The 71,111-nt window shown below is 41.3% G+C and overlaps 6 protein-coding genes across 12 annotated transcripts in view; all 6 read right to left on the bottom strand.

Moving 5' to 3' along the window:
• Positions 1–5,552, bottom strand: part of LOC131949159 (nascent polypeptide-associated complex subunit alpha, muscle-specific form-like) — a 10,847-nt gene extending 5,295 nt beyond the window's left edge. Inside the window, exons 1-6 of one of the 7 annotated variants that reach the window (XM_059310937.1) lie at positions 5,460–5,552; positions 3,687–4,126; positions 3,176–3,577; positions 1,716–2,114; positions 1,067–1,369; positions 236–538 (exon numbers count right to left, since the gene is read on the bottom strand). In XM_059310937.1, coding sequence (XP_059166920.1) covers positions 236–538; positions 1,067–1,369; positions 1,716–2,114; positions 3,176–3,577; positions 3,687–3,976 — 1,697 coding nt within the window. In that variant the 5' untranslated portion in view covers positions 3,977–4,126; positions 5,460–5,552. The other 6 variants (XM_059310941.1, XM_059310936.1, XM_059310940.1 and 3 more) reach the window with 6 other exon arrangements.
• A 1,762-nt stretch (positions 5,553–7,314) lies between these two features.
• Positions 7,315–10,936, bottom strand: LOC131949160 (homeotic protein female sterile-like). The gene is made up of 3 exons (XM_059310944.1): positions 10,812–10,936; positions 8,420–9,197; positions 7,315–7,897 (listed from the first exon to the last, which is right to left on the bottom strand). The coding sequence occupies exons 2-3, from the start codon at positions 9,181–9,183 to the stop codon at positions 7,384–7,386; spliced, it is 1,278 nt and encodes a 425-aa protein (XP_059166927.1). The 5' UTR covers positions 9,184–9,197; positions 10,812–10,936; the 3' UTR covers positions 7,315–7,383.
• A 583-nt stretch (positions 10,937–11,519) lies between these two features.
• LOC131949161 (interferon alpha-inducible protein 27-like protein 2A) lies at positions 11,520–14,035 on the bottom strand. Its single transcript, XM_059310945.1, has 3 exons — positions 13,951–14,035; positions 12,552–12,832; positions 11,520–11,788 (listed from the first exon to the last, which is right to left on the bottom strand). The coding sequence occupies exons 2-3, from the start codon at positions 12,785–12,787 to the stop codon at positions 11,566–11,568; spliced, it is 459 nt and encodes a 152-aa protein (XP_059166928.1). The 5' UTR covers positions 12,788–12,832; positions 13,951–14,035; the 3' UTR covers positions 11,520–11,565.
• A 2,500-nt stretch (positions 14,036–16,535) lies between these two features.
• Positions 16,536–20,577, bottom strand: LOC131949163 (uncharacterized). Its single transcript, XM_059310950.1, has 4 exons — positions 20,497–20,577; positions 19,581–19,794; positions 17,828–18,017; positions 16,536–17,396 (listed from the first exon to the last, which is right to left on the bottom strand). Exons 2-4 carry the CDS (start codon positions 19,774–19,776, stop codon positions 16,859–16,861), a joined length of 924 nt encoding a protein of 307 aa, XP_059166933.1. The 5' UTR covers positions 19,777–19,794; positions 20,497–20,577; the 3' UTR covers positions 16,536–16,858.
• A 2,286-nt stretch (positions 20,578–22,863) lies between these two features.
• LOC131949158 (uncharacterized) lies at positions 22,864–24,934 on the bottom strand. The gene is made up of 2 exons (XM_059310935.1): positions 24,609–24,934; positions 22,864–23,204 (listed from the first exon to the last, which is right to left on the bottom strand). Exons 1-2 carry the CDS (start codon positions 24,932–24,934, stop codon positions 22,943–22,945), a joined length of 588 nt encoding a protein of 195 aa, XP_059166918.1. The 3' UTR covers positions 22,864–22,942.
• A 6,849-nt stretch (positions 24,935–31,783) lies between these two features.
• LOC131949157 (interferon alpha-inducible protein 27-like protein 2B) lies at positions 31,784–34,701 on the bottom strand. The gene is made up of 3 exons (XM_059310934.1): positions 34,645–34,701; positions 32,900–33,169; positions 31,784–32,210 (listed from the first exon to the last, which is right to left on the bottom strand). Exons 2-3 carry the CDS (start codon positions 33,157–33,159, stop codon positions 31,784–31,786), a joined length of 687 nt encoding a protein of 228 aa, XP_059166917.1. The 5' UTR covers positions 33,160–33,169; positions 34,645–34,701.
• Positions 34,702–71,111: the final 36,410 nt, after the last annotated feature.

Here is a 71,111-nt window from a genome sequence, read left to right on the forward strand (position 1 = left end):
AAAAGGTAAATTATTCACCTCAATGTGTTTTTTCAAACAATGAGCTGTTTTATAAGAAATTTAACGAGACTTGCGTCTTCCGTTTAAACACATCTTCCAAATTTAACTTTTTAAAAATACGATCACATCCAATAAAATATCTGTTTTTTTTTTAGATTGGGATAACATCAGTTACTTTTAATTTTACTAACAATTTTTAATTGAAAAAATATATGGAAAATTAGAAAAGACATACCCGGTGGTAGCAGCCTTGGACATCATCCAAGCGATAACACAAGCAATTATTCTCCAGCTCCAACCACTCTGACCTGATGATGGTGGGGTTTTGTCAGATCCTGGTTCATTTTGTTCTTGTGATGATGGGGTTTCTTTTGGTCCCTGTGATGGTCGCTCTTTTCTTGGCCCAGTTCCAGAAGAGGAAGACCTAAAGTCCTGTGTGGAGGAGCCTCTCTGTGAAGAACTTGTTGACTGACCAGCTTTGGACGATTCCCTTGTTGCTTGTGGGTTTCTTGTGTTTTCTGATGATTGTTTCCCTTGACTGAGTTGAGCGTTAATGAGAAAAGTGTATGAGAGAAATATGACGAACACCGTAGGAAAAATTTGGAAGAGTAAACTCTTCTAGAACTGAAGAAAGAAATCAATATGAACTTTGCGACTTTGTTAGAGGTGCTGATGTAGCGAGAACATTGTGTGTGTGTGTGTGTGTGTGTGTATGTGTGTGTGTGTTAAACTCAATTACTCGAGTACCATTTCAGTTAAGAGAACGACATTTCGAAAAGGTCATATTCGTAGCTTTTATTTTAAACATTTAAGCGATTTTTGGTTTCCAGAAGGTAAATTATTCACCTCAATGTGTTTTTTCAAACAATGAGCTGTTTTATAAGAAATTTAACGAGACTTGCGTCTTCCGTTTAAACACATCTTCCAAATTTAACTTTTTAAAAATACGATCACATCCAATAAAATATCTGTTTTTTTTTTTTTAGATTGGGATAACATCAGTTACTTTTAATTTTACTAACAATTTTTAATTGAAAAAATATATGGAAAATTAGAAAAGACATACCCGGTGGTAGCAGCCTTGGACATCATCCAAGCGATAACACAAGCAATTATTCTCCACATCCAACCACTCTGATCTGATGATGGTGGGGTTTTGTCAGATCCAGGTTCATTTGGTTCTTGTGATGATGGGGTTTCTTTTGGTCTCGGTAATGGTTGCTCTTTTCTTAGCCCAGTTCCAGAAGAGGAAGACCTAAAGTCTTGTGTGGAGGAGCCTCTCTGTGAAGAACTCGTTGACTGACCAGCTTTGGAAGATTCCCTTGTTTCTTGTGGGTTTCTCGTGTTTTCTGATGATTGTTTCCCTTCACTGAGTTGAGCGTTAATGAGAAAAGTGTATGAGAGAAATATGACGAACACCGTAGGAAAAATTTGGAAGAGTAAACTCTTCTAGAACTGAAGAAAGAAATCAATATGAACTTTGCGACTTTGTTAGAGGTGCTGATGTAGCGAGAACATTGTGTGTGTGTGTATATGTGTGTGTGTGTGTGTGTTAAACTCAATTACTCGAGTACCATTTCAGTTAGGAGAACGACATTTCGAAAAGGTCATATTCGTAGGTTTTATTTTAAACATTTCAGCGATTTTTGGTTTCCGGAAGTGGTAGGCTTCCAAAAAGGTCAATTAAAAAATGTGGAAAACTTGAAAAGACATACCCGGATGTAGCAGCATTGTACACCATACTCGCAGCTACAGTTCCGGCCACGATACAGCCTGTTCCAAACCCAGCTGCCGCCACAGCTACTGGTGCCAGCGTCGCAGCACCAACTGCTCCTCCGGCAACACAGGCAATTTTTCTCCAGCTCCAACCACTCTGATCTGATGAAGGTGGGTTTTTATCAGATCCTGGTTCATTTGGTTCCTGTGATGGTGGGGTTGCTTTTGACCCCTGCTCTTTTCTTGGCCCAGCTCCAGAAGTCCCAGAAGACCTAGAGTCCTGTGTGGAGGAGTCCCTCCGTGAAGAACTCGTTGACTGACTAGGTTTGGAAGATTCCGTTTTATAGTGTGGGTTCCTCGTGTTTTCTGATGGTTGTTTTCCTTCTCTAAATTGGGCACTAATGAGTAAAGTTCATGTAGAAATACGACGAACACCATAGGTAAAATTTGGAAGAATAAACTCTACTATAACTGAAGAAATGAATTAATATGAACTTTGCGACATTGTGCTAATGTAGCGATAACATTTTGTTGAAAGCAAAGTGTACACTTTTGTTAAAATTTTAATTGAAAACAAAATTCTTTTTAGCAATGTTTTAAACGGAGTATCGGGGAAAGTAATGTTTATAACTTGCAAAAAATCGAATAGGGGTTGAAATGTTTCGACGTTTTACACCACCCGACTCATATACACTGTCTGAATATACGTGTGCATGTTTTTGTATGTATGCATGTGTGTGTAAGTGTGTGTGTTTAAAATTAATTACTCGAGTACCATGTCAGTTAAGTAAACGAAGTTTCAAAAAGATCATATAGGTCGGTTTTTTTTTTAAATTTTAAGCGATTTTCGGTAACCGGAAAATGTACTTTAGTTCAACTTATGGCTTTTAAAAAATTCTTTTTCCCTCAATGTGTTTATCGAAAAAACGAGCTGTTTTGTAACAAATTTTACCATCTCTGTATCCCGAGTTCACTAGAAGTGCTACTCAACCCTTACAGTTAAACACGAATAGACGGAAAACTTATAGTAAATGAATCTCTTTTTATCAGAGTTAGGGAAATGTTATAAAACATAACAAATTTGAACTGGCTTTGTAAAGTGTGACAAGCCCTTTTAAAAACACTGATTCGTTTAACAATGAAAGAACAATAGCGGCTGTCTTTTAGACAAATCTTCAAATAACTAGTTTAACTTCTTCGTTTTTAATTTTTAGTGTTGGAAGGGATCCAGCCTTTATCTACCAGAGGGTTTGAACTCGACTTTTTCGAATTTATCAACCATGAGCTTTTTGCCGACTCGACCACTCCTCCAACACAATTAAGGATACGACTAGTTTAACTAAAACCAATGGAATCACATAAATTAGTTGTTTTTTTTTACGTTTCGGATAACGCCTCGTTACTCACAATTTCACCAACATTATTTGTCGAAAAATGTGGACAATTTGAATAGACGTACCCGGATGTAGCAGCCGTAGACATCATATCCGCAGCTAAACTTTTGGCTGCTCTAACGCCTACCACAAGTGCCGGTGACTGCGTCAGTGATCCAAAGGCTCCAGAAGCAACACCTGCAAGCTTTCCAAAGCCCCAGCCACTTTCACAGGACGATGGTGGGTTTTTGTCAGGTCCTGTTTCTTTTGGTCCCGGTAATGGAGAGTTTTCTTTTGAACCAGGAGAAGACGACCACTCGTTTATTGCCATAGCTCCATAAGTTCCATTAGTAGCAGTCATGGCGTCTTGCGTGGAAGAGACTCTCTGTGGTGAACTTGAAGACTGACCTTGTGAAGAAACTTCTCTTGCTGCTTGTTGAGTCTTTGGTTGTTGTGGTGGTTGTTTCCCTTCACCGTCTCTTTTTGGTCTGTTTTGAGATTATGAGAACATTTCGTTGCTTAGACTTTCATCAAAATTTATGGCTGAAAATTTGCTTAACGAAAACTATGGAAAGTTCGCAAAGAGAAAATACGTACCCGGATTTCGCGGCCGTAGACATCATGCTCGCTGCTAAACTTCCGGCGGCAATACCGCCTGCTCCGAACCCAGCTGCGGCCACAGCTACGGGCGCCAGAGCCACGGCTCCCACCGCTCCAGCGGTAACACTGGCTATTTTTCTCCAGCTCCAACCACCCTGATCTGATGACGGTGGGTTTTTGTCAGTTCGCGGGTCTTTTGGTCCCTGTGGTGATAGGGTTTCTTTTGACCTCTGAGAAGGCGATTCGTTTATTACCCTCGCTCCATAAGATCGATTAGAAGAAATCATGGCGTCTTGCGTGGAAGAGACTCTCTGTGGTGAACTTGAAGACTGACCTTGTGAAGAAACTCCTCTTGTGGCTTGTTGAGTCTTTGGTTGTTGTGGTGGTTGTTACCCTTCACCGTCCCTTTTCTGTTAATCCGTTGTGACCATTATTTACTAAAGAAAAAATATATTAAATAGCATGTATACATAAAATAACTGCATTTAACTTTATTATATATATATATATATATATATATATATATATATATATATATATATATATATATATATATATATATATATATATATATATATATATATATATATATATATATATATATATATATATATATATATGTGTGTATATATATATATATATATATATATATATATATATATATATATATATATATATATATATATATATATATTAAAATGTATGTAAAAACATCCCCGTGGTTTGTAAAAGAGTTTGAGATCACCAGAATGCTTAGTAAACTGCTAATTAGTATAGGCACAATTGAAGAAAAACAAGAAAAGATAAACTTCACAAACAACCACACCCTCTCCAATAGACCTACGATTCTTGTTTCAGTAGGGAATACTTAAAAAAACAAACGAAACAACTTACAGAACAGATGTTAGAGCTGTAAACCCAACTCCGATAAAAACGTTATAAACCGCACAATCAATCCCATCGATAAAACAACGTAATGAAAACTTCCGTGTAGACTCAGCGGATATTTGTCTAAGACGGATAAAGTATTTCTATAAATAGTTTTGTTTTATCTCGCTGTCTAATCATTAGTAATCAGCCACCAAACGTATAGATATCTACACGATACCCAAATAAATAAGCAACATATTCAGATAGAAGTATATTTTTAACAAGCGTTTTGTGACAAAATGTACTGTGCTGAAAAATATGTTGAAGACAACCTATAAGTTTATTTATCCGAATACTTGCTATGATTTAACACTTGGTATGATTATACATTATTTTATAGAGACACACATACACATACAAGCACGCCCTGAGGCATAGATACAAACATACACACACACACACACGCGCACTCGCAGACGTATACACATGCACAGACACACGCACACACACACACGCCCGTACGCACTCACACACAAGCACGCACACACAAACATTTTTTTAAAAAGTTTTAGCAGACTTTTTTCACTTATCTTTTACACACACCCCCTCACCCCCGCTAGTCATACATCGTTTTATTTTGCCGTCAACACCGCTAATACCATTTAATTCTGGAATAGTTGGAAAAACCGGAATTAGCTGAGCTGAACTGATTACTTTGAATAAAAAATAACTTTTGAAATAATATTTAAAAAAATCACCCTTCAACTGGCCAATTATCTAGATCTAGTAGTATGAAAACATCGCTAAACTTGTTTGTTTCTAAAACACACAAAGGAAGCGGCACATAAAAACGGTACGCAAATGATACTCTAGATTTAATAATCAAAACTTAAAACGTACCAACAAATAATCGCCCAGCACAGCTTGGAATAAAAAAAGAGAAGGAGTGTGTTTATTTCTACATCGTGACACGACCTAATTACTGATAAGCGGTTACGTCATTTAAAATAAAGCGGGAATAATCTCCCCTAGTTACTGGTAAGCGGTCACAGGTTCCATGACAAATGATCTCAATGACAATAGATCTCACGGACAAAAGAGGTCAGGATAAAAGATAACATGAAAAATCATATTATGGACGATTGATCTCAGACAAAATATCTCAGACAAAATATCATACAATAAAATTGTTGTAGTATTTAAAATATTGTAAATAGATTTTAACATTTAAAAAATTGATAGTCATTTGGTTTTCATATACCAATTTTCTTACACATAATTGTGAGAAAATTTTTGTCGCATAGGTTTGTCACATTACATTGTTTAAACATATTAAAATTGCAATTAGAAATATAATATTCGTAGATAGAGATTGGGTTCAGGTCTAGGAATCAGTGTTTCTTCCAGACTTTTTTCTCCGGGGGGGGGGGGGGGGCACTTGACATTTTTTCGGGGGGGGGGGGGGGGGGGGGGCGGTAGACTTTCTTCGGGGGGGGGCGGACACTGTTAAAAGTATATATTTTCTATATAAATTATATACATTTCTTTTCGTTCGGGGGGGGGGGGGGGGGGGCGGTAAAAATTTTTCGGGGGGGGGGGGGGGGGGGGGGAAGCACCCCCGAAGAGCTGCCTGGAAGACAAAATATCTCAGACAAAATATCATACAATAAAATTGTTGTAGTATTTACAATATTGTAAATAGATTTTAACATTGATAGTCATTTGGTTTTCATATTTTCTTACACATAATTGTGAGACAATTTTTGCATAGGTTTGTCACATTACATTGTTTAAACATATTAAAAATTGCAATTAGAAATATAATATTCGTAGATAGAGATTGGGATCAGGTCTAGGAATTGGGTTCAGGTCTAGAGATAGAGTTCAGATCCAGATGATGTGTTTTTGGTGCATTACGACTATAGACGTATTAAAAAATACAACACTTCCAATAAAGTTGACATGAAATTATTATTTGCTTTAACAGTAAGATAAATTAAAGTAGCACTTAAAGTCTTTTGTTTAGTGCACTTTGCTGATAAAACTCATCTCCGCTGTCCTTATCTGCATTGTTATTTTCGATATTAATATTTTTAATTTTTTTCTTCTTAAAATGCTTTTAATGTGGTGCAGGCGCAGATTTTTGTTCCTGATCACCTATAAATTTCTGATCCTCGCCTTCTTGGTTTGAATTGTTTTCCTTCTCGTAAAAAGATGCCTAGAAGAAACTCTGATAGGGATTGAATAGCGACTCAGTACAAATCTTATCACTGTTAATGGTTTTATTTTTACTAAAGTCACACTGTTTGTGTTCAAAGAATGTAATTCAATCTCGTCCCTTTTATAACTGAACCATTTCTTTAATCCTTTCCTGACTAAATAAAGCGTGTTTATATGATAGGTAATAAGAGATCAAAGCTTTGCTGATATATTTGAGGAAAGAAAATAGTTCCCCTTTGTTATGTTTAATGTATTGTAATGCTTGTTGTTGATAAGGTTTATTTTAAAACCTTATTTGTTTGAGACCTAGGCAGTCTTGCATGTGATACAGATATATATCCCCTCCCCCGACTTAAAATTTAATTTGATGATGTTCAGTCTCTCATAACTAACACAATCTGACCACTCCTGTTACAAAGAGAATAACACCACAATATGCGCATTTTTTTTTTCGTTTTATTACAGAGCAGTTTAATTAAGCATACCATTAATAATTGGCAGTCAAGCCACGATAAGAAATAAAAAATGTCATTTAATGCTGAAGAAGGTTTGTTATATTATAATAAAAGTTTCAAAAGTGGTTTACACGTTAAAAATCAAAGTTTTAATAATGTTTTTTCACCACATCACCATAGGTACAAAACTCAGAATTGTTTTCATCTTCACTGTCCTTATTAATAGGATCATCATTTTCCTTTCCACTCGTTTCAGAATTCTCTTTCAGAAGAGTTTCGTCTCCCTGGCCAGAATCTGAATTATTTTTCTGGCCACGTTGAGCTTCTACATGTGGAATATTTGATTTTTCCGCTCCGCTATCCTGGTTTGACTTGTCAGTTCTGGATAAAGCTTCTTCGGCTACAACACCTCCACCAGCTACAGCTCCACCAGCTGTAGCTCCCCCAACTGTAGCTCCCCCAACTGCACCTCCACCAGCTGCGGCGCCTCCCGTACCCTGATTTGTCTTGTTCGTTTTGGTTAAAGCTTCCCCAGCTACAACACCTCCAGCTGCCACAGCTCCACCAGCTGCGGCGCCTCCAGCTGCTATTATAGCATTAGCCGCTAGTCCAAATCCTACAGCTCCTACTGACTGTAACGCCGATACCACGCCCATACCGATGCTGAAAATATTAAAAGTAAATATTTATTACACAAGTTACAGCAAAATTATTAAAAAAATAAATAATTAAATAAACAAACAACATCAACGGAAAATCTAAGTTTACTATTTAAGGGGTTATTTTTTATAAGTAAAATTCGATTCATCCATTTTTAAGTTCCATGGGGCAAGTCAAGTAGAGTTTACCTGTTTCTGTGATCTGAGGGGATTGCATGGTCAGCTGTATGCCCAGCCACCTTTATTTTCCCTAACATGAGTTAGGGACCCATCAGAGCTGGCAGGACTCAGGGACGTTCTAATGACTTGAACCCCAATTCAAATATAAACTTTGGGATTAGCAGTCAAGAGATCTACTGATAAGCCACGCCGTTCCATGATTATTTTTTTAGAACACATACAAAATACAGCAAAAAAAAAAAAGAAATAAAAACAATACAACCCCCTACCACAATTCTGTCTTTGTTAGTTTTTAATCGCTATTCTCGTGGCCCTAAAAATTACATTTTGTATACAAACAACTTACCCGGATGTGGCCGCCGCTGACATCATACTTGCAGCCACACTTCCGGCAGCGATGCCGCCTGCTCCGAACCCAGCTGCCGCCACAGCTACGGGCGCCAGCACCACAGAACCAACGACCCCAGCGGTAACACCTGCAACAACGCCGCCAATTTTCAACCCCAATATTAACTTTCTCCAACGAGGTTTTGGGGTCGTGTTTCCCTGCGGCGAAGCCCCTGTAGGTGGTGGAGTGGATGTTCCTGTTGGTGACGCTGATTGGTTTTGTGGTGAAGGCTCCGTCTGTGGTGAATTAGCAGACTGGTTTGATGTTGTAGATTCTTTTTGGGGAGAATTGGAAGATTGGTCTGATGTAGATTCTTTTTGGGGAGAATTGGAAGATTGTTCTGATGTTGTAGATTCTTTTTGGGGAGAATTGACAGACTGGTCTGTTGTAGATTCTTTTTGGGGAGAATTGGCAGACTGGTCTGATGTTGTAGATTCTTTTTGGGGAGAATTGGAAGATTGGTCTGATGTTGTAGATTCTTTTTGTGGAGAATTGGCAGGTTGTTCTGATGTTGTAGATTCATTTTGGGGAGAATTGGCAAGTTGGTCTGATGTTGATTTTTGTGGAGCATTAGAAGACTGCTCTGATGCTGATAAATTTCTAAGCGGAGGACTAGCAGATTTATCTGGTGTTGAGGAGTCTATGGTTGCTGTTTGTGACTCCAGTTTTTTTGATGACTCTGCTCCTTTGGTTGGTATATTTGGCTCGTCTTTTGTAACCATTGTAGCGAATGAAACTTGATAGAAAACAACAAAAGCATTAGATTTTAGATACTTCGTAACATAAAATACATTCTCAGACTTAACAATTAACGGAGCAGATTATATATATATATATATATATATATATATATATATATATATATATATATATATATATATTTACTTTCCCGGATTCGAGTTAAAGTGGATTCGGAAACTGAACTAAGACTGTGCTGTTAGCAAACGAACGGTCTTCCACATTCTCTATTCTCATTTTACATTTAGTTTTCCTTATAATTTGTTTTTAGAGTATTTATATTCCTGTTGTGCTTTAAGCAAGCTCTACTGTAATACCTGTTAACCGTCAGTCCTACAGGCCGCCCACCGAAAGCTTTTCTGTCAACTCGGTTCTGTGCTTGCCGATCCTTTCTCACGACAGTGCTAAAATGACAAGTGTGCCGATGTCTCTATGCGTTACTGTGGTGCTTGGGAATTTTTCTTTTAGAAGCTGCTAGCTTTTGTGCCCTACCCTCCTCCATCTAAATCTGATTATAAAATAGCAACGGAGAATATCTATGACGCAAGCAGAAGTATGTTTAACAAAGCCCATTGAATTTCAGTTCTAGATAAGTTATTTATAAATGTGGCAACATTTATTTAAATACCACGCATGTATCATGTTTTAATTTATTGTATTTCTTTTAAATGTTTAGCTCTTCCTTATTTTTTTTGTATATGTACAATTTTCTTTTGATAAACCGATTCTAACTACGCATTTCCTTTATATTACATTGATATATTTCATTCTTCCCCCCCCCCCCCCCGCAGTATTTCATTTATATAAATTTTGTAGGCTGCATTTTTTATTTTTTTGTTAGTTTTTATTTATTGCCAATATTATTTTACCGATTATTTTTCGTGTTGTTATTTAGTGTTGTTTTTCATTTTCTTGCTATATTTGTTTTAGATTAACTCACAGATGTTACCAGATAAAGCGACCTGCTTTTTGTCGATAAAACTAAATAACCTAACATACGCCATGCCCAGATGGCATATCAGCCGTACAAACGAAATCATAAAACCTAACCTAATAATATTTCAATGTAAACGGGTAGATCTATATAATTTGTTCTGTGCCAGCTATGGTCTCTAAAAAAACTCTCATGCGAGGAATATGTAGAAACATAAATTGAAACTCATAGATCTACACAAAATAAATCGGCATGTCTATACATAAGAATCTTGGAAAAAAACCTGTCCACCTTTTCTTCTTATCTGAATCAGACTATTTTTAATCAGTGGATGGGAATTATCGATTGGGGACTGGTTTTGTATGTAGATTACCAGGTCAGTTTGAATACAGCTAGAACAGTTACAGACTCAAACAAATGGAAGATTTCCTAAGTTTTATATCCCATTGGGTGGGGTGGATGGATAAATGGATGGGTGGATGGATGGATGGATAGATGGACGGACGGGTGGACGGATGGATGGATGGATGAATAGATGGATGAATAGTTGGATGAATAGATGGATGGATGGATGTTGAAAGATAGATATGTATATATATATATATATATATATATATATATATATATATATATATATATATATATATATATATATATATTAAAACTAATATCACTTACTGTTTTACGTGACAGGACTTTGAAATAAACCTCAAAAATAGAATCCAGTTACTAGCCAAGAATGACCAGTAAAGACTGAACAACCTGCTTATATTGCGTTTTGTGAAGTAGCTTGACGAGAATTCATTTCCCAAAAGCTATTCTTAGAACTGATCATGTGTTCCCCAGTCTGCGTCATCAAGGAACGCAACTAGTTTCGGTTTCATTTTGTTATGTCAGCAAGCGAGGGTTATTCTTAGAACCCATACCGTGTCCTCAATACTTGCATCTTTAAGTGAAATATTTTAAACGTACATAGTTGCAACTCATTTTGTTGGTGGAGAAGATTACTGTAAGATGTTCTAAATAAGTATAAGAATGATTATATGATGTTTGTGTTTGCATGCGTTTATGTGTGCTCATGAGCGTTGGATTATATATATATATATATATATATATATATATATATATATATATATATATATATATATATATATATAATTAGGCCTATATATATATGTATATAAATATTTAAAAAAAAATTATATATGTATACATATAAATATGTTTACATATGTATAGACATATATTCATATATAATTACATATAAATTATATATATATATATATATATATATATATATATATATATATATATATATATATATATATAACATTGTTCAAAACTCTAGACGGAAAAGGTATTCGGGCGCAAACAGAATGAAATATTGCAAGTGTAAAAACATCGTTTTATTTTTATTGACTTCTACACACGTTTATTTTCTCTTTTTTGTTTCACCATGACCGGTATCATCACTGCTGTCATCATTCTCATCGTCCTCTTTGGTTGGCTGATCTCCCTGGCCGAAAATGGCCTTCGCTGCACGTGCTACAACTCCACCGACAGCGGCGCCCCCAGCTGCTAGCCCCGCATTACCCGCCAATCCAAATCCTACAGCCCCCACTGACTGTAAAACAGAGACGACGCCCATGCCGACACTGAAACAAAGTATAGGATTGATGGAATGAATGCTAAGTGTAAGTGAGTACAGAAACACACACACATGTAACACGTTATATATATATATATATATATATATATATATATATATATATATATATATATATATATATATATATATATATATATATATATATATATATATATATAACTATTATTCAATAAACTAAAAGCAATTCATTTAAATGCACTGAAACGTATGATCCTAGTTTCAAATGGGTATGTTCTAAAAATATTATTGGTTATAGAACTAATGACTCTATAAGTCTTTATTGTTACTAGGGTTTTTTTCGAACATTTTGCACTTGAAACTTTAGGGAGGGGGCGGGCAGTGGTTAAAGTACATGTTTCCTATTTAAATATAATATTTCTTCTATTTCGTAAGGAGGGGGGTGGGGGGGGGGGGTAGGTCGGTGTCAGAGTTTCTGAAAAAAGTCGAACGAAATGAAATTCACTTAGAAAATATATACTTTCAACATTGTACCCCCCCCCCCCCCGAAAATTTCAAGCCCCCCCCCCCCCCATGGAAGAAACACTGGTCGGGGTGTGCGGGCGTGGGGGGGAGCAGGCGGGTTATGTCCATCGGCTTTACGTCGGTGGGTTTATGTCGGGGGGGGGGGGGTATATCCGAGGGGGGGGGGGGGTATGACCGGGAACTGTGGGTCGGGAAGAAGACGTACTCCGGTGAGATGCGGGAAATTCAATGAAAGTATCGTGACGCCAATGTTGTATGTGACTTACCCGGATGTAGCCGCCGTGGACATCATGCTCGCTGCCAAACTTCCGGCCGCGATACCGCCTGCACCGAACCCAGCTGCCGCCACAGCTACGGGCGCCAGGGCCACGGCTCCCACAGCTGTAACGGCAACAGACGCAATTGTTCTCCAGCTCCAGCCTCGCTGTTCTATTGATGGTGGCCTTTTCTTTGGCCCCGAGTCAGGTTTTTTTCCCCCACTGTTGCTGGGTCTGTGTTGCATGGCCCAGCCCTAGATAGTCGCACTCACAACCTGGTTGTTCAGTAGCTGAAGTTAAATTAGTTAAATATCGTATCAAAGAGCTTCTTTGTTGTGAAAGAAAAGTTTGATCTTGTGATTGAGACACTGTTGTGGAGTTGTTCAGGGTTTTCTAGCGAAATTGTTTTCTATTTTTTTTTCTCTCTTCCAGTTTGTGTTTTTTTTTCCACCATTAATTTCTAATGGAAAAAAAAAAAATCGAAACATTATTATACAATCTAGTAACAACAGATCTCAGTTTTAGTGCACATTAAATCTACATAGAAATAACTCTAAAGTTTTTTTTTTGTTTTTCTTTTGTTATATGAAAATTGCAATAAATTTATTTTTACTAATATCGCAGAGTTAAAAAAAAAAGTAATATCTCACTCGGTTTTAAATATAGTAATTAGTCCCGTATTTTAGGTTTCTACATAAACTATTTCTTCTTCAAGGAGCTCGCAGTTTTCAACTGAACGTAAAATACGCTTCAATAAACTATTCACATTCATACCAAGCCTACCGCATTTTTAAGTTGATTATCCAAAAAGTCTTTTATACTTTGACGCCTAGAACACTTCACGATACAGAACTAAACATCATTTTATGCATACACACTCACACACACACACATACGCACGTATGCACACACACACACATATGTATGAAACATGTATAGCAGGTTTCTTTTGCTTATCGTTTACATCTCTCTACTCTCAACCTAAAAATCTTTATATATATATACATATATATATATATATATATATATATATATATATATATATATATATATATTATATATATATATATATATATATATATATATATATAACTATTAATAAATATAAAAAACAATTCTTAAAACATCAAAGCCAACTCCTCCTAACTTTATGCTTACAACTCGATTATAACCAAGACTGCTACAGAAAGTATGGTAGGCCTACAGGTAATGCCATGTTTAAATATGTTATGAACGCGCGGGAGCACATCTAGATAAGAAAACCATACAGGCCTAGTGTGTAAAACTTACTTTTTGAATAATGAAAGAAATTTAAATTCTAACATGCAGATGTGCTATGTAATCTAATATAATTACTAGGCTAAAACTGCTTGGTAATCTTAAAAAAACATATACAAAAAGTACATACGACAACACACAGAAGAATAAACTCTAGATTTTTGAGTCGACACTTCCAGAGATAATGGCACACAGTACAGGACGCGTTGCGCTCGAGGGGCGTAAAGAAAGAAAGCGTGTTGCGCTCGAGGGAAGTAAAGAAAGAAAGCGTGTTGCGCTCGAGAGGAGTAAAGAAAGAAAGCGTGTGCACTTATGTTTCTATTAATAGCTAGATGCAATGGCACAAGCAGTTTTCTTCTTTTCTTAAAGAGGAATAGGATGGTTACTCTTCTTCACAATAGTGACATATTTGGATAAACGGTTACGTTAATAGAAAAAAAAGAGTTATGTTAAATTATTGATCTATGTATATATATATATATATATATATATATATATATATATATATATATATATACATATATATATATATATATATATATATATATATATATATATATATATGGTGACAGGACACATGATCTCAGGACAGATGATCTCAGGACAAAATATACCAGGACAAGACAATCAGCTTTAAGTTGTTTGACGGCCCATCGCTTGGTTGTAGTGTTATCAAATAAAACAACTGTTGACAAGCTTAATTAACCACTATGATTTAGAAGTATTAAGAAATCCCCTCTAAAAAGTTCAATTGTCTACATTTTCTCCGTACATCTTCTGATGGATATCTAACTCACGTTTTGGAACGTAAAGGTTGTTGGGTATAGTGCTCATCACGCCATCCCTTCATATACCGAGGTCACAGAAGCAGGTGAACTCTACTTCACATGGACCGCCATGTTCTAAAGGAAACTTTACTGTACGACACACTTTACATATCCCAGAGGCGGAGCGGCCCTTCCCGGCGCCCAGGGACAAACTTAACTTTCGATTTGCACCCCCCTCAAACTTTTGATTACTTTTTCCAACCCATTTTGGCGCCCCCTAAGGTCGGCGCCCGGGGGCATATTCCCCCCCCCCCATTGCTACGCCTTTGACATATCCCCTCCCCCGCACCCGACCCCGTCACAGAAAACGTATCTCACTTGGACGACGTAATTTGAGAAACTAGCCTAAAGTACGCGGTTGTCATCATTGATTGAATAAAAAGGTATAATAACACATGTCTCAATGTGTATGTGCCCAGCGTGTAGATAACAGATCAAGCATCTTTCGACACAGTTAATGATGTTTTAATTGTTTATACAATGGAGGCATTTTTATAGTGATGTTTTACAAGTATATACCTGATATTGATTTAGGCATTGGAGAATGAAAGATACGTATAGAAAGGGACGGAATCGAGGAATTTGTAAATGAATACAAAGCACACATTGTCATGTTTTATTGTCGCTACCCATTAATTTGCTGGATATGAATGACTCAGAGGCGTAGCGAGGGGGGGGGTGCGGGGGCGGGGAACATATGTCCCCAGGCGCCGACCTTAGAGGGGGCGCCAAATTGAAAGTTTGAGGGGGGGTGCCAATAAAAAGTTCGAGGGGGGGGGGGTGCAAATCGAAAATTTGCTCCCGAGGGGGGCGCCAAATTGAAAGTATGTCCCCGGGCGCCGGGAAGGGTCGCTACGCCTCTGGAATGACTTGTGCGTGCTAGACGTCTCTGAGTCTACCCAGCTCTATTAGGCACCGGACTCACGGTAAGGAAACAAAGGTGCCTGGACATAGTGCTGACCACACTATACCATTATATGCAGACGTCGCAGAAACAGATGAACTCTACTTCATTTGCCTCGTGCGGAGGGCAGAAACGGGGGAATATGATAAGGGTGAATGAAATATTCGATTCTAAAGAATTGTTCTGCCAGAAACGTTCATTTTTTACAAGCTTTTATTTAACTCACTTCCTCTGTCGTCAGTCGTCAGTCTAGACGGAAACGCAGGAGTGAAAATTCGGACAGTTCTACTTGACCGATACGATTCAAAGTTAGCACGTGGGTCAAGACATGAAGACAATGCAATCTGAAACTAAATTTGACTTAATTGGATGCCTAATTAATTTTTTATGAATTAATTAAAATTTGGACCGAATTAGTAGGCATGTCTAGCCAACCACACCACACGCGTCATCACCTTCAATAGCTGCGCCATCACGTAATGGCTGCGTTCAAAAACCATTGCGCGCCTAATGAACGTGATGTTCAGTAGGCGCGCAATGGTTTTTAGTCATGTAACTCTATTGTAAATAAAACATGTAAAGTACTGAAAAAAAAATTCATAAAAAACGTTTTAATAACAAGCTTTTATGTAATGATGCACTAAAAAGTAGAAAATAAATTATACACTACTATTTAAATTACTATAAAGAAAAGCGTGGGTGTCTTCCTTAACATTAGTAAAGGTATCCAATAGATACTAAAGTGACCCACGCTTTTCTTTATAGTTATTTAAATAGTAGTCTATAATTTATTTTCTACTTTTTAGTGCATCATTACATAAAAGCTTGTTATTAAAACGTTTTTTATGAATTTTTTTTTATTGACGTTCCGTTTGTATAAGCTAGACAACCATTTATTCAAGCAATTAAGAACAATACAAAAACAATACATAAACAAAAACTCACACTTTTTATTATTATTGTGTTATTGTTTTATTTAGAATCACATAACAACATAATATAACTCTTTAAAAACGTAAAAATTTATTCTAGTTAAATGCATACAGACAACATTCCGACAATCATTCTCAAACTAAAACACATGTAAAAATAAAAATAGCAAGAGTTTATTTTACAAAAATAGTGATGGTTTAGTTTTATAAACATAAAAATCGACGGTTTATTATTCGTTCTACAACTCAAATTAGCGTTTAATGTTCCTTATTGATACCGATCATCAGTGTTGTTTTTATTTACGTAGTTTTCTTTTTAGAAGAGTTACGTCTCTATTGCCGCATCCTGCATTCGTTTTATTTCAAACATTTTATTTAAAACAATTTTTGATCAAGACGACTTTGACATTTCCCAACTTCGGCAGCTTTGTTCGAGGCTTTGTCGTTGTGGTCGGCTGTTACAAAACCAACACTGGTAGCTCCACCAGCAACTCTTCTACTTGCCACACCTCCACCGGTCACATTTCCACCATCCACAACTCCAGCATTCACATTTCCACCATCCACAACTCCACCATTCACATTTCCACCATCCACACGTATGGCATTTATAACTCCACTATCCACACCCCCAACAGCAACGCTTCCCCTTGCCACACCTCCACCATTCACATTTCCACCATCCACACCTCCACCATTCACAACTCCACCATCCACACCTCCACCATTCACAACTCCACCATCCACACCTCCACCATTCACAACTCCACCATCCACACCTCCACCATTCACAACGCCACCAGCCACAGCTCTTCCAGCTGCGGCGCCACCAGCTGCCAATACTACATTAGCCGCGGCTCCAAATCCTACTGCTCCCACCGACTGCAACACTGACACGACGCCCATACCGACACTAAAACATCAAAATCAAACATTTACTACAGTCTTAGACGGTCAAAGAAACGAGGCTATACATTTTATAATCGTGTCAACGTTTTACACAAAATTAATCTTTTCCCGTTCGTGCCCAAGATGAATTGGAGTTCATCTCTTTTAACGACCTTGACATATGAAGGGATAGTGTGGTCAGAACTATGCACAGCCGCCTTAGTTTCACGAACGTGAGTCAGGTACTCATCAGAGCTGGCTAGAGTCAGGGACGTCGTACAGACTCAAGCCTTGGATCTGAACTCTTAGACTTTCAGGTTAGAAGTCGTAAGCTCTACCATTCGACCACGCCGTCTTTTTTTTTACAACCCTTTCATTATGCACAAAACAATACATCCTTCTGTGTTTGTTGTCTGTTTCTACTGGTATAACCTATCCACTGAAGCAACAACTTACCCGGATGTAGCCGCCGTTGACATCATACTTGCAGCTAAACTCCCGGCCGCGATACCGCCTGCTCCGAACCCAGCTGCTGCCACAGCTACGGGCGCCAGCACCACAGTACCAACAGCTCCAGCGGCAACACAGGCTATTTTTTTGTTACTCCAACCATCTTTATCTGGTGCAGATAAGGTTTTATCTGGTCCTGTAATTGTGATATTAATCGTAAATAGAGTTTCTTTCCTGAAGAACACCCCCCCACACGCCCCAAACGAAATTAAATTTATATAAAAATATATACTTTTACCAGTGTCCGCCCCCCTACGGAAAATTTAGTCATCCCTCTCCCTCCAAAATATTTAGTCCCCCATCCCCCACCACGGTGTTAAAAAGTCAGAAAGAAACACTGATCGTATAATATATTTTAAAATGCGTTGTTGGGACAAGGGTACAGATCAAAAGTTAGGAAGATAGAAATTGTATAGCTTGGTGGTATCGGAGAGCACAGCGACACAACTGCGCCATGCTGCCTTGCCCCTGAACATCGAGTCGGGCGTGTAATAACTTTTACCACACGACCACACACAAGCACACACAACACAAAAACCAAATCTTTATTGGCCATCCACTACCGCACACCCAGCGCAAAATGACTCGCAAGATCAACCCCGACTTAACAACGAGTGATTGTTTAACTATTCGGGCCTGTACGAGTCTATCTATATATATATAATTCTCTTCTGGGATCAGTTAGAAAACAAGCTGCAAGCGCGCCTTTGCAGTCCCCTCTCTTCCTCTCTATCACTACCACCCCCACCCCACCCCCACATGATCTGGTGAGCGGTGTTCACTCTGTTTACATTTTACAATCATAGAGACGGGTTTGGTGACGGCTATTAGGGGCAGATAATTTAGTTTGAAACGATTTTAAACTTAGAGGAGGTAACTAATAGGAGGCTGCTTTCACGTGGGGGGGGGGGGGGGGGGGGGGGTTAGTGTTTTTAAGCAAATATTTTCAATTGCAGCATTGGTACTGTCGAATTCACAAATTATAAATTACTGAAAAGTAGAAAAAAAAACAACTAAATAGCGGCGTATGATACGCGGCGGGTCGGCTCGTACATCTTAATTTATCTCTTCGTGTTCGAACTGTACGTGTAGTATTATATCTGACCAAGTTGATGGTGAGTTGCCTATGATCCAGCAAAAATACCACCAATATTTACCATCTTTCTTCAGTTATCATAAAAAAGAAGATTGCAATTTTTAGATCATATGGGAAGAATCCAAATCAGAGAGGGGTGAAAGTGGTGTTTAAATTATAATCTATTTCTCTATTTTCGGGACAACATGGTACCTTCTCGTTCTAACCCTTGACAGCCTCGCTACACATCTCTTTACTTCCACTCACACACTCGCTGTCACTCGACCAGTCGCTTCCTTTATTACACTCGTTCACTCCGTACAACACACACATGTCAACAAACACAGACTCGCCACACAATAATAAGGTGTACACACACACGCACGCACACAGACGCATACACACACATATATACACAGCACTTTGTCCCACATATACACCTTCACGTAAATTTCACATCACCAGATAGATCAATGCATGTATGGATAGATGATGTAGATAAGACACACGGCATCTTGGAGTTCAGACATGGATAAAGGCAACATACAACTCTGAGTGGAAGGAGATGGTGAAGCAGGCCAAAGCCCCCCCCCCCCCCCTCACCATGGGATCGATTCTAGTTACCTGTATCTGGTGAATATGGGTTTCCTTGTCCCAAATCTCCAGAAGTATTTCTTTCTGTAGAAGGATCAGGATCTGATGTAGAGGAATCTCTCTGTGAGCAGCTTGAAGGTTCAGCGGAAGAAACTCTTGGTCTAGCTATCAACTGAGACCAAATTTTGGTCCGCAGGACCTTATTTAGTTTCACCATTCGTTTCATTCTCTTTCGACTATTTTACTGGAGAAAAGAAAACACACACACACAAGGAAATCCACATTCCGTCAGGTTTGAAAAGGGAACTTTACTTTTAAGCCTACAAAAACTGTGATTTTGAAAATATTGTAAAGGGGAGAAATCATTATAGAGTTAATACAATTTATATTTTTACACCTTTATTAGAAACATTTAAAGCAATAATTTGTATATAAACTAAATATTGTGTAGCCTAGTGTTGTCTTATTTTATTTATGTAATCCTTCTAATAAGCAGCCATTTAACACCATGAAGAAGTAAATCTATTCAATCTAATCTGTTATCTACTACCTACCTATCTTCCTACCTACATACTACATACATACCTATCTCTATATTTCTCTCTCTCTCTCTCTCTCTCTCTCTATATATATATATATATATATATATATATATATATATATATATAGGCCTATAGTCTATAAATTATATAATTTTTCATGTGGTCTGTTTTAAATTTGGTTCAATTCTAGTGCAAAAATAAAATAAAAACGTATTATATTTTTTTTTAATCTACACTCTACAATTGGCTACAAAGTTATTTTGAACTCCAGGTCAGCATGTATGAGGATACGTTTAGACACTAGGTCAAAATATAGTGCTGTTTCATCTTTCTTTTTGTTTTCAATGAAAAGGAAAAACAACTCCCTGCTTTCTGCTTATGTTTAAAATAAAAAAGGAATTTACCTTTTTTTTTTAAGCCTCGTCAGTAGAATCCAGACAAGTCAAGCCATGTTTAGCTATCTAAACGATCCACCTCGTTTACAGAAACTATTGGGAAAAAAGTGCTATTTATAGTATTGACCTCATTTCTTTACGTTTTGTCATCGAAAGGTTTTTGATATCAGTCGTAAAAAATACTTAGGCCTGCAAAAGTTTTTTTTTAGCATGTAGTGATAATAAACAATACAACCATATTCGGCTTAATACGTGACCGTAATGTCAATGATATACCTAATGAAGGTTTAGTACACAAACCTCTGGTCTATTACCCCCCCTCCCCCCTTACATTTTATTTACCCCATAATAATAGCCCCACGCCCTTGAAAATGCATATTATACATTTGTTGAAAAGTTGAGAAGCCAGCTATTTTATGAAATGAGTTGACAGAAAAAAATAATATAATATGTATATATTTAAGCATATCTACATCTATATATATGTATATCTATGCATATATATATATATATCTTTGTTTATATATATATATATATATATATATATATATATATATATATATATATATATATATATATGGAAACCACTTGGGGTCAGCAACTTTACTAGGCAACTGTTTCGAGGTGATAATAGTAGAGAAAAAGAATGGATACAATGTTTCAATGTAAAATTTGCCTTTGGACTGTTTATCTCAAATATATTTGATCATCAGAGTTGTATGGTGCATTCTAATGATCATCACAATGTTCACATGGACTTAAATGTGATTTACTGGTAATGGCAGCATGAATTGTATAGAGCAGTGTTTGTTATAAAAGCTAGAGATTCTCAACGTAAGAAATCAAAGTAGCTATTTTATTTACCCTTACATGGGGTTTTAGCTAAGTGGTGTTACCTTTTAGTTCAAGGAATCTTGTTTATTGGTTTTCAGATGTTACTTTTAACAATAATTTGTAACATTAACTGGCGTTCTTTGGTCATACATAATTTCAATCACACTAAAATGACTAACAGAAATTATCAAGATAATTGTCATTTATTTTCATGTCATATATATATATATATATATATATATATATATATATATATATATATATATATATATATATATATATATATATATATATATATATAAAATATATATTTTTTATTTGAGCAAAATATTGTTACAAGTGTGACATGTTAATTCAATTTGTGGACAAAAACTATAAGAAAAACAAATGGGTAAAAATGGTGGCTTATTTCAAGCTTTTAAATGAGACACTAATATAATAATAGATTCAATTATTAATGCCCAGGTGTGTATACATAAATAATGGAGATTACCTAAAACTATACCAAATTTGAGGTGATCATGTTTCACAAGATGATTTTAAACATTTAAAAAAAATTTAAACATAGCAACAAATGGATTTCAAAATGCCATTAAAAACTTGCAATAGATAATAAACAGATCAAACTCCACACTTTAGCAAAGGAAAACATAAAGCTGTATAAAAAATGTGCATTGTATATATAAATATAAATTAATTAATAAAAAAGATATACAACACAAACATATACAATAACCACCTTAATGAGATTTGTATCAGGGCGTCAAATGTTTTAAAGAATAAAATTTAAAAAAATAAGTTTTATAACATCAGATCTAGAAATTGCACTGTGAAAATTAAGGCACATATTAAGATGGTAAAACAAAAATTTAAATCACAGCAAAATGATACACTGTTAAATAACACTGTCATTGAGTTTCTTTTGAAATAGTGTATAAAAGTTGAATGAGATTAGACTAAATGATACATTAGGCAGATGAAGTAGAGTCCATATGTTTCTTGACCCCAGTATGTGAACAGTTGGTGTGGTCAGCACTGTCCCCAGCAGCATTCACTTCCCCAACCTAAGTCAGGTACCTATTTAAAGCTGGGTGGACTCAGGGACATTCAGCACTCACAAGCCAAAACAAGATCTGAACAGATGCTCTACCATTCTACCACACACACGGTCCCACAAGATAGGACCAAGTGTGAAATAAAAAATGTCAAATTTCTGTGTTGTATAATATGCTCACAGCCCTTGGAATGTAAATGTAATCAGAAAGTCTAACTTAATGTGTAAATATCTGAGCATGCCACATATGAAGAAAATGGACTAACAATTGCTGGTTAAACACCAATCAAAATTGAAGTTAAAGAACATCACCATGAAAAAACATAAACACAACTCTAAGCAAAATTGAAGTTTCATCAAGAACATGCCTGAAAAAACATTTAAAAAAAAAAAAAAAAACTAATCAAAATTTAAGTTACAAAAACATCATCATGAAAAAACAAACAGTACTAATCATGCCTGAAGTTACAAGAATATCGTCAAAAAAAAACACAGCACTAATCAGAAATAAAGTTACAAGGACATCACCATAAAAAAAACATAAACAAAGCTTCATAAAGTACATAGTTAAAGTTTGCTCCTCACTAGCACTTTTTTCTGCTCTCTTTCTTGGCTCCCTGACTTTTCCAACTCAACTGGTTCCCCAGCAACCAACTCTCTCTTTGTATTTTGGTCACCGGAGTTGTCCAAGTTGACAGGTACAGTAGCAGTTAAAAACCGGTCTGCCAAAAATTTAGATCCTAAGGTGCCCACAACCCCCAGAGCAGCTTTCCCCCCCATCCCTGCTGCTCCTACTGACTGTAGCACTGAGATGATCGGCATGCCAAAACTAAAAAAAAAATTAATTTACAAGAGAATTATTTAAAAAAAAAACAAAAACAAAACAACAACTCATTGGTTTGTTTTAATTTGAAAGTTTTAACAAAAAAATTTATCTTTGTCCATGTCTACAAACAGCTCATATGATTATTGTTTAAAATAGCTAAAATGATTATAAGCCAAAATATATTTTTTTATGTCTATGAATCCCCATTATGCAGTAGAGAAGAATGTACCCTATTCAAGCCTCCCATAAAACCATCATATGTATCAAAGCAAATATTTAGTGGTATGCAGGTAACTAAATACACATTTTTAAAAAAAGTTTAATCTTTTCTAAAATGCCCTGAGATCAGGCTTGTTAGCTGGGAACAGAGACTCATCAGGGAGAGAAAACTACAAATCAAAAGAACTGCTGCCTTGCAGGCAGTGTTCCCTCTAGGTTGCGCGGCCTTCAAAGTAGTTTTGAACCTGCAGCGCAGTCCTTTTATAAAATGCCTATATCTTTGTATAAGACTTTTAGAACACTGCACACACAAAATACAAGTTGCACACAAGTCTTTCCGACTTAGAGGGAACGTTGGGGTGATGAAGGCTATGGAAGCAAATCCAGAAAGTAAAGCAGACTTAAATCTGAGTCAACAGGCCATATGGTGGATAACAAGTATGTTGACACTTAATATTTAATTGTGTTGGAGGAAATCCACTTTAATATTACAATTAAGAAGTTAGACAAAGAAGAAATTGTCACCTTTAAAATATGTAAGCAATTTTTTTACACATCATTCAAAAGAAATATACTTGACCTATGGATCCAGGTTTATAACAGGTAGGAAAAGTATCGTTTAGAAACCAAATCGTCAATAAGGCAGATTTAAGTTTAAGAGAGCTTGACTACTGTTACATGGATTTGTATCAGTACAATGGCTCATCACTTTTATTTTTTCTACAGTAAGCCTTTTAAAATTTGGGATTTCAGTTGACATATAAGGAGACCCAGTCAGAAATGGATTCATTTTTTTACCTGAAGCGCCACTGTTTATAATAAAACATTGAGTTCTTCTTCTTCGTTCTTAATTGTAATGTTGGACGAGATTTCCTACAACATAATTAAGTATTACATGTCAACCTGTTATGTGCAATATAGGCTGTTGACTCATATTTCAGCCTGCTTTTCTTCTTGAATTCGCTTCCTGAGACTCCGTCCACCCAAGAACAAACTAGATCTATAAGGCAGCAGTTGATGATTTTGGAGTTTTCTCTCCTAGATGGGTTGCTGTCCCCAGCTATCGAGGATCATCTGCCCGGGACTTGAACTCAGGACTGTTTATTTTAGCAACCATGAGCTTTACCGACCCGACCATACCGACCCCCCAACAGTTAATTTGATAAATATAAAACTGTATAGATCTACCTTGATGATGATGTAGCAGCTGCCGACATCAGGCTTGCTGCTGTGCTTCCAGCTACAATCCCAGTTGCTTGAAAACCTAAACCTGAGGCTATTACTGTTGGTAGACACCAGCCTCCACCAAAGCCAATAGTAGCGATAGCAACAACTTTAGCCCCCTTTTTCAGCACTTGGTTCCACTGAATATCATCAGTCCAAGCTGTTTTATGTTGTGATGATAGATTTTGTGATGGTAAAGAGTCATTAGGGGAAAGTGATGGATCAGCCATGTCCTGTTTTAAAAGTAGTTTGTCATCATTCCCTCTGTTTGCTTTCTCCTTGCTGTTCATTATGGAAACTTGAAAAACAAGAACAAGTATTCATTGTTATATCATTTAAAAAAAAAATGTTATGTTGATATTTCAATTAAACCCTTTGTATCCCTAGCAGAACGTGAACCTGGCCTGAACCAACCAGTGTGCTGGTTGCATTGTTTTAATTTAAAAATAAACTCAAAGAATAATATAAACAATCTCATTTTAATATGTCAGGTCACATACCACGCCCATATAGGGTTGTGTGTCATGTCTTGACAAAAATGAACTCCCTTCATTATCATTAGCAATAATTAATCATGAAATGAGATTACAAATTTCCTGTACGATGCTTTAATAGAATTTTTAAAAAATAAAATCATAAAGAAAATATGTACTTGATTGGTTTGTGACTGACACTATCAAACACTGAAGGGATGTCTTGAAATGTATACAAACGTTGACCTACTCATCAAACCAAGCCTTCATAATTATAGTATTTTAGGAGCAAACACTATAAATAGACTACAGGTGGGATTAGTAGCATTACCACCTTCAATTATTAAAATTTAAAATTATTGAAGTGTCTATTCACAGTCGACTGTGAATAGCTGTATTAGGGCTATTCACTGTCGTGACTGTTTTTGATAGACTTATATTAAAAACACCAATTTAGACATAAAGTTGTGTGGTTGAGTGGAACTGTGAGTGACTGATGTGCCGGTACGTGCGGGTTTAAACATATCAGAAAACTGGTCTTTTGACATTTTCACCTATTTCACCTGATATTTGTTCTATGCGAATTTTAAATGCTAATTGACAGTTGAATAGCAATGTGAACTACTAACTAAACTGATGCATAATTAATATTATTTATTTAAAAATTACTAGATCTATTAATTAGACTAGTTTAGATTTAGAGCCTAAAAGCTAAACTTAAACCATAATAATTTTTAAAATAAAAACATAACACAATATAGATCTAAATAGCGCTACTATCTTTATCTATACCTCAGTCCTCAGTCACAATAAATGCTTTTATTATTGTAAAATATTTTTCCCAGTCGTATTTAGCATGAAATTACAGCCCACTGTGAATAGCCATGGGGGCTCTAGTATAAGTATAGAAAGTAGTAGGCGTATATAATAGGCGTATATAATAAGCCTACTAATAAATATTGATTTTATTAGTAGATTAGGCCTAAATATACTTTTTTAATATATATTTTATATATATAGGCCCTATATATATTATATATAGGCATGTATATATATAGATATATATATATATTATATATATATATTATATAGCCTATATATATATATATATATATATATATATAGGCCTATATATATTTATATATATTAGGGTAAAATCACGATATAGCGTCGGTTATTATTCCGGAACTGTGATTTTACCTATATTGTATCTATATATATATATATATATATATATATATATATATATATATATATATATATATAATATATATATATATTTTATATTTATATATATATATTATATATTTTATTAGGCATTAACTATTAGGCCTAATAAGGGGTCGTCCATAAATGACGTCACACTCGTAAGGGGGTCCGTAATTTTGTGACAGTGTGTGATAAGGGGGAGGGGAGGAGGTCAGATGGTGCGAGGTCACACTTTTGCATTATAAAAAAGCAATGTTAGAAAACGAATTTTAGACGTTATTTCGCGTTTTAGATAGATCTAACTGAAACTGTTTTAATAAATTGTAATAGGAATTGATTAAAATACTCTATTTTGACAGAGTTACCATAAGATTTTAGAAAAATATCGATGTTTTAAAAAAAAATCAACTGCAATTTTGACGGGGTTTGTAAGCTGAGGTATGACGTCATTTTAGGGGGGGTCTGGCTTTTTGTGACGACGTGGGACGGAGGGGGGAGGTAAAAATCGTCAAAAAAAGCGTGACGTCATTTATGGATGACCCCTGCCTAATATAGATCTATTATTATTTTAATTAGCCTAATAGTTACATAGATCTAGTAGATAGATCTAGATCTAGAACTAGATCTAGATATCTAGATCTAGAAGATTTCTACTTGAATACATAATGAAAATAATGATAGGCCTAATACTAATAATACTAATATTATATTGTAATAAGTTAAGTAAAGTAGGCCATTAATACTATATTACTATATAGTATATAGATCTAGATCTAAATCTAGCTTACTAGATCTACTGTTCTTGCTTACTTTTACTACATCTATTATTTTTTATCTAGACTTGAGAATTTTGCACACTTCGGCGTGACTACAGGATTGACCCTAGATTTCTTTTTTAGAGTAGTTTCCCTTAAAGTTCTAGAATCTAGATAGATCTTGATCTATTATTGCTGGTTTACCAATTCTTTAATAAAACTTCGATTTCTATTTTTTTAGCGCAATTTCCATTCTGGAGAATTGCGTTTATTAACTCGTCTTTTCTGGGAATGGATGGATGAATGGGTGGATGGATGTGTGTCCGCAGCTTTAAGTCGTATCTCCTCCTCAACGAAGCAATATCGAGGACTAGTTCCAAAGCAATTATGTTAAGCAAGTTACGAGGATGAACATAGGCCATAAAAATTCCGGGTTTCTTTCATGGATTTCCCGGAAAAGCCAAAAAAAACTCGAAAAAATGCAGTTTTTGGCCCATATCTCGGCAACCAGACCACTTAGCGACTTGAAACATGTACCAATCGATTCCTGCCATAATTTAGAACAATATTGCCGAAGAAAGTTTTCAAAAATATCCTTTCGTTTGGTCACAATTTTTTTTTTAATTAATTAAAATTTGGACCGAATTAGTAGGCATTTTATGCAACCACACCACACGCGTCATCACGTTCAATAGCTGCGCCATCACGTTCAATGGCTGCGACGTCACGTTCGGTAGCTGGGCGCGCAATGGTTTTTAGTCATGTTACTCTATTGTAAATAAAACATGTAAAATACTGAATTTTTTTTAATAAAAACCAATGGTTTTACTAACCCTGCTCTTGATTTACGCTACGACAGAGCTATTTTTAGATAACACAAGGAAATTGCGCTAAAATTGTCACTAGACCTTTTTTAATTACTTGTTTTCTAAAGAGACAATGTAGATCTAGATCTAGATCTATCTAGATCTAGATTATAGATTCTCAACAGATTCTATCTAGACCTAGACTCGATACTAAATACGGTTGTTTTGTTCATAGTAAAACTACGTCACACGTTTAGAGGGAGTAAGAGTAAGGGTTATTATAGGGCTCGTAAATTTTTGACGGTGTGTTCGTAGGGGTTGTTAAAGAGTAACTTTTGCAAATTAACTGAGGAGTCGTCCATAAATGACGTCACACTTGGAGGGGGGAGGCGGGTCGGTAATTTTGTGACGATGTGTGATGAGGGGGAGGGGAGGGGGGGGGGGGTCAGATGGTGCGACGTCACATTTTTTTTATTTAAAAAAAAAAAGAAATGTTAGAAAACGAATTTTAGACGTTATTTCGCGCTTTAGACAACCGTTTTAATAAATTGTAATAGGAATTCATTAAAATACTCTATTTTGACAGATTTCAGACAAGAGTTTGGAAAAATATCGATGTTAAAAAAAAATTCAACTGCAATTTTGAGGGGGGTTGTAGGCTGAGGTGTGACGTCATTTTAGGGGGGGGGGGGGTCTGGTTTTTTGTGACGAGGGGAGGGGGGAGGTAAAAATCGTCACAAAAACGTGACGTCATTTATGGATGACCCCTGACCAGTTGCATGAGTGTATTTTATATTTTTGCAAAAAATAAATTTTGTTAAATTACCACACTAGTGTTTATAAGGATTGTCCACAAAAAAACAACAACACACTTCATGATTGTTTTTTACATTCCCCACTGCCCCCACCCCCTTCAAAAAATGACTTAAATTAACATCTCAGCAAACTGAGAGCTCAGTCAACATTGAGTTTGATGCAGAGGCGTAGCGAGGGGGGGGGGGGGGCGGGGAGGCACATATGTCCCCGGGCGCCGACCTTAGGGGGGCGCCAAATTGAAAGTTTGAGGGGGGGGGGTGCAAATGAAAAGTTCGAGGGGGGTGCAAATCGAAAGTTTGATGGGGGGGGGGGGTGCAAATGAAAAGTTCGAGGGGGGTGCAAATCGAAAATTTGCTCCCGAGGGGGGCGCCAAATTGAAAGTATGTCCCCGGGCGCCGGGAAGGGTCGCTACGCCTCTGGTTTGATGATACATTTTATTACAATGAACAAAAAAAAAAGTCTTCAATTTTTTTTTAAATGTAAAAGTAAGTTTCAATTTTGCTGACCCCACAAACGTTTTGTACCATAATAGAACTGCATTTAGGTTTCAGCGATGTTTTCGGCGAAACCACCCTAGCCGTAGATCTAACAAACGATTTCCGTAAAGGGAAACAAGTATATTTTCGATAAAATCAATAAACCTTGGTTATATCCCATTACAAAAGGGAGATAACTCAATTATATAAAGCAAGAAATGGTGTGTGTGTATTTTTGTGGGGTGGGGGGGGGGGGGGGGGGGGAGGCTTATATCTATACTTTTTTAACACATATAAAGTGTCTGTTTTCTTGATTGGTGGGACATTTAATCTAGCGACCTACCTAGTATTAATGGTTTTTGGGAATACATACGTCATTAGTAACCCCCCCCCCCCCCCGAAAAACATTTTTTCGGACTCCTTTTAAAATATTTTTGCTATTTTTAGCCTTGGTGCCACCCCCCTAAATGGTGTCACCATTTAGGGGGGGGTGACACCAAGGCAAAAAATAGCAAAATATACAGAGAAAAAACTTGAGGGGGGTGCAAATCGAAAGTTTGAAGGGGGGGGGGGGTGCAAATCGAAAGTTTGAGGGGGGTGCAAATCGAAAATTTGAAAGTTTGTCCCCGGGAAGTGTCGCTACGCCTCTGGGGGGGGGGGGAGTGACACCATTAAGTGCCGCACCGGGTGACACCCGACCTCGCTACGCCACTGACTTATTTTAATTTTATGAGTACGAACTATTTAAAGAAACTTTAGGGGCACCCCCGTTCCCCATTAGACTATTTAAAGAAGAGCAGTAAGTCATGGAAGTGGTTTGAACATTTGCCTCTTTCACACTACTGCTGGTGTAGATTTTTAAAGATTTATTTCAACACAGCTGTGTGTATTAGATACAGTATAGTAGATCTATTTGAAGGTGCAGGAAAATAAATGTATTTTTGGTTGGATTTTGTGCTGGGGTCTTTTAGTTTCGCCCCTGTCACATAATGGGGTCATCCATAAATGACGTCACGCTTTTTTTGACAATTTTTACCTCCCCCCTTCCCTCCGTCACAAAAAGCCAGCCCCCACCCTTAAATGATGTCAAACCTCAGCCTACAACACCCCTCAAAATTGCAGTTTCTTAAAACATCGACATTTTCCACAATCTTGTCTGAACTCTGTCAATGTAGAGTATTTTTAAAAAAATTATTAAAAGTTTTCTAAAACACGAAATAACGTCTAAAATTCATTTTCAAACATTGCTTTTTTATAATGCAAAAGTGTGACGTCGCATCATCTGAACCCCCCCCCCCCCCATCACACACAGTTACAAATTTACGGACCCCCACCCTCCCCTCTACGAGTGTGACGTCCTTTATGGACGACCACTAATGGATTATCAGTTAGGTGGATCAGTGCAGGCCCACGTCAACCCCGTTAAAGACATCTGAAAGATTCTGCCATAATGGCCTATATTATTACATTTATAAAAGTCAAATTCTTATACCTAACATGGTAAGAAATGTGTCTTGTTAGAAACTATTCGCACAGGACAAAATGAGTGTTGTTTGAAATTTATTCTAGGTTATGTAGGGTAACTGAACATCCAGGGTGTCTTGCAGTCTGATGTAGTGTCTCTCTAGCCATACAGAGATAGATTCTGCTTGGATGGTCTGAACAATATGGTTGTCCAGCTTTAATAATTAACAACAGACTGCAAGATAATTCAGTACAAGGAACCGCTACTCTAGGTATGAGATGCATGCACACACATAAACACCAGTTCACAGATATTAGTTTACTTTAGTTAATCAGAACAAACACTGACAGTTTTAAAAAATGGAATATAACATTTCTGTTACAAAATAAAAGATGTTATACTAATATAATAGAAAGCAAAAAGAGCAAACAAAAAACAACAAAATGTACTAGAAATCAAACAGTTTGTGAATTGCTTTATTATTTTATAATAATATATACATAAATAACACAGAATGTGGATACTTTTTTGGTGCTTGAGTTTAAGAATAAGAAGCTCTATAAAAATCTAGAGCTGTTAAATAGAACGCTACAAGCCTAGAGAAATGCATATGCTAGAAAATAAAATAAAATGTAAAATATCAATAAAACTTGTGCTACAAAATCACTTGAATCCTTTCAAATAAATTTGAATAATTAATGTATAAATATTTACATAACAGCATATACATAAATAAGATGTATAGAAACAATGTGCATATATGTATAGTTAATAGAGCATTTTATGTGGAGCTTTGTTATTCAAACATCTTATAATAACATATTATAATTGCACTTCGGAATTAAAATATTCTTTAAAAATAAAATTTAATTTAATTTTAAATAAACCAAGACTGAAAAAAGCCAAACATTTTTAAACAGCTTTTTAACTCTACCATAAGAGTAAACATATTTTATTGTGTGTGTGAGTTTTTCCGCTGTCATCAATGTATCATATATTTTTTATCTCTAATCTTTAATCACAGATTTGATCTCTAAATCTAAATAACATTTTTTATTTTATTTAGCCTGACAAATTTAGATGCATTGCTTGAATGAACAACAGTTTCACACAATTTTTTAAAATGATTATTTGACCATCTATTTTTTCTGGAAATTCTCATCAGCAGATTGACCAGTTCCCATCACTCTACTTGCCACAACTCTATAAACAGAAGCTATACCCCCAAATGGCAGCAGAGCTATGTTTGTTATGTATTGCAAGGATGTTTGTCGATTCTGTTCATTTTCTGTATTATGGGTTTCACAATTGGTACCCTGCTTATTTATATTCTGATCACTTAACTTTGTAATGTCATCCTTAGAAACATTATTACTATTCTTATTCGGCACACAAGACACTGATGGATTACTTGGGTCTTCAGGGGATTCACCAACTCCGTTAATTTTATTTCCCATAATTTTATTTACAGCAACTGCACCGCCAGAGGCTATCAGAACTTTAGCAGCAGTTCCAAATCCTAGGACTCCAACAGACTGTAATGTAGAGACAATGCCCATACCCACACTGAAAATATTTAGAGAGGTAATGCTGAAATGAATCAACAAAGTAGAAGCTTTATACACATTTTCTTATAAAGATCTGAGCGTTATTTAACCATGTATTTTTTTTACATTTTTAGCCACTCTCTATTTGAATAAGTAGTTTGTTTAATTTTTAATTAAATATTTCCTGTAAGGTAATATTTCAATAAATATTTTTCAACCTTTTTTTTTTTAAATATATACTCTCTGAATTGTCTTTGTTTTAATAAATATGTTTTATAGCATTCATCAAGTAATGAGGTGACTTGTACAAATGCAAGAATTTCATATCAGATACATTTGTCCTAATGTTTCTAATCAAACCCCAACCATGACATGGTTTCATAGAAATAAACCACCACAAATAAACCATTCAAGTTTGAAGAAGAAAAAAAAATCAGGACCTACATCCAGCATAGATCATCAAATAAATAATCAACTACTGATACAATACATACATTTAGTAAATGGACAGTACATATTAAACTATACATATATAATATGAGTCCTCTTTATTTTAATTACATGACTTTAATCATATTCAAGGAGCTCTAGCTGCTATAATTCTGTGTAGCCTCCCCTTGTAACAAATGTTAGTGTTCATGGCTACACACCAATTAATTTAAATTAGAAATACCATCCAATGTCGCAGAACAATGTAATCTAACATACCCAGTTGTAGCAGCTGTTGACATCATACCAGATGCAATGCTACCAGCTGCAATACCAGCTGCAGTAAATCCCAGAGCTGGAGCAACTGCAGTAGCCACAGCTACGCTTCCAACAGCTCCGGTTGCAATCAAACCACCAGTTTTTAACCGGTTGGTCCAGCTCGGTTCTTTCTGACAGGCTGAGTCCCCATTAACTTGATCAGGTTTTTTCTTCCCTACATTTTTGTCACCTACTTCAACAGGTTTCTCATCATTTTCCATTTTCACTGTACTGGGGAAAAATTATAAAAAAACCTTATTGATCAATACACCAAATAAATATAATTTTTTGTTGGATGCCTCAACAATTGGATTTAGTACAAAAATAAATAAATTCTGGAGCACTGTAAATAAAACATATTAAAATTTGTTTCAGCATACATTTTTAATAACTACAAATTTTGTAATGATGATGAAATAATTACTAAAAAAATTCAAAAGTAAATTAGATGTCTGCATTCACATGGTTAAGAACGTTAAGAAGTCATAGCTACTTATTTTAAAATTTTGAGGTTTTATTAAAAATCTACATTTCGAGAAAATATTTTGTGGTCTATTGTCACGATAGGATAAACCAGTAGGCAGTATTTGCATAATTTATTTAAAACATAAATGTATGTGTGATGGACTGTGTACAATTTAGTTTTTTATGAGACAATTTGGGTAATTAAAAAAATAAAGTAACCTTATAAACCTAATGGTTCATGGAGCAGCAAAGACGATTTAACCTGTATCAGTGACCTTGGCATATGAAGGTATAGAAACAAGAAACAGCTGTTTTAACTGTCCCTAATCATAGTCAGGTACACATCAAAGCTGAGTGGACTCAGGGACGTCCAATGTACTTGAGCCAGGGATACAAACTTAAGACTTTTAGGTAGGGTTGCCAGGTGTCCAGTTTTGAACTGGACAGTCCAGTATTTGAGCAGACTGTCAAGGATAAAATAAATATAAATACTGGACAAGTATATGAATAATACTCTGTTACCCCCCCCTTCTTCTGCTTTGCGGCATACCTGAGAAGGGAAGGATGGAAAGGTGTCCAGTATTTTTGGGAAAGGTATCTGGCAACCCTACTTTTAGGTTACCAGGAGTAAACTCTACCATTTGACATTGCCGCCCCATAATTTGGGTTGTGGGTGGTAGTTTTTCATAGTTAATATAATACTTTACAAAAAGCAGTGGGGTAGTACTGTGCAATGTTACATAACTCTGTCTTTGATTTTGTTTTCTCTTATTTCTATCTCCAAATTAGCAGAATTTAGATTGAAGGGAACACTGAGCTATATAATGATTATATATTATATATAATAATAATATATTTAAATATGTAGCTCAGTGTTCCCTTCAATCTATTATATTCACTAATGGTAAACCCATCTTTTTGTGGAGTTTTTAACTCTTTAAAATGATGTAATTCCCATATTTTTATATAGAAATTCCAATATTTAGATTACCAAAATTGTGTGTATGTGCTTCAAGGGGTGGGGAGGTGGGGGGGGGGGGGGGGGGGTAATGTCCTACTGACCCATTTTTTTTTTCTTACTAGATCTAGATTCTAAATCTAAAATTTAGGCCTACTCAATTTTCGATTTAAACATGACCAATGAATGATAGACATCCATATTTAATCAATTAGGTACTAATTTTGAAGTTTTTAGTTCGTATTAAATTAAATTACTTAATTTAATATTAATTGGCACTCACTGCCATGCAGGACACACCTCTCCACGTCAACACTTGTTATATCACTCTTACGTTTGAAGCAAACCAAGAATCCGGTGTGACTTTTTAATTGGCAATGCACCATAGTTCCTCACTAGTGATCACCAAATAGCGGTCACCTGGTTTAAAAAAAAAAATTGGCTGTCATTCAAATGCTGTGTATTATAAAAAAAAGGGGTTTGCAATATTTTTTTTTTCAGAGACTGATAAACCTAATAGTTCTACAGACTCCAATTGATTTTTGTACTCCCTGGGTCGATATTTAACCAACTATTAAATTTAGCCTTCATTCTCTAAAGCAAATTTTAAAATGCTTTTCTGGCATATTAAGCCTTGCCACCTACAGCATATTTTTATAAGGAGAAAACCCGCCATTTTGCTCGTGGTAAACATTTTAAACGTAATTCTAAGATGGGCTTTAAAACTAAGACTAAAAAATCGTCGGAAATCATGCATCCGGTCTGTACGCCATATTATTGTTAGCAACCAGATACGCCTACGGTGTAGCAAGCAATAGTAACTAGATGTAGATCTGTAAATCTATATCTAGAGTTTAATAGAGTCTAGATTTAGATCTAGATCTAGATCTAGAAGAATTTTTAAAACTTAGGGCATACTGTTTTCTGATTAAAAAAAACATCAGTATTTATTTTTTAATGCGTTAGAATAATTTCGCATTTTCGCCGAAATGTTAATAATTTTTCTTGTATTAATCAACATAATCATGCGTATAATTTTGAAAATTAAAATGAAGGGTTGCCTCCTAATTGTTACGGCATGTGGAAAATAAACTGATAGAGTCTAGATCTAGATCTTGGTAAAATTATATGACAATAAAATTTGCCCTACCTTTTATAAATTTAAAATTAAGATGGGTTGATTGAGGTGATTGAACACTGTACAGGTGAATGTTAGGCCTATTCACAGGCGTAGCTAGGAGGGGGGGGGGGTGCGGACCGCACCGGGTGACACTAATTAGGGATGGTGACACCGAGGCAAAAATAGCAAAATATATAGAGAAAATGTGAGGGGGGGGGGTGGAAATCGAAAGTCTGCGGGGGGGGGGGGGTGCAAATCGAAAATTGAAAGTTTGTCTCCGGGAAGGGTCGCTACGCCTCTGGGGGGGGGGGGGGGGGGGTGACAACATTAAGTGCCGGCACCGGGTGACACCCGACCTCACTACGCCACTGGGCCTTTTTATCACTGGATTTATATAGATCTAGTCTATGTTCTTATTTTGATGATAAACATGGTTTCCTTACACGTTTTTTTCAATCATTAAAAAATATGCATAACTGAATGAAAAAATAAAGCGGGAGTGATTTCCTCTAAACTTTACCAATTATACTTATATAACACTACGGGGAATGACAACTCGGGACATAGACATGGTTTTTTTAATCATCAGGTTCTAGTTAAGAGGGCAGTATCACCCCTAGACAATGAAAAATTGACGAAACAATTGGCCAAAATAAACAAAAAAAAAAAAACAACTGTTATTATACATACATCTATTCACCATTATAGTAGTTATAATCAAGGACCTATAAAACAGGACATAAAAGAAAGTCAATGTATGATGCAAACATTTTTTATAAATAATTTGACCCAAACATTTTTAATAAGAAATCTAGGGCTGCAGTTTTCCAACATTTATAAATATAGGCCCTTCCTGCAGAAAATGCGCATGGAGATGCATAACATAGTAACATACGCCTTAAACTAGCAGATTTCTATTGTGACAAAAATTGTACAGTCAGGCCAAACTTGAGGGAACGTAAGAATGTAAGAATGTACTATCCTGGTAATTCAGTTATATGTTACGAGCTGACCCGCGACGTAGCATACGCCGCTATTTAGTTTAATTCCTATTTTTTTTTTTTAGTAATTCATAATTAGTGAATTCGACACTATCAATGCTGCAACTGAAAATATTTTGCTTTAAAACACTATTAGTAGCTAGTGAAGGATGGATATCCTCAACCTCACTTTCCACTCGTCTCCCCACCCCCCCCCCACCCCCCCCCCCCCCACCACCCCCAACTCCGCCTCCGTGAAGTCAGCCGTCTGTGACGACAGTTTACAGGCGACAATGAAAAGAGCAAGCAGAACATGTTATTATCTCCCCTTAGTTCCAAATTCCAAATCGTTTAAAAACTAAATTATCTGCCCCTAATAGCCGTCACAACGATTGTAAACAGCTCACCAGACCCCGGGGGGGGGGGGGGGAAGGGGTCGTAGGGATGTAGTCTAGGTGTCTCGCATGGTCCAAATGAAGAGAATTATAGATATAGATTGACTTTTTTTTATAGACTGAGAAACCTAATAGTTCTGCAGACTCCAATTCATTGTTGTACTTCCCGTGTCGATATATTAGAAGGTTCTATTATTTTTAATGTCACCAACTTTTAAATTTAGCCTTCATTTTCCAAAGATATTTTAAAATGCTTTTCTGGCATATTAAGCCTTGCCACCTAAAGCATATTTTATCACACGAAAACCCGCCATTTTGCTCGTGGTAAACATTTTTTTAAATAATTCTATGAAGGTCTCTGGAACTAAGAGGAAAAAATCGTTGGAAGTCATGCATCCGGTTTGTACGCCGTATTGTTGATAGCGTCCAGCCACGCCTCCGGGGTGGTAGTAACTAGATCTAGATTTATAGATCTAGATCTAGAGTCTAGATCAGGGGTCTCCAAACTTTTCAGCCCGAGGGCCGCTTTAACTATCAAATATCAGTTCGGGGGCCAGTTTCTTTCAGGCATCTCTTTGGGGTGGCTGACCCCCCCCCCCCCCACACACACATTCCCCGAAGAACGTCTACCTCCCCCCCCCCAATGAATTATAATTTATATAGAAATATATACAAATTTAATTAGTAAAATGTTTTTCTCATTTGCTTTTCATAAAGCCTTTCTTTATGCCACTAATGTACTTTCCTCCATCAATTCTTAGGTAACTGAGGTTAGTCCAGTCCAAGTTATAATCAGCAAATTTTTTTTTTTTTTTACTAATCGAATATATCCTCTCCGGTAACAGTGCAATAAATGTTTTATAGGGAAGTTAGCTGTTGTATTATGTTCATGTCTTCTTCCACGCCTCTAATGAACACAAGCGGTTGAGACTCATCCATTGCAATGGACACCAGCGAGAAAAGTCTCAAAGGTATTTGAGAGGTGTATAAATTCATTTAAAAATCATGCACAGCGTAGTTACAATTAATATGGTTATAAAATCCTGTCTATCTGGTTTTTTTCGGACTTTACTAAAGATTGGATGTATTTGATGTTTATAATATTTTCGGTAACTAAATAAAAATTAAAAAAAAAGCAAAAACAATTTGGTTTTCACGTGTAATGGCGACATAAACAATGGCATCCTGCTATTGGATAGGCCGCCATTGATTTTATTGTACACATTGTAAGCTAAAAATAGAAAACTAGGTCATGGGGTTTTAAATTTGCATTGTCATTTAAAAACTTGATCTGCAAAGTTTTGTAAACAAATAGTTATCGATCACTAAGTTACTGTACAGCCAATCAATATTTGTCTTACGAAAGTGAAACATCCGGTTATAACTTAGGCTTGATGAAAATAAATAGAAATGTAGCCTTAAACTCAACAAATTATTTTCAAGTTCTCTGGATTTGCAACTTTTATAGCATTTATTCTAAAAATATAACATTTCTAAATTAATTTTAGGCTTAAGTTTTTTTTTATTATTTTTTTTTTACGGTCTAAATCTAAAAAGCACGTTTTTATTCCATGTCAACAACATTGGGGACGGAATCTCGTCAACTCGCTCGCCTCCATTGAAAAATGGCGAAACTTGCTTGTATTTTTTGCTGAGTCACACTGTTTTCACCAATTTCTACAACATGGCGGGCAACGGTGTTTGCACACAAAGCTTTATTTTCAAATTGTTTTGAATTTTCGGGGCATAGTTCCTCAGGCACCTCCAACAATAATTTTTTTCCGTGGATAAAATGATCTCCGCGGGCCGGATGAGAAGACCTCGCGGGCCGCATCCGGCCCGCGGGCCGTAGTTTGGAGACCCCTGGTCAAGATCCATGAATCAATATCTAGAGTTTAATAAAGTCTAGATTTATATCTAGATCTAGAAGAATTTTTAAAACTTGGGGTCTACTGATTTGCATCTGAATAGTTTCGCATTTTCCGCAAAAATGTTAATAATTTTTCTTATATTAATCATGCGTATAATGTTGAAAATAAATTAAAAGGAAGAGTTTCCTCCTAATTGTTACGGCATGTGGAAAATAAATGATAGAGTCTAGATCTAGGTAAAATTAAATGACACTAAAATTTCACACCGATTTCTCAAAAAAAACGCATGTAAATTTATAAAGTACTAACAATATCCCGCACTTTTATACACATTTTATTAGGTGTTCACTTGGTGTGGGACGGAGTGGTCTAGCGGTAGGAGATGGACTGCTAACCCGTTAGTCTCGAGTTCGAATCCGAGTTCAAGTCAGTAGACTGTCGCTGAGTCCACCCAACTCTGAAAAGTACCTAACTCCTGTTAGGGAAAGTAAAGGCGGCTGGGCATAGTGCTGACCACACTATCTCTTCATACGCCGAGGTCACAGAAACAAGTGAACTCTACTTCACTTGCCCCATAGACCGTCAGGTTTGAAAGGGAAACTTTTCACTTCCTTCACTTCAATTCCTTTTTTTTTACGAGATTCTATTCTTATATAAAAAGTTTAAGTAATTAAAAATGGATAACAAACATTGTCTATGTCCTGAGTTGCCATCCCTCGTAATTTTATATTAGAATATTCGAGAAAGTTTAGGGGAGATCACTCCCGGTTTATTTATTTGTGCTTATCAAACTAACTGTACCAAATGTCTAGTTGCCAATATATCCACCATTATTACCCTATCGCTTGTGGGCAAATTTGTGTTAATGTATGTCAATAAATCCACCATTATTAACCTATCACTTGTAAGCACATTTGTATTAATGTCTGTTGAAATTTATTTTTTCCCTAATGTGAGTTAGGTACCCATCAGAGTTGTGTGGACTCAGTCACTTTGTATACAAGAAAGTAAAAAAAAAATCATTTTATATCCCATAGAGTTACACTATATTCTTCCAAAAAATTTAAGGGAAATAACTCCCGCTTTATTATTTAGAAAATTTGATTGAAAAAGAAAAAACATATGGGCGACGCGAGTACGCGAGTGAAAACCGCGTAATTTCGGCTATTTCACAAACTTACTAATAAGATATAGCAAGAAATGTGGCGGTTGAAACGGTTGCTTGCTCTATATATAGGCTTGCCGCGCTTGTCGCGTAAGTGAAGGTAAAAAACCGTGAACGAAGCTTGCCGCCGTCCGTGACGCGTAGAGCAAGCGCAACCAAGCGGTGTTTACAGCTCGATTGAGTTGCGAATCGGGCGAAAAGTGAAATGCAGTTAGCCTTGGCTAAGCGTGTCGCTAACGCCGCCAAACGATGGAAAATTAAAACGATGGTCGGGCTCGCTTGGAACGGGCGATGTTGCTTGGCAAAACGTAAATGACTCGTTCAAACCGAGAGATTTCTCGGCGGCGCCGTGTTTACGGTGAAGTAAGAAATAAAAATGTCCCAAGTTAAAAAATGCGGTAATGCCCGGATCATCTCTATCAAGAGATTGGTGAATCCCGTTCCGCAATGTGTGCAAATACGGCATTATCGTAACGTCTCGTTTTTCGTCAGTCAGCCTTCGATAAGGAGATTCGTCTGCTGGAGACGGGCGACCATCTCCGCTTCAGCTCAAAGGCGTGTTCGGCTCGGAAGTGAGATGGTGACCGGCTCTTGTGTCGAATCGTCTTGTGGCGATGCCACGTCTTTTCAGTAAGTGATGCGGGTTCGATTCCCGCCCCTGGCTATCAATACGGGACAAGGCTTACTAAGGCAGTGGGTACAAATTCGCCAGGTGACCCACCACTTGCTGGGATGACAACAGCATGGCTGATCAGGCAAGCCGAGCTATGGCGGTATCGCGGCACTGAGGTGTGGACAGATGGAGTTAACTAGAGATTACCGTTCAATCCGTCTAAGAACACGGCATTGCCTTGTATTAAGCTTGCCAGTTGCTTGAATTACGGAGCGTTTTCTGGTGCTATTGGGGCTCCTAGAAGGACTCTTTTGAGGCTATGTCCCAAAATATGTAAATTTGCAAAGAAATATAAGCAGGAATGGGGCGATCCAAACGGTTGAGACCTATATATGTGGTAGTGCATTGTCAAAAATTAAAAAGAAACGCAGTCTCGGCGCAATTAAAATCGGAAACGAATCAGCGAAACGTAAATGACTCGTTCAAACCGAGAGATTTCTCGGCGGCGCCGTGTTTACGGTGAAGAAAGGAATAAAAATGTCCCAAGTTAAAAAATGCGGTAATGCCGGGATCATCTCTATCGAGAGATTGGTAAATCCCGGTCTGAAATGTGTGGAAAGACGGTATTACCGAAGTGTCTTTGCTCTTTTCAGTGTGAAGCCTTGGCTAAGCGTGTCGCTAACGCCGCCAATGGATGGAAAATTAAAACGTAGGTCGGGCTCGCTTGGAACGGGCGATGCTTGGCAAAACGTAAATGACTCGTTCAAACCGAGAGATTTCTCGGCGGCGCCGTGTTTACGGTGAAGAAAGAAATACAAATGTCCCAAGTTAAAAAATGCGGTAATGCCGGGATCATATCTATCGAGAGATTGGTGAATCCCGTTCCGCATTGTGTGCAAATACGGCATTACCGTAACGTCTCGTTTTTCGTCAGTCAGCCTTTGACAAGGAGATTCGTCTGCTAGAGACGGGCGACCATCTCCGCTTCAGCTCAAAGGCGTGTTCGACTCGGCATTGTGCTGGTGACCGGCTCTTGTGTCGAATCGTCTTGTGGCGATGCCACGTCTTTTCAGTAAGTGATGCGGGTTCGATTCCCGCCCCTGGCTATCAATACGGGACAAGGCTTACTAAGGCAGTGGGTACAAATTCGCCAGGTGACCCACCACTTGCTGGGATGACAACGGCATGGCTGATCAGGCAAGCCGAGCTATGGCGTGATCGCGGCACTGAGGTGTGGACAGATGGAGTTAACTAGAGATTACCGTTCAATCCGACCAAGAACACGGCATTGCCTTGTATTAAGCTTGCCAGTTGCTTGAATTACGGTGCGTTTTCTGGTGCTATTAGGGCTCCTAGCAGGACTCTTTTGAGGCTATGTCCCTAAATATGTAAATTTGCAAAGAAATATAAGCAGGAATGGGGCGATTCAAACGGTTGAGACCTAAATATGTGGTAGTGCATTTTCAAAAATTAAAAAGAAACGCAGTCTCGGCGCAATTGAAATCGGTAATGAATCAGCGAAACGTAAATGACTCGTTCAAAAAGAGAGATTTCTCGGCGGCGCCGTGTTTACGGTGAAGAAAGAAATAAAAATGTCCCAAGTGAAAAAATGCGGTAATGCCGGGATCATCTCTATCGAGAGATTGGTAAATCCCGGTCTGAAATGTGTGGAAAGACGGTATTACCGAAGTGTCTTTGCTCTTTTCAGTGTGAAGCCTTGGCTAAGCGTGTCGCTAACGCCGCCAATGGATGGAAAATTAAAACGTAATTTGGGCTCGCTTGGAACGTGCGATGCTTGGCAAAACGTAAATGACTCGTTCAAACCGAGAGATTTCTCGGCGGCGCCGTGTTTCGGGCGAAGAAAGAAATAAAAATGTCCCAAGTTAAAAAATGCGGTAATGCCGGGATCATCTCCATCGAGAGATTGGTAAATCCCGGTCTGAAATGTGTGGAAAGACGGTATTACCGAAGTGTCTTTGCTCTTTTCAGTGTGAAGCCTTGGCTAAGCGTGTCGCTAACGCCGCCAATGGATGGAAAATTAAAACGTAGCTCGGGCTCGCTTGGAACGGGCGATGCTTGGCAAAACGTAAATGACTCGTTCAAACCGAGAGATTTCTCGGCGGCGCCGTGTTTACGGTGAAGAAAGAAATAAAAATGTCCCAAGTTAAAAAATGCGGTAATGCCGGGATCATATCTATCGAGAGATTGGTAAATCCCGGTCTGAAATGTGTGGAAAGACGGTATTACCGAAGTGTCTTTGCTCTTATCAGTGTGAAGTCTTGGCTAAGCGTGTCGCTAACGCCGCCAATGGATGGAAAATTAAAACGTAGGTCGGGCTCGCTTGGAACGGGCGATGCTTGGCAAAACGTAAATGACTCGTTCAAACCGAGAGATTTCTCGGCGGCGCCGTGTTTACGGTGAAGAAAGAAATAAAAATGTCCCAAGTTAAAAAATGCGGTAATGCCGGGATCTTTTCTATTGAGAGATTGGTGAATCCCGTTCCGCATTGTGTGCAAATACGGCATTACCGTAACGTCTCGTTTTTCGTCAGTCAGCCTTCGATAAGGAGATTCGTCTGCTGGAGACGGGCGACCATCTCCGCTTCAGCTCAAAGGCGTGTTCGACTCGGCATTGTGCTGGTGACCGGCTCTTGTGTCTATTCGTCTTGTGGCGATGCCACGTCTTTTCAGTAAGTGATGCGGGTTCGATTCCCGCCCCTGGCTATCAATACGGGACAAGGCTTACTAAGGAAGTGGGTACAAATTCGCCAGGTGACCCACCACTTGCTGGGATGACAACGGCATGGCTGATCAGGCAAGCCGAGCTATGGCGGTATCGCGGCACTGAGGTGTGGACAGATGGAGTTAACTAGAGATTACCGTTCAATCCGTCTAAGAACACGGCATTGCCTTGTATTAAGCTTGCCAGTTGCTTGAATTACGGTCCGTTTTCTGGTGCTATTGGAGCTCCTAGCAGGACTCTTTTGAGGCTATGTCCCTAAATATGTAAATTTGCAAAGAAATATAAGCAGGAATGGGGCGATCCAAACGGTTGAGACCTATATATGTGGTAGTGCATTGTCAAAAATTAAAAAGAAACGCAGTCTCGGCGCAATTGAAATAGGAAACAAATCAGCGAAACGTAAATGACTCGTTCAAACCGAGAGATTTCTCGGTGGCGCCGTGTTTACGGTGAAGAAAGAAATAAAAATGTCCCAAGTGAAAAAATGCGGTAATGCCGGGATCATCTCTATCGAGAGATTGGTAAATCCCGGTCTGAAATGTGTGGAAAGACGGTATTACCGAAGTGTCTTTGCTCTTTTCAGTGTGAAGCCTTGGCTAAGCGTGTCGCTAACGCCGCCAATGGATGGAAAATTAAAACGTAGGTCGGGCTCGCTTGGAACGGGCGATGCTTGGCAAAACGTAAATGACTCTTTCAAACCGAGAGATTTCTCGGCGGCGCCGTGTTTACGGTGAAGAAAGAAATAAAAATGTCCCAAGTTAAAAAATGCGGTAATGCCGGGATCATCTCCACCGAGAGATTGGTAAATCCCAGTCTGAAATGTGTGGAAAGATGGTATTACCGAAGTGTCTTTGCTCTTTTCAGTGTGAAGCCTTGGCTAAGCGTGTCGCTAACGCCGCCAATGGATGGAAAATTAAAACGTAAATCGGGCTCGCTTGGAACGGGCGATGCTTGGCAAAACGTAAATGACTCGTTCAAACCGAGAGATTTCTCGGCGGCGCCGTGTTTACGGTGAAGAAAGAAATAAAAATGTCCCAAGTTAAAAAATGCGCTAATGCCGGGATCATCTCCATCGAGAGATTGGTAAATCCCGGTCTAAAATGTGTGGAAAGACGGTATTACTGAAGTGTCTTTGCTCTTTTCAGTGTGAAGCCTTGGCTAAGCGTGTCGCTAACGCCGCCAATGGATGGAAAATTAAAACGTAGGTCGGGCTCGCTTGGAACGGGCGATGCTTGGCAAAACGTAAATGACTCGTTCAAACCGAGAGATTTCTCGGCGGCGCCGTGTTTACGGTGAAGAAAGAAATAAAAATGTCCCAAGTTAAAAAATGCGGTAATGCCGGGATCATATCTATCGAGAGATTGGTGAATCCCGTTCCGCATTGTGTGCAAATGCGGCATTACCGTAACGTCTCGTTTTTCGTCAGTCAGCCTTCGACAAGGAGATTCGTCTGCTGGAGACGGGCGACCATCTCCGCTTCAGCTCAAAGGCGTGTTCGACTCGGCAGTGTGCTGGTGACCGGCTCTTGTGTCGAATCGTCTTGTGGCGATGCCACGTCTTTTCAGTAAGTGATGCGGGTTCGATTCCCGCACCTGGCTATCAATACGGGACAAGGCTTACTAAGGCAGTGGGTACAAATTCGCCAGGTGACCCACCACTTGCTGGGATGACAACGGCATGGCTGATCAGGCAAGCCGAGCTATGGCGGTATCGCGGCACTGAGGTATGGACAGATGGAGTTAACTAGAGATTACCGTTCAATCCGTCTAAGAACACGGCATTGCCTTGTATTAAGCTTGCCAGTTGCTTGAATTACGGTGCGTTTTCTGGTGCTATTGGGGCTCCTAGCAGGACTCTTTTGAGGCTATGTCCCTAAATATGTAAATTTGCAAAGAAATATAAGCAGGAATGGGGCGATCCAAACGGTTGAGACCTATATATGTGGTAGTGCATTGTCAAAAATTAAAAAGAAACGCAGTCTCGGCGCAATTGAAGTCGGAAACGAATCAGCGAAACGTAAATGACTCGTTCAAACCGAGAGATTTCTCGGCGGCGCCGTGTTTACGGTGAAGAAATAAATAAAAATGTCCCAAGTGAAAAAATGCGGTTATGCCGGGATCATCTCTATCGAGAGATTGGTAAATCCCGGTCTGAAATGTGTGGAAAGACGGTATTACCGAAGTGTCTTTGCTCTTTTCAGTGTGAAGCCTTGGCTAAGCGTGTCGCTAACGCCGCCAATGGATGGAAAATTAAAACGTAGGTCGGGCTCGCTTGGAACGGGCGATGCTTGGCAAAACGTAAATGACTCGTTCAAACCGAGAGATTTCTCGGCGGCGCCGTGTTTACGGTGAAGAAAGAAATAAAAATGTCCCAAGTTAAAAAAAAGGCAATGCCGGGATCATCCCCATCGAGAGATTGGTAAATCCCGGTCTGAAATGTGTGGAAAGACGGTATTACCGAAGTGTCTTTGCTCTTTTCAGTGTGAAGCCTTGGCTAAGCGTGTCGCTAACGCCGCCAATGGATGGAAAAATTAAAACGTAGGTCGGGCTTGCTTGGAACGGGCGATGCTTGGCAAAACGTAAATGACTCGTTCAAACCGAGAGATTTCTCGGCGGCGCCGTGTTTACGGTGAAGAAAGAAATAAAAATGTCCCAAGTTAAAAAATGCGGTAATGCCGGGATCATATCTATCGAGAGATTGGTGAATCCCGTTCCGCATTGTGTGCAAATACGGCATTACCGTAACGTCTCGTTTTTCGTCAGTCAGCCTTCGACAAGGAGATTCGTCTGCTGGAGACGGGCGACCATCTCCGCTTCAGCTCAATGGCGTGTTCGACTCGGCAGTGTGCTGGTGACCGGCTCTTGTGTCGAATCGTCTTGTGGCGATGCCACGTTTTTTCAGTAAGTGATGCGGGTTCGATTCCCGCCCCTGGCTATCAATACGGGACAAAGCTTACTAAGGCAGTGGGTACAAATTCACCAGGTGACCCACCACTTCCTGGATGACAACGGCATGGCTGATCAGGCAAGCCGAGCTATGGCGGTATCGCGGCACTGAGGTGTGGACAGATGGAGTTAACTAGAGATTACCGTTCAATCCGACCAAGAACACGGCATTGCCTTGTATTAAGCTTGCCAGTTGCTTGAATTACGGTGCGTTTTCTGGTGCTATTGGGGCTCCTAGCAGGACTCTTTTGAGGCTATGTCCCTAAATATGTACATTTGCAAAGAAATATAAGCAGGAATGGGGCAATCCAAACGGTTGAGACCTATATATGTGGTAGTGCATTGTCAAAAATTAAAAAGAAACGCAGTCTCGGCGCAATTTAAGTCGGAAACGAATCAGCGAAACGTAAATGACTCGTTCAAACCGAGAGATTTCTCGGCGGCGCCGTGTTTACGGTGAAGAAATAAATAAAAATGTCCCAAGTGAAAAAATGCGGTTATGCCGGGATCATCTCTATCGAGAGATTGGTAAATCCCGGTCTGAAATGTGTGGAAAGACGGTATTACCGAAGTGTCTTTGCTCTTTTCAGTGTGAAGCCTTGGCTAAGCGTGTCGCTAACGCCGCCAATGGATGGAAAATTAAAACGTAGGTCGGGCTCGCTTGGAACGGGCGATGCTTGGCAAAACGTAAATGACTCGTTCAAACCGAGAGATTTCTCGGCGGCGCCGTGTTTACGGTGAAGAAAGAAATAAAAATGTCCCAAGTTAAAAAATGCGGTAATGCCGGGATCATATCTATCGAGAGATTGGTGAATCCCGTTCCGCATTGTGTGCAAATACGGCATTACCGTAACGTCTCGTTTTTCGTCAGTCAGCCTTCGACAAGGAGATTCGTCTGCTGGAGACGGGCGACCATCTCCGCTTCAGCTCAAAGGCGTGTTCGACTCGGCAGTGTGCTGGTGACCGGCTCTTGTGTCGAATCGTCTTGTGGCGATGCCACGTCTTTTCAGTAAGTGATGCGGGTTCGATTCCCGCCCCTGGCTATCAATACGGGACAAGGCTTACTAAGGCAGTGGGTACAAATTCGCCAGGTGACCCACCACTTGCTGGGATGACAACGGCATGGCTGATCAGGCAAGCCGAGCTATGGCGGTATAGCGGCACTGAGGTGTGGACAGATGGAGTTAACTAGAGATTACCGTTCAATCCGTCTAAGAACACGGCATTGCCTTGTATTAAGCTTGCCAGTTGCTTGAATTACGGTGCGTTTTCTGGTGCTATTGGGGCTCCTAGCAGGACTCTTTTGAGGCTATGTAAATATGTAAATTTGCAAAGAAATATAAGCAGGAATGGGGCGATCCAAACGGTTGAGACCTATATATGTGGTAGTGCATTGTCAAAAATTAAAAAGAAACGCAGTCTCGGCGCAATTGAAATCGGAAACGAATCAGCGAAACGTAAATGACTCGTTCAAACCGAGAGATTTCTCGGCGGCGCCGTGTTTACGGTGAAGAAAGAAATAAAAATGTCCCAAGTGAAAAAATGCGGTAATGCCGGGATCATCTCTATCGAGAGATTGGTAAATCCCGGTCTGAAATGTGTGGAGAGACGGTATTACCGAAGTGTCTTTGCTCTTTTCAGTGTGAAGCCTTGGCTAAGCGTGTCGCTAACGCCGCCAATGGATGGAAAAATTAAAACGTAGGTCGGGCTCGCTTGGAACGGGCGATGCTTGGCAAAACGTAAATGACTCGTTTAAACCGAGAGATTTCTCGGCGGCGCCGTGTTTACGGTGAAGAAAGAAATAAAAATGTCCCAAGTTAAAAAATGCGGTAATGCCGGGATCATATCTATCGAGAGATTGGTGAATCCCGTTCCGCATTGTGTGCAAATACGGCATTACCGTAACGTCTCGTTTTTCGTCAGTCAGCCTTCGACAAGGAGATTCGTCTGCTGGAGACGGGCGACCATCTCCGCTTCAGCTCAATGGCGTGTTCGACTCGGCAGTGTGCTGGTGACCGGCTCTTGTGTCGAATCGTCTTGTGGCGATGCCACGTCTTTTCAGTAAGTGATGCGGGTTCGATTCCCGCACCTGGCTATCAATACGGGACAAGGCTTACTAAGGCAGTGGGTACAAATTCGCCAGGTGACCCACCACTTGCTGGGATGACAACGGCATGGCTGATCAGGCAAGCCGAGCTATGGCGGTATCGCGGCACTGAGGTATGGACAGATGGAGTTAACTAGAGATTACCGTTCAATCCGTCTAAGAACACGGCATTGCCTTGTATTAAGCTTGCCAGTTGCTTGAATTACGGTGCGTTTTCTGGTGCTATTGGGGCTCCTAGCAGGACTCTTTTGAGGCTATGTCCCTAAATATGTAAATTTGCAAAGAAATATAAGCAGGAATGGGGCGATCCAAACGGTTGAGACCTATATATGTGGTAGTGCATTGTCAAAAATTAAAAAGAAACGCAGTCTCGGCGCAATTGAAGTCGGAAACGAATCAGCGAAACGTAAATGACTCGTTCAAACCGAGAGATTTCTCGGCGGCGCCGTGTTTACGGTGAAGAAATAAATAAAAATGTCCCAAGTGAAAAAATGCGGTTATGCCGGGATCATCTCTATCGAGAGATTGGTAAATCCCGGTCTGAAATGTGTGGAAAGACGGTATTACCGAAGTGTCTTTGCTCTTTTCAGTGTGAAGCCTTGGCTAAGCGTGTCGCTAACGCCGCCAATGGATGGAAAATTAAAACGTAGGTCGGGCTCGCTTGGAACGGGCGATGCTTGGCAAAACGTAAATGACTCGTTCAAACCGAGAGATTTCTCGGCGGCGCCGTGTTTACGGTGAAGAAAGAAATAAAAATGTCCCAAGTTAAAAAAAAGGCAATGCCGGGATCATCCCCATCGAGAGATTGGTAAATCCCGGTCTGAAATGTGTGGAAAGACGGTATTACCGAAGTGTCTTTGCTCTTTTCAGTGTGAAGCCTTGGCTAAGCGTGTCGCTAACGCCGCCAATGGATGGAAAAATTAAAACGTAGGTCGGGCTTGCTTGGAACGGGCGATGCTTGGCAAAACGTAAATGACTCGTTCAAACCGAGAGATTTCTCGGCGGCGCCGTGTTTACGGTGAAGAAAGAAATAAAAATGTCCCAAGTTAAAAAATGCGGTAATGCCGGGATCATATCTATCGAGAGATTGGTGAATCCCGTTCCGCATTGTGTGCAAATACGGCATTACCGTAACGTCTCGTTTTTCGTCAGTCAGCCTTCGACAAGGAGATTCGTCTGCTGGAGACGGGCGACCATCTCCGCTTCAGCTCAATGGCGTGTTCGACTCGGCAGTGTGCTGGTGACCGGCTCTTGTGTCGAATCGTCTTGTGGCGATGCCACGTTTTTTCAGTAAGTGATGCGGGTTCGATTCCCGCCCCTGGCTATCAATACGGGACAAAGCTTACTAAGGCAGTGGGTACAAATTCACCAGGTGACCCACCACTTCCTGGATGACAACGGCATGGCTGATCAGGCAAGCCGAGCTATGGCGGTATCGCGGCACTGAGGTGTGGACAGATGGAGTTAACTAGAGATTACCGTTCAATCCGACCAAGAACACGGCATTGCCTTGTATTAAGCTTGCCAGTTGCTTGAATTACGGTGCGTTTTCTGGTGCTATTGGGGCTCCTAGCAGGACTCTTTTGAGGCTATGTCCCTAAATATGTAAATTTGCAAAGAAATATAAGCAGGAATGGGGCAATCCAAACGGTTGAGACCTATATATGTGGTAGTGCATTGTCAAAAAATAAAAAGAAACGCAGTCTCGGCGCAATTGAAATAGGAAACGAATCAGCGAAACGTAAATGACTCGTTCAAACCGAGAGATTTCTCGGCGGCGCCGTGTTTACGGTGAAGAAAGAAATAAAAATGTCCCAAGTGAAAAAATGCGGTAATGCCGGGATCATCTCTATCGAGAGATTTATAAATCCCGGTCTGAAATGTGTGGAAAGACGGTATTACCGAAGTGTCTTTGCTCTTTTCAGTGTGAAGCCTTGGCTAAGCGTGTCGCTAACGCCGCCAATGGATGGAAAATTAAAACGTAGGTCGGGCTCGCTTGGAACGGGCGATGCTTGGCAAAACGTAAATGACTCGTTCAAACCGAGAGATTTCTCGGCGGCGCCGTGTTTACGGTGAAGAAAGAAATAAAAATGTCCCAAGTTAAAAAAAAGGCAATGCCGGGATCATCCCCATCGAGAGATTGGTAAATCCCGGTCTGAAATGTGTGGAAAGACGGTATTACCGAAGTGTCTTTGCTCTTTTCAGTGTGAAGCCTTGGCTAAGCGTGTCGCTAACGCCGCCAATGGATGGAAAATTAAAACGTAGGTCGGGCTCGCTTGGAACGGGCGATGCTGGGCAAAACGTAAATGACTCGCTCAAACCGAGAGATTTCTCGGCGGCGCCGTGTTTACGGTGAAGAAAGAAATAAAAATGTCCCAAGTTAAAAATGCGGTAATGCCGGGATCATATCTATCGAGAGATTGGTGAATCCCGTTCCGCATTGTGTGCAAATACGGCATTACCGTAACGTCTCGTTTTTTGTCAGTCAGCCTTCGACAAGGAGATTCGTCTGCTGGAGACGGGCGACCATCTCCGCTTCAGCTCAAAGGCGTGTTCGACTCGGCAGTGTGCTGGTGACCGGCTCTTGTGTCGAATCGTCTTGTGGCGATGCCACGTCTTTTCAGTAAGTGATGCGGGCGCGATTCCCGCCCCTGGCTATCAATACGGGACAAGGCTTACTAAGGCAGTGGGTACAAATTCGCCAGGTGACCCACCACTTGCTGGGATGACAACGGCATGGCTGATCAGGCAAGCCGAGCTATGGCGGTATAGCGGCACTGAGGTGTGGACAGATGGAGTTAACTAGAGATTACCGTTCAATCCGTCTAAGAACACGGCATTGCCTTGTATTAAGCTTGCCAGTTGCTTGAATTACGGTGCGTTTTCTGGTGCTATTGGGGCTCCTAGCAGGACTCTTTTGAGGCTATGTAAATATGTAAATTTGCAAAGAAATATAAGCAGGAATGGGGCGATCCAAACGGTTGAGACCTATATATGTGGTAGTGCATTGTCAAAAATTAAAAAGAAACGCAGTCTCGGCGCAATTGAAATCGGAAACGAATCAGCGAAACGTAAATGACTCGTTCAAACCCAGAGATTTCTCGGCGGCGCCGTGTTTACGGTGAAGAAAGAAATAAAAATGTCCCAAGTGAAAAAATGCGGTAATGCCGGGATCATCTCTATCGAGAGATTGGTAAATCCCGGTCTGAAATGTGTGGAAAGACGGTATTACCGAAGTGTCTTTGCTCTTTTCAGTGTGAAGCCTTGGCTAAGCGTGTCGCTAACGCCGCCAATGGATGGAAAATTAAAACGTAGGTCGGGCTCGCTTGGAACGGGCGATGCTGGGCAAAACGTAAATGACTCGCTCAAACCGAGAGATTTCTCGGCGGCGCCGTGTTTACGGTGAAGAAAGAAATAAAAATGTCCCAAGTTAAAAATGCGGTAATGCCGGGATCATATCTATCGAGAGATTGGTGAATCCCGTTCCGCATTGTGTGCAAATACGGCATTACCGTAACGTCTCGTTTTTCGTCAGTCAGCCTTCGACAAGGAGATTCGTCTGCTGGAGACGGGCGACCATCTCCGCTTCAGCTCAAAGGCGTGTTCGACTCGGCAGTGTGCTGGTGACCGGCTCTTGTGTCGAATCGTCTTGTGGCGATGCCACGTCTTTTCAGTAAGTGATGCGGGTTCGATTCCCGCCCCTGGCTATCAATACGGGACAAGGCTTACTAAGGCAGTGGGTACAAATTCGCGAGGTGACCCACCACTTGCTGGGATGACAACGGCATGGCTGATCAGGCAAGCCGAGCTATGGCGGTATAGCGGCACTGAGGTGTGGACAGATGGAGTTAACTAGAGATTACCGTTCAATCCGTCTAAGAACACGGCATTGCCTTGTATTAAGCTTGCCAGTTGCTTGAATTACGGTGCGTTTTCTGGTGCTATTGGGGCTCCTAGCAGGACTCTTTTGAGGCTATGTCCCTAAATATGTAATTTTGCAAAGAAATATAAGTAGGAATGGGGCGATCCAAACGTTTGAGACCTATATATGTGGTAGTGCATTGTCAAAAATTAAAAAGAAACGCAGTCTCGGCGCAATTGAAATCGGAAACGAATCAGCGAAACGTAAATGACTCGTTCAAACCGAGAGATTTCTCGGCGGCGCCGTGTTTACGGTGAAGAAAGAAATAAAAATGTCCCAAGTGAAAAAATGCGGTAATGCCGGGATCATCTCTATCGAGAGATTGGTAAATCCCGGTCTGAAATGTGTGGAAAGACGGTATTACCGAAGTGTCTTTGCTCTTTTCAGTGTGAAGCCTTGGCTAAGCGTGTCGCTAACGCCGCCAATGGATGGAAAATTAAAACGTAGGTCGGGCTCGCTTGGAACGGGCGATGCTTGGCAAAACGTAAATGATTCGTTCAAACCGAGAGATTTCTCAGCGGCGCCGTGTTTACGGTGAAGAAAGAAATAAAAATGTCCCAAGTTAAAAAATGCGGTAATGCCGGGATCATATCTATCGAGAGATTGGTGAATCCCGTTCCGCATTGTGTGCAAATACGGCATTACCGTAACGTCTCGTTTTTCGTCAGTCAGCCTTCGACAAGGAGATTCGTCTGCTGGAGACGGGCGACCATCTCCGCTTCAGCTCAAAGGCGTGTTCGACTCGGCAGTGTGTTGGTGACCGGCTCTTGTGTCGAATCGTCTTGTGGCGATGCCACGTCTTTTCAGTAAGTGATGCGGGTTCGATTCCCGCCCCTGGCTATCAATACGGGACAAGGGTTACTAAGGCAGTGGGTACAAATTCGCCAGGTGACCCACCACTTGCTGGGATGACAACGGCATGGCTGATCAGGCAAGCCGAGCTATGGCGGTATAGCGGCACTGAGGTGTGGACAGATGGAGTTAACTAGAGATTACCGTTCAATTCGTCTAAGAACACGGCATTGCCTTGTATTAAGCTTGCCAGTTGCTTGAATTACGGTGCGTTTTCTGGTGCTATTGGGGCTCCTAGTAGGACTCTTTTGAGGCTATGTAAATATGTAAATTTGCAAAGAAATATAAGCAGGAATGGGGCGATCCAAACGGTTGAGACCTATATATGTGGTAGTGCATTGTCAAAAATTAAAAAAAAACGCAGTCTCGGCGCAATTGAAATCGGAAACGAATCAGCGAAACGTAAATGACTCGTTCAAACCGAGAGATTTCTCGGCGGCGCCGTGTTTACGGTGAAGAAAGAAATAAAAATGTCCCAAGTGAAAAAATGCGGTAATGCCGGGATCATCTCTATCGAGAGATTGGTAAATCCCGGTCTGAAATGTGTGGAAAGACGGTATTACCGAAGTGTCTTTGCTCTTTTCAGTGTGAAGCCTTGGCTAAGCGTGTCGCTAACGCCGCCAATGGATGGAAAATTAAAACGTAGGTCGGGCTCGCTTGGAACGGGCGATGCTGGGCAAAACGTAAATGACTCGTTCAAACCGAGAGATTTCTCGGCGGCGCCGTGTTTACGATGAAGAAAGAAATAAAAATGTCCCAAGTTAAAAAATGCGGTAATGCCGGGATCATATCTATCGAGAGATTGGTGAATCCCGTTCCGCATTGTGTGCAAATACGGCATTACCGTAACGTCTCGTTTTTCGTCAGTCAGCCTTCGACAAGGAGATTCGTCTGCTGGAGACGGGCGACCATCTCCGCTTCAGCTCAAAGGCGTGTTCGACTCGGCAGTGTGCTGGTGACCGGCTCTTGTGTCGAATCGTCTTGTGGCGATGCCACGTCTTTTCAGTAAGTGATGCGGGTTCGATTCCCGCACCTGGCTATCAATACGGGACAAGGCTTACTAAGGCAGTGGGTACAAATTCGCCAGGTGACCCACCACTTGCTGGGATGACAACGGCATGGCTGATCAGGCAAGCCGAGCTATGGCGGTATCGCGGCACTGAGGTATGGACAGATGGAGTTAACTAGAGATTACCGTTCAATCCGTCTAAGAACACGGCATTGCCTTGTATTAAGCTTGCCAGTTGCTTGAATTACGGTGCGTTTTCTGGTGCTATTGGGGCTCCTAGCAGGACTCTTTTGAGGCTATGTCCCTAAATATGTAAATTTGCAAAGAAATATAAGCAGAAATGGGGCGATCCAAACGGTTGAGACCTATATATGTGGTAGTGCATTGTCAAAAATTAAAAAGAAACGCAGTCTCGGCGCAATTGAAGTCGGAAACGAATCAGCGAAACGTAAATGTCTCGTTCAAACCGAGAGATTTCTCGGCGGCGCCGTGTTTACGGTGAAGAAATAAATAAAAATGTCCCAAGTGAAAAAATGCGGTTATGCCGGGATCATCTCTATCGAGAGATTGGTAAATCCCGGTCTGAAATGTGTGGAAAGACGGTATTACCGAAGTGTCTTTGCTCTTTTCAGTGTGAAGCCTTGGCTAAGCGTGTCGCTAACGCCGCCAATGGATGGAAAATTAAAACGTAGGTCGGGCTCGCTTGGAACGGGCGATGCTTGGCAAAACGTAAATGACTCGTTCAAACCGAGAGATTTCTCGGCGGCGCCGTGTTTACGGTGAAGAAAGAAATAAAAATGTCCCAAGTTAAAAAAAAGGCAATGCCGGGATCATCCCCATCGAGAGATTGGTAAATCCCGGTCTGAAATGTGTGGAAAGACGGTATTACCGAAGTGTCTTTGCTCTTTTCAGTGTGAAGCCTTGGCTAAGCGTGTCGCTAACGCCGCCAATGGATGGAAAAATTAAAACGTAGGTCGGGCTTGCTTGGAACGGGCGATGCTTGGCAAAACGTAAATGACTCGTTCAAACCGAGAGATTTCTCGGCGGCGCCGTGTTTACGGTGAAGAAAGAAATAAAAATGTCCCAAGTTAAAAAATGCGGTAATGCCGGGATCATATCTATCGAGAGATTGGTGAATCCCGTTCCGCATTGTGTGCAAATACGGCATTACCGTAACGTCTCGTTTTTCGTCAGTCAGCCTTCGACAAGGAGATTCGTCTGCTGGAGACGGGCGACCATCTCCGCTTCAGCTCAATGGCGTGTTCGACTCGGCAGTGTGCTGGTGACCGGCTCTTGTGTCGAATCGTCTTGTGGCGATGCCACGTTTTTTCAGTAAGTGATGCGGGTTCGATTCCCGCCCCTGGCTATCAATACGGGACAAAGCTTACTAAGGCAGTGGGTACAAATTCACCAGGTGACCCACCACTTCCTGGATGACAACGGCATGGCTGATCAGGCAAGCCGAGCTATGGCGGTATCGCGGCACTGAGGTGTGGACAGATGGAGTTAACTAGAGATTACCGTTCAATCCGACCAAGAACACGGCATTGCCTTGTATTAAGCTTGCCAGTTGCTTGAATTACGGTGCGTTTTCTGGTGCTATTGGGGCTCCTAGCAGGACTCTTTTGAGGCTATGTCCCTAAATATGTAAATTTGCAAAGAAATATAAGCAGGAATGGGGCAATCCAAACGGTTGAGACCTATATATGTGGTAGTGCATTGTCAAAAATTAAAAAGAAACGCAGTCTCGGCGCAATTGAAGTCGGAAACGAATCAGCGAAACGTAAATGACTCGTTCAAACCGAGAGATTTCTCGGCGGCGCCGTGTTTACGGTGAAGAAATAAATAAAAATGTCCCAAGTGAAAAAATGCGGTTATGCCGGGATCATCTCTATCGAGAGATTGGTAAATCCCGGTCTGAAATGTGTGGAAAGACGGTATTACCGAAGTGTCTTTGCTCTTTTCAGTGTGAAGCCTTGGCTAAGCGTGTCGCTAACGCCGCCAATGGATGGAAAATTAAAACGTAGGTCGGGCTCGCTTGGAACGGGCGATGCTTGGCAAAACGTAAATGACTCGTTCAAACCGAGAGATTTCTCGGCGGCGCCGTGTTTACGGTGAAGAAAGAAATAAAAATGTCCCAAGTTAAAAAAAAGGCAATGCCGGGATCATCCCCATCGAGAGATTGGTAAATCCCGGTCTGAAATGTGTGGAAAGACGGTATTACCGAAGTGTCTTTGCTCTTTTCAGTGTGTAGCCTTGGCTAAGCGTGTCGCTAACGCCGCCAATGGATGGAAAATTAAAATGTAGGTCGGGCTCGCTTGGAACGGGCGATGCTTGGCAAAACGTAAATGACTCGTTCAAACCGAGAGATTTCTCGGCGGCGCCGTGTTTACGGTGAAGAAAGAAATAAAAATGTCCCAAGTTAAAAAAAAGGCAATGCCGGGATCATCTCCATCGAGAGATTGGTAAATCCCGGTCTGAAATGTGTGGAAAGACGGTATTACCGAAGTGTCTTTGCTCTTTTCAGTGTGAAGCCTTGGCTAAGCGTGTCGCTAACGCCGCCAATGGATGGAAAAATTAAAACGTAGGTCGGGCTCGCTTGGAACGGGCGATGCTTGGCAAAACGTAAATGACTCGTTCAAACCGAGAGATTTCTCGGCGGCGCCGTGTTTACGGTGAAGAAAGAAATAAAAATGTCCCAAGTTAAAAAAAAGGCAATGCCGGGATCATCCCCATCGAGAGATTGGTAAATCCCGGTCTGAAATGTGTGGAAAGACGGTATTACCGAAGTGTCTTTGCTCTTTTCAGTGTGTAGCCTTGGCTAAGCGTGTCGCTAACGCGCCAATGGATGGAAAATTAAAATGTAGGTCGGGCTCGCTTGGAACGGGCGATGCTTGGCAAAACGTAAATGACTCGTTCAAACCGAGAGATTTCTCGGCGGCGCCGTGTTTACGGTGAAGAAAGAAATAAAAATGTCCCAAGTTAAAAAAAAGGCAATGCCGGGATCATCTCCATCGAGAGATTGGTAAATCCCGGTCTGAAATGTGTGGAAAGACGGTATTACCGAAGTGTCTTTGCTCTTTTCAGTGTGAAGCCTTGGCTAAGCGTGTCGCTAACGCCGCCAATGGATGGAAAAATTAAAACGTAGGTCGGGCTCGCTTGGAACGGGCGATGCTTGGCAAAACGTAAATGACTTGTTCAAACCGAGAGATTTCTCGGCGGCGCCGTGTTTACGGTGAAGAAAGAAATAAAAATGTCCCAAGTTAAAAAATGCGGTAATGCCGGGATCATATCTATCGAGAGATTGGTGAATCCCGTTCCGCATTGTGTGCAAATACGGCATTACCGTAACGTCTCGTTTTTCGTCAGTCAGCCTTCGACAAGGAGATTCGTCTGCTGGAGACGGGCGACCATCTCCGCTTCAGCTCAATGGCGTGTTCGACTCGGCAGTGTGCTGGTGACCGGCTCTTGTGTCGAATCGTCTTGTGGCGATGCCACGTCTTTTCAGTAAGTGATGCGGGTTCGATTCCCGCCCCTGGCTATCAATACGGGACAAAGCTTACTAAGGCAGTGGGTACAAATTCGCCAGGTGACCCACCACTTGCTGGGATGACAACGGCATGGCTGATCAGGCAAGCCGAGCTATGGCGGTATAGCGGCACTGAGGTGTGGACAGATGGAGTTAACTAGAGATTACCGTTCAATCCGACCAAGAACACGGCATTGCCTTGTATTAAGCTTGCCAGTTGCTTGAATTACGGTGCGTTTTCTGGTGCTATTTGGGCTCCTAGCAGGACTCTTTTGAGGCTATGTCCCTAAATATGTAAATTTGCAAAGAAATATAAGCAGGAATGGGGCAATCCAAACGGTTGAGACCTATATATGTGGTAGTGCATTGTCAAAAAATAAAAAGAAACGCAGTCTCGGCGCAATTGAAATAGGAAACGAATCAGCGAAACGTAAATGACTCGTTCCAACCGAGAGATTTCTCGACGGCGCCGTGTTTACGGTGAAGAAAGAAATAAAAATGTCCCAAGTGAAAAAATGCGGTAATGCCGGGATCATCTCTATCGAGAGATTTATAAATCCCGGTCTGAAATGTGTGGAAAGACGGTATTACCGAAGTGTCTTTGCTCTTTTCAGTGTGAAGCCTTGGCTAAGCGTGTCGCTAACGCCGCCAATGGATGGAAAATTAAAACGTAGGTCGGGCTCGCTTGGAACGGGCGATGCTTGGCAAAACGTAAATGACTCTTTCAAACCGAGAGATTTCTCAACGGCGCCGTGTTTACGGTGAAGAAAGAAATAAAAATGTCCCAAGTTAAAAAATGCGGTAATGCCGGGATCATCTCCACCGAGAGATTGGTAAATCCCAGTCTGAAATGTGTGGAAAGATGGTATTACCGAAGTGTCTTTGCTCTTTTCAGTGTGAAGCCTTGGCTAAGCGTGTCGCTAACGCCGCCAATGGATGGAAAATTAAAACGTAAATCGGGCTCGCTTGGAACGGGCGATGCTTGGCAAAACGTAAATGACTCGTTCAAACCGAGAGATTTCTCGGCGGCGCCGTGTTTACGGTGAAGAAAGAAATAAAAATGTCCCAAGTTAAAAAATGCGCTAATGCCGGGATCATCTCCATCGAGAGATTGGTAAATCCCGGTCTAAAATGTGTGGAAAGACGGTATTACTGAAGTGTCTTTGCTCTTTTCAGTGTGAAGCCTTGGCTAAGCGTGTCGCTAACGCCGCCAATGGATGGAAAATTAAAACGTAGGTCGGGCTCGCTTGGAACGGGCGATGCTTGGCAAAACGTAAATGACTCGTTCAAACCGAGTGATTTCTCGGCGGCGCCGTGTTTACGGTGAAGAAAGAAATAAAAATGTCCCAAGTTAAAAAATGCGGTAATGCCGGGATCATATCTATCGAGAGATTGGTGAATCCCGTTCCGCATTGTGTGCAAATGCGGCATTACCGTAACGTCTCGTTTTTCGTCAGTCAGCCTTCGACAAGGAGATTCGTCTGCTGGAGACGGGCGACCATCTCCGCTTCAGCTCAAAGGCGTGTTCGACTCGGCAGTGTGCTGGTGACCGGCTCTTGTGTCGAATCGTCTTGTGGCGATGCCACGTCTTTTCAGTAAGTGATGCGGGTTCGATTCCCGCACCTGGCTATCAATACGGGACAAGGCTTACTAAGGCAGTGGGTACAAATTCGCCAGGTGACCCACCACTTGCTGGGATGACAACGGCATGGCTGATCAGGCAAGCCGAGCTATGGCGGTATCGCGGCACTGAGGTATGGACAGATGGAGTTAACTAGAGATTACCGTTCAATCCGTCTAAGAACACGGCATTGCCTTGTATTAAGCTTGCCAGTTGCTTGAATTACGGTGCGTTTTCTGGTGCTATTGGGGCTCCTAGCAGGACTCTTTTGAGGCTATGTCCCTAAATATGTAAATTTGCAAAGAAATATAAGCAGGAATGGGGCGATCCAAACGGTTGAGACCTATATATGTGGTAGTGCATTGTCAAAAATTAAAAAGAAACGCAGTCTCGGCGCAATTGAAGTCGGAAACGAATCAGCGAAACGTAAATGACTCGTTCAAACCGAGAGATTTCTCGGCGGCGCCGTGTTTACGGTGAAGAAATAAATAAAAATGTCCCAAGTGAAAAAATGCGGTTATGCCGGGATCATCTCTATCGAGAGATTGGTAAATCCCGGTCTGAAATGTGTGGAAAGACGGTATTACCGAAGTGTCTTTGCTCTTTTCAGTGTGAAGCCTTGGCTAAGCGTGTCGCTAACGCCGCCAATGGATGGAAAATTAAAACGTAGGTCGGGCTCGCTTGGAACGGGCGATGCTTGGCAAAACGTAAATGACTCGTTCAAACCGAGAGATTTCTCGGCGGCGCCGTGTTTACGGTGAAGAAAGAAATAAAAATGTCCCAAGTTAAAAAAAAGGCAATGCCGGGATCATCCCCATCGAGAGATTGGTAAATCCCGGTCTGAAATGTGTGGAAAGACGGTATTACCGAAGTGTCTTTGCTCTTTTCAGTGTGAAGCCTTGGCTAAGCGTGTCGCTAACGCCGCCAATGGATGGAAAAATTAAAACGTAGGTCGGGCTTGCTTGGAACGGGCGATGCTTGGCAAAACGTAAATGACTCGTTCAAACCGAGAGATTTCTCGGCGGCGCCGTGTTTACGGTGAAGAAAGAAATAAAAATGTCCCAAGTTAAAAAATGCGGTAATGCCGGGATCATATCTATCGAGAGATTGGTGAATCCCGTTCCGCATTGTGTGCAAATACGGCATTACCGTAACGTCTCGTTTTTCGTCAGTCAGCCTTCGACAAGGAGATTCGTCTGCTGGAGACGGGCGACCATCTCCGCTTCAGCTCAATGGCGTGTTCGACTCGGCAGTGTGCTGGTGACCGGCTCTTGTGTCGAATCGTCTTGTGGCGATGCCACGTTTTTTCAGTAAGTGATGCGGGTTCGATTCCCGCCCCTGGCTATCAATACGGGACAAAGCTTACTAAGGCAGTGGGTACAAATTCACCAGGTGACCCACCACTTCCTGGATGACAACGGCATGGCTGATCAGGCAAGCCGAGCTATGGCGGTATCGCGGCACTGAGGTGTGGACAGATGGAGTTAACTAGAGATTACCGTTCAATCCGACCAAGAACACGGCATTGCCTTGTATTAAGCTTGCCAGTTGCTTGAATTACGGTGCGTTTTCTGGTGCTATTGGGGCTCCTAGCAGGACTCTTTTGAGGCTATGTCCCTAAATATGTAAATTTGCAAAGAAATATAAGCAGGAATGGGGCAATCCAAACGGTTGAGACCTATATATGTGGTAGTGCATTGTCAAAAAATAAAAAGAAACGCAGTCTCGGCGCAATTGAAATAGGAAACGAATCAGCGAAACGTAAATGACTCGTTCAAACCGAGAGATTTCTCGGCGGCGCCGTGTTTACGGTGAAGAAAGAAATAAAAATGTCCCAAGTGAAAAAATGCGGTAATGCCGGGATCATCTCTATCGAGAGATTTATAAATCCCGGTCTGAAATGTGTGGAAAGACGGTATTACCGAAGTGTCTTTGCTCTTTTCAGTGTGAAGCCTTGGCTAAGCGTGTCGCTAACGCCGCCAATGGATGGAAAATTAAAACGTAGGTCGGGCTCGCTTGGAACGGGCGATGCTTGGCAAAACGTAAATGACTCGTTCAAACCGAGAGATTTCTCGGCGGCGCCGTGTTTACGGTGAAGAAAGAAATAAAAATGTCCCAAGTTAAAAAAAAGGCAATGCCGGGATCATCCCCATCGAGAGATTGGTAAATCCCGGTCTGAAATGTGTGGAAAGACGGTATTACCGAAGTGTCTTTGCTCTTTTCAGTGTGAAGCCTTGGCTAAGCGTGTCGCTAACGCCGCCAATGGATGGAAAAATTAAAACGTAGGTCGGGCTTGCTTGGAACGGGCGATGCTTGGCAAAACGTAAATGACTCGTTCAAACCGAGAGATTTCTCGGCGGCGCCGTGTTTACAGTGAAGAAAGAAATAAAAATGTCCCAAGTTAAAAAATGCGGTAATGCCGGGATCATATCTATCGAGAGATTGGTGAATCCCGTTCCGCATTGTGTGCAAATACGGCATTACCGTAACGTCTCGTTTTTCGTCAGTCAGCCTTCGACAAGGAGATTCGTCTGCTGGAGACGGGCGACCATCTCCGCTTCAGCTCAATGGCGTGTTCGACTCGGCAGTGTGCTGGTGACCGGCTCTTGTGTCGAATCGTCTTGTGGCGATGCCACGTCTTTTCAGTAAGTGATGCGGGTTCGATTCCCGCCCCTGGCTATCAATACGGGACAAAGCTTACTAAGGCAGTGGGTACAAATTCACCAGGTGACCCACCACTTCCTGGATGACAACGGCATGGCTGATCAGGCAAGCCGAGCTATGGCGGTATCGCGGCACTGAGGTGTGGACAGATGGAGTTAACTAGAGATTACCGTTTAATCCGTCTAAAAACACGGCATTGCCTTGTATTAAGCTTGCCAGTTGCTTGAATTACGGTGCGCTTTCTGGTGCTATTGGGGCTCCTAGTAGGACTCTTTTGAGGCTATGTAAATATGTAAATTTGCAAAGAAATATAAGCAGGAATGGGGCGATCCAAACGGTTGAGACCTATATATGTGGTAGTGCATTGTCAAAAATTAAAAAAAAAACGCAGTCTAGGCGCAATTGAAATCGGAAACGAATCAGCGAAACGTAAATGACTCGTTCAAACCGAGAGATTTCTCGGCGGCGCCGTGTTTACGGTGAAGAAAGAAATAAAAATGTCCCAAGTGAAAAAATGCGGTAATGCCGGGATCATCTCTATCGAGAGATTGGTAAATCCCGGTCTGAAATGTGTGGAAAGACGGTATTACCGAAGTGTCTTTGCTCTTTTCAGTGTGAAGCCTTGGCTAAGCGTGTCGCTAACGCCGCCAATGGATGGAAAATTAAAACGTAGGTCGGGCTCGCTTGGAACGGGCGATGCTGGGCAAAACGTAAATGACTCGCTCAAACCGAGAGATTTCTCGGCGGCGCCGTGTTTACGGTGAAGAAAGAAATAAAAATGTCCCAAGTTAAAAATGCGGTAATGCCGGGATCATATCTATCGAGAGATTGGTGAATCCCGTTCCGCATTGTGTGCAAATACGGCATTACCGTAACGTCTCGTTTTTCGTCAGTCAGCCTTCGACAAGGAGATTCGTCTGCTGGAGACGGGCGACCATCTCCGCTTCAGCTCAAAGGCGTGTTCGACTCGGCAGTGTGCTGGTGACCGGCTCTTGTGTCGAATCGTCTTGTGGCGATGCCACGTCTTTTCAGTAAGTGATGCGGGTTCGATTCCCGCCCCTGGCTATCAATACGGGACAAGGCTTACTAAGGCAGTGGGTACAAATTCGCCAGGTGACCCACCACTTGCTGGGATGACAACGGCATGGCTGATCAGGCAAGCCGAGCTATGGCGGTATAGCGGCACTGAGGTGTGGACAGATGGAGTTAACTAGAGATTACCGTTCAATCCGTCTAAGAACACGGCATTGCCTTGTATTAAGCTTGCCAGTTGCTTGAATTACGGTGCGTTTTCTGGTGCTATTGGGGCTCCTAGCAGGACTCTTTTGAGGCTATGTAAATATGTAAATTTGCAAAGAAATATAAGCAGGAATGGGGCGATCCAAACGGTTGAGACCTATATATGTGGTAGTGCATTGTCAAAAATTAAAAAGAAACGCAGTCTCGGCGCAATTGAAATCGGAAACGAATCAGCGAAACGTAAATGACTCGTTCAAACCCAGAGATTTCTCGGCGGCGCCGTGTTTACGGTGAAGAAAGAAATAAAAATGTCCCAAGTGAAAAAATGCGGTAATGCCGGGATCATCTCTATCGAGAGATTGGTAAATCCCGGTCTGAAATGTGTGGAAAGACGGTATTACCGAAGTGTCTTTGCTCTTTTCAGTGTGAAGCCTTGGCTAAGAGTGTCGCTAACATCGCCAATGGATGGAAAATTAAAACGTAGGTCGGGCTCGCTTGGAACGGGCGATTCTTGGCAAAACGTAAATGACTCGTTCAGACCGAGAGATTTCTCGGCGGCGCCGTGTTTACGGTGAAGAAAGAAATAAAAATGTCCCAAGTTAAAAAATGCGGTAATGTCGGGATCATATCTATCGAGAGATTGGTGAATCCCGTTCCGCATTGTGTGCAAATACGGCATTACCGTAACGTCTCGTTTTTCGTCAGTCAGCCTTCGACAAGGAGATTCGTCTGCTGGAGACGGGCGACCATCTCCGCTTCAGCTCAAAGGCGTGTTCGACTCGGCAGTGTGCTGGTGACCGGCTCTTGTGTCGAATCGTCTTGTGGCGATGCCACGTCTTTTCAGTAAGTGATGCGGGTTCGATTCCCGCCCCTGGCTATCAATACGGGACAAGGCTTACTAAGGCAGTGGGTACAAATTCGCCAGGTGACCCACCACTTGCTGGGATTACAACGGCATGGCTGATCAGGCAAGCCGAGCTATGGCGGTATAGCGGCACTGAGGTGTGGACAGATGGAGTTAACTAGAGATTACCGTTCAATCCGTCTAAGAACACGGCATTGCCTTGTATTAAGCTTGCCAGTTGCTTGAATTACGGTGCGTTTTCTGGTGCTATTGGGGCTCCTAGCAGGACTCTTTTGAGGCTATGTCCCTAAATATGTAATTTTGCAAAGAAATATAAGCAGGAATGGGGCGATCCAAACGTTTGAGACCTATATATGTGGTAGTGCATTGTCAAAAATTAAAAAGAAACGCAGTCTCGGCGCAATTGAAATCGGAAACGAATCAGCGAAACGTAAATGACTCGTTCAAACCGAGAGATTTCTCGGCGGCGCCGTGTTTACGGTGAAGAAAGAAATAAAAATGTCCCAAGTGAAAAAATGCGGTAATGCCGGGATCATCTCTATCGAGAGATTGGTAAATCCCGGTCTGAAATGTGTGGAAAGACGGTATTACCGAAGTGTCTTTGCTCTTTTCAGTGTGAAGCCTTGGCTAAGCGTGTCGCTAACGCCGCCAATGGATGGAAAATTAAAACGTAGGTCGGGCTCGCTTGGAACGGGCGATGCTTGGCAAAACGTAAATGATTCGTTCAAACCGAGAGATTTCTCAGCGGCGCCGTGTTTACGGTGAAGAAAGAAATAAAAATGTCCCAAGTTAAAAAATGCGGTAATGCCGGGATCATATCTATCGAGAGATTGGTGAATCCCGTTCCGCATTGTGTGCAAATACGGCATTACCGTAACGTCTCGTTTTTCGTCAGTCAGCCTTCGACAAGGAGATTCGTCTGCTGGAGACGGGCGACCATCTCCGCTTCAGCTCAAAGGCGTGTTCGACTCGGCAGTGTGTTGGTGACCGGCTCTTGTGTCGAATCGTCTTGTGGCGATGCCACGTCTTTTCAGTAAGTGATGCGGGTTCGATTCCCGCCCCTGGCTATCAATACGGGACAAGGGTTACTAAGGCAGTGGGTACAAATTCGCCAGGTGACCCACCACTTGCTGGGATGACAACGGCATGGCTGATCAGGCAAGCCGAGCTATGGCGGTATAGCGGCACTGAGGTGTGGACAGATGGAGTTAACTAGAGATTACCGTTCAATCCGTCTAAGAACACGGCATTGCCTTGTATTAAGCTTGCCAGTTGCTTGAATTACGGTGCGTTTTCTGGTGCTATTGGGGCTCCTAGTAGGACTCTTTTGAGGCTATGTAAATATGTAAATTTGCAAAGAAATATAAGCAGGAATGGGGCGATCCAAACGGTTGAGACCTATATATGTGGTAGTGCATTGTCAAAAATTAAAAAAAAACGCAGTCTCGGCGCAATTGAAATCGGAAACGAATCAGCGAAACGTAAATGACTCGTTCAAACCGAGAGATTTCTCGGCGGCGCCGTGTTTACGGTGAAGAAAGAAATAAAAATGTCCCAAGTGAAAAAATGCGGTAATGCCGGGATCATCTCTATCGAGAGATTGGTAAATCCCGGTCTGAAATGTGTGGAGAGACGGTATTACCGAAGTGTCTTTGCTCTTTTCAGTGTGAAGCCTTGGCTAAGCGTGTCGCTAACGCCGCCAATGGATGGAAAAATTAAAACGTAGGTCGGGCTCGCTTGGAACGGGCGATGCTTGGCAAAACGTAAATGACTCGTTTAAACCGAGAGATTTCTCGGCGGCGCCGTGTTTACGGTGAAGAAAGAAATAAAAATGTCCCAAGTTAAAAAATGCGGTAATGCCGGGATCATATCTATCGAGAGATTGGTGAATCCCGTTCCGCATTGTGTGCAAATACGGCATTACCGTAACGTCTCGTTTTTCGTCAGTCAGCCTTCGACAAGGAGATTCGTCTGCTGGAGACGGGCGACCATCTCCGCTTCAGCTCAATGGCGTGTTCGACTCGGCAGTGTGCTGGTGACCGGCTCTTGTGTCGAATCGTCTTGTGGCGATGCCACGTCTTTTCAGTAAGTGATGCGGGTTCGATTCCCGCACCTGGCTATCAATACGGGACAAGGCTTACTAAGGCAGTGGGTACAAATTCGCCAGGTGACCCACCACTTGCTGGGATGACAACGACATGGCTGATCAGGCAAGCCGAGCTATGGCGGTATCGCGGCACTGAGGTATGGACAGATGGAGTTAACTAGAGATTACCGTTCAATCCGTCTAAGAACACGGCATTGCCTTGTATTAAGCTTGCCAGTTGCTTGAATTACGGTGCGTTTTCTGGTGCTATTGGGGCTCCTAGCAGGACTCTTTTGAGGCTATGTCCCTAAATATGTAAATTTGCAAAGAAATATAAGCAGGAATGGGGCGATCCAAACGGTTGAGACCTATATATGTGGTAGTGCATTGTCAAAAATTAAAAAGAAACGCAGTCTCGGCGCAATTGAAGTCGGAAACGAATCAGCGAAACGTAAATGACTCGTTCAAACCGAGAGATTTCTCGGCGGCGCCGTGTTTACGGTGAAGAAATAAATAAAAATGTCCCAAGTGAAAAAATGCGGTTATGCCGGGATCATCTCTATCGAGAGATTGGTAAATCCCGGTCTGAAATGTGTGGAAAGACGGTATTACCGAAGTGTCTTTGCTCTTTTCAGTGTGAAGCCTTGGCTAAGCGTGTCGCTAACGCCGCCAATGGATGGAAAATTAAAACGTAGGTCGGGCTCGCTTGGAACGGGCGATGCTTGGCAAAACGTAAATGACTCGTTCAAACCGAGAGATTTCTCGGCGGCGCCGTGTTTACGGTGAAGAAAGAAATAAAAATGTCCCAAGTTAAAAAAAAGGCAATGCCGGGATCATCCCCATCGAGAGATTGGTAAATCCCGGTCTGAAATGTGTGGAAAGACGGTATTACCGAAGTGTCTTTGCTCTTTTCAGTGTGAAGCCTTGGCTAAGCGTGTCGCTAACGCCGCCAATGGATGGAAAAATTAAAACGTAGGTCGGGCTTGCTTGGAACGGGCGATGCTTGGCAAAACGTAAATGACTCGTTCAAACCGAGAGATTTCTCGGCGGCGCCGTGTTTACGGTGAAGAAAGAAATAAAAATGTCCCAAGTTAAAAAATGCGGTAATGCCGGGATCATATCTATCGAGAGATTGGTGAATCCCGTTCCGCATTGTGTGCAAATACGGCATTACCGTAACGTCTCGTTTTTCGTCAGTCAGCCTTCGACAAGGAGATTCGTCTGCTGGAGACGGGCGACCATCTCCGCTTCAGCTCAATGGCGTGTTCGACTCGGCAGTGTGCTGGTGACCGGCTCTTGTGTCGAATCGTCTTGTGGCGATGCCACGTTTTTTCAGTAAGTGGTGCGGGTTCGATTCCCGCCCCTGGCTATCAATACGGGACAAAGCTTACTAAGGCAGTGGGTACAAATTCACCAGGTGACCCACCACTTCCTGGATGACAACGGCATGGCTGATCAGGCAAGCCGAGCTATGGCGGTATCGCGGCACTGAGGTGTGGACAGATGGAGTTAACTAGAGATTACCGTTCAATCCGACCAAGAACACGGCATTGCCTTGTATTAAGCTTGCCAGTTGCTTGAATTACGGTGCGTTTTCTGGTGCTATTGGGGCTCCTAGCAGGACTCTTTTGAGGCTATGTCCCTAAATATGTAAATTTGCAAAGAAATATAAGCAGGAATGGGGCAATCCAAACGGTTGAGACCTATATATGTGGTAGTGCATTGTCAAAAAATAAAAAGAAACGCAGTCTCGGCGCAATTGAAATAGGAAACGAATCAGCGAAACGTAAATGACTCGTTCAAACCGAGAGATTTCTCGGCGGCGCCGTGTTTACGGTGAAGAAAGAAATAAAAATGTCCCAAGTGAAAAAATGCGGTAATGCCGGGATCATCTCTATCGAGAGATTTATAAATCCCGGTCTGAAATGTGTGGAAAGACGGTATTACCGAAGTGTCTTTGCTCTTTTCAGTGTGAAGCCTTGGCTAAGCGTGTCGCTAACGCCGCCAATGGATGGAAAATTAAAACGTAGGTCGGGCTCGCTTGGAACGGGCGATGCTTGGCAAAACGTAAATGACTCGTTCAAACCGAGAGATTTCTCGGCGGCGCCGTGTTTACGGTGAAGAAAGAAATAAAAATGTCCCAAGTTAAAAAAAAGGCAATGCCGGGATCATCCCCATCGAGAGATTGGTAAATCCCGGTCTGAAATGTGTGGAAAGACGGTATTACCGAAGTGTCTTTGCTCTTTTCAGTGTGAAGCCTTGGCTAAGCGTGTCGCTAACGCCGCCAATGGATGGAAAATTAAAACGTAGGTCGGGCTCGCTTGGAACGGGCGATGCTGGGCAAAACGTAAATGACTCGCTCAAACCGAGAGATTTCTCGGCGGCGCCGTGTTTACGGTGAAGAAAGAAATAAAAATGTCCCAAGTTAAAAATGCGGTAATGCCGGGATCATATCTATCGAGAGATTGGTGAATCCCGTTCCGCATTGTGTGCAAATACGGCATTACCGTAACGTCTCGTTTTTTGTCAGTCAGCCTTCGACAAGGAGATTCGTCTGCTGGAGACGGGCGACCATCTCCGCTTCAGCTCAAAGGCGTGTTCGACTCGGCAGTGTGCTGGTGACCGGCTCTTGTGTCGAATCGTCTTGTGGCGATGCCACGTCTTTTCAGTAAGTGATGCGGGCTCGATTCCCGCCCCTGGCTATCAATACGGGACAAGGCTTACTAAGGCAGTGGGTACAAATTCGCCAGGTGACCCACCACTTGCTGGGATGACAACGGCATGGCTGATCAGGCAAGCCGAGCTATGGCGGTATAGCGGCACTGAGGTGTGGACAGATGGAGTTAACTAGAGATTACCGTTCAATCCGTCTAAGAACACGGCATTGCCTTGTATTAAGCTTGCCAGTTGCTTGAATTACGGTGCGTTTTCTGGTGCTATTGGGGCTCCTAGCAGGACTCTTTTGAGGCTATGTAAATATGTAAATTTGCAAAGAAATATAAGCAGGAATGGGGCGATCCAAACGGTTGAGACCTATATATGTGGTAGTGCATTGTCAAAAATTAAAAAGAAACGCAGTCTCGGCGCAATTGAAATCGGAAACGAATCAGCGAAACGTAAATGACTCGTTCAAACCCAGAGATTTCTCGGCGGCGCCGTGTTTACGGTGAAGAAAGAAATAAAAATGTCCCAAGTGAAAAAATGCGGTAATGCCGGGATCATCTCTATCGAGAGATTGGTAAATCCCGGTCTGAAATGTGTGGAAAGACGGTATTACCGAAGTGTCTTTGCTCTTTTCAGTGTGAAGCCTTGGCTAAGCGTGTCGCTAACGCCGCCAATGGATGGAAAATTAAAACGTAGGTCGGGCTCGCTTGGAACGGGCGATGCTGGGCAAAACGTAAATGACTCGCTCAAACCGAGAGATTTCTCGGCGGCGCCGTGTTTACGGTGAAGAAAGAAATAAAAATGTCCCAAGTTAAAAATGCGGTAATGCCGGGATCATATCTATCGAGAGATTGGTGAATCCCGTTCCGCATTGTGTGCAAATACGGCATTACCGTAACGTCTCGTTTTTCGTCAGTCAGCCTTCGACAAGGAGATTCGTCTGCTGGAGACGGGCGACCATCTCCGCTTCAGCTCAAAGGCGTGTTCGACTCGGCAGTGTGCTGGTGACCGGCTCTTGTGTCGAATCGTCTTGTGGCGATGCCACGTCTTTTCAGTAAGTGATGCGGGTTCGATTCCCGCCCCTGGCTATCAATACGGGACAAGGCTTACTAAGGCAGTGGGTACAAATTCGCGAGGTGACCCACCACTTGCTGGGATGACAACGGCATGGCTGATCAGGCAAGCCGAGCTATGGCGGTATAGCGGCACTGAGGTGTGGACAGATGGAGTTAACTAGAGATTACCGTTCAATCCGTCTAAGAACACGGCATTGCCTTGTATTAAGCTTGCCAGTTGCTTGAATTACGGTGCGTTTTCTGGTGCTATTGGGGCTCCTAGCAGGACTCTTTTGAGGCTATGTCCCTAAATATGTAATTTTGCAAAGAAATATAAGTAAGAATGGGGCGATCCAAACGTTTGAGACCTATATATGTGGTAGTGCATTGTCAAAAATTAAAAAGAAACGCAGTCTCGGCGCAATTGAAATCGGAAACGAATCAGCGAAACGTAAATGACTCGTTCAAACCGAGAGATTTCTCGGCGGCGCCGTGTTTACGGTGAAGAAAGAAATAAAAATGTCCCAAGTGAAAAAATGCGGTAATGCCGGGATCATCTCTATCGAGAGATTGGTAAATCCCGGTCTGAAATGTGTGGAAAGACGGTATTACCGAAGTGTCTTTGCTCTTTTCAGTGTGAAGCCTTGGCTAAGCGTGTCGCTAACGCCGCCAATGGATGGAAAATTAAAACGTAGGTCGGGCTCGCTTGGAACGGGCGATGCTTGGCAAAACGTAAATGATTCGTTCAAACCGAGAGATTTCTCAGCGGCGCCGTGTTTACGGTGAAGAACGAAATAAAAATGTCCCAAGTTAAAAAATGCGGTAATGCCGGGATCATATCTATCGAGAGATTGGTGAATCCCGTTCCGCATTGTGTGCAAATACGGCATTACCGTAACGTCTCGTTTTTCGTCAGTCAGCCTTCGACAAGGAGATTCGTCTGCTGGAGACGGGCGACCATCTCCGCTTCAGCTCATAGGCGTGTTCGACTCGGCAGTGTGTTGGTGACCGGCTCTTGTGTCGAATCGTCTTGTGGCGATGCCACGTCTTTTCAGTAAGTGATGCGGGTTCGATTCCCGCCCCTGGCTATCAATACGGGACAAGGGTTACTAAGGCAGTGGGTACAAATTCGCCAGGTGACCCACCACGTGCTGGGATGACAACGGCATGGCTGATCAGGCAAGCCGAGCTATGGCGGTATAGCGGCACTGAGGTGTGGACAGATGGAGTTAACTAGAGATTACCGTTCAATTCGTCTAAGAACACGGCATTGCCTTGTATTAAGCTTGCCAGTTGCTTGAATTAC

This window comes from Physella acuta, unplaced genomic scaffold, assembly GCF_028476545.2.
Source record: "Physella acuta isolate Inbredline_101_S28 unplaced genomic scaffold, ASM2847654v3 ptg000676l, whole genome shotgun sequence".
Lineage (NCBI taxonomy): Eukaryota > Metazoa > Mollusca > Gastropoda > Physidae > Physella > Physella acuta.

Bases quoted from the DNA above. Each gene is read 5' to 3' on its own strand.
- LOC131949158 (XM_059310935.1), bottom strand. From the start codon at position 24,934: ATGAACAGCAAGGAGAAAGCAAACAGAGGGAATGATGACAAACTACTT. The intron at 23,205-24,608 runs GTAGATCTATAC...TTTTTTTTTTAG, and splicing joins GCTGCTACATCATCATCAAG to TTTTGGCATGCCGATCATCT.
- LOC131949157 (XM_059310934.1), bottom strand. From the start codon at position 33,159: ATGGAAAATGATGAGAAACCTGTTGAAGTAGGTGACAAAAATGTAGGG. The intron at 32,211-32,899 runs GTATGTTAGATT...AAATATTTTCAG, and splicing joins TCAACAGCTGCTACAACTGG to TGTGGGTATGGGCATTGTCT.
- LOC131949161 (XM_059310945.1), bottom strand. From the start codon at position 12,787: ATGCAACACAGACCCAGCAACAGTGGGGGAAAAAAACCTGACTCGGGG. The intron at 11,789-12,551 runs GTAAGTCACATA...ACTTTGTTTCAG, and splicing joins TCCACGGCGGCTACATCCGG to TGTCGGCATGGGCGTCGTCT.
- LOC131949163 (XM_059310950.1), bottom strand. From the start codon at position 19,776: ATGAAACGAATGGTGAAACTAAATAAGGTCCTGCGGACCAAAATTTGG. The intron at 18,018-19,580 runs GTAACTAGAATC...TCACAATTACAG, and splicing joins CCCATATTCACCAGATACAG to GACCAGATAAAACCTTATCT. The intron at 17,397-17,827 runs GTAAGTTGTTGC...TTGATGTTTTAG, and splicing joins TCAACGGCGGCTACATCCGG to TGTCGGTATGGGCGTCGTGT.
- LOC131949160 (XM_059310944.1), bottom strand. From the start codon at position 9,183: ATGGTTACAAAAGACGAGCCAAATATACCAACCAAAGGAGCAGAGTCA. The intron at 7,898-8,419 runs GTAAGTTGTTTG...TAATATTTTCAG, and splicing joins TCAGCGGCGGCCACATCCGG to CATCGGTATGGGCGTGGTAT.